Here is a 72,089-nt window from a genome sequence, read left to right as displayed (position 1 = left end):
AGAAGTCACTGCAGACTAGACTCTCCCTTCTATTTCAGATTATGTCCAGCTCCCTATTAACATCTCCTCTTAAATAGCTCAAAGCCACAAGTCGTTCAATCTGTTCTAACTAACTTAATGGCCTTCGCATATCTGTTCTTCTTCAGAGATGCCTGGATTACTGAATGACATTGCAAGGAAGAACAATACCATTCTTAACTCTTTCCATTCTTTTGCCCACCCTTCCAAATATCCAATTGACTTTTATATTTTGAAGTGTAACCATTTCCTACAAATCTGTTCACTGTAACCATTTGCATCTGTAATCATAATAACCTGAGTTACCATTAGCACTCATTTGGATTTGGTAATAGATGCCTGGATGATTTTGCTTGCTAACACTTCCAATTTATATTCTACAATTGGAAACTGGGATTGTCTTTGAAATAAAAATTTAATCATATCAACTTCGCTGCTGCTTTTGGGCACACTTAAATCGTTGAATTGTTTATAATTGCTCCTAAAATAAAGCCAAAACTATTGAAAGGAGTCAAGAAAGGCCCAGCATGAAATGAGACCTTCTCTACAACTTTGGGTTTTTACCATACCTTGTGCCCCTTTTCAACTGTCTGCTCTAGCAATACAGAGCTCTTTATGGTTCTGGAAAGCTCTCCCTGCTCCCTCCTGCAACAGCAACTGTATACTGATTATTTCCTCCCCTTGTAGTGCTCTTTCCTTCTTCATCAGTTACCTCCTATACTGCTATCAGATTTAAGCTTAGGCAAAATTTACTCAAGGTAGCTAGAGTCTCTGACCTCCCAAATCTGATGATCCCATAACACACATATATCTACTCATTATGATTATATTTTCTATTTAATTATCTCATTATTTGGCTAATGTCAATCTCAGCAGGTCTCTATGAGACCTGAGATCATACCTACTTTCCTTAACACTATATTACCAGTTCTTGAAATTTAGTAAATTCTTAATAGTTGTTGAATTATTTCTGTTCAATAATTTAATGTAAAGTATGTACTTATTTTAACAATAATAATAATATAGTATGTACTTATTACCCAATTTTAGTAAATAAGAAAATAAGCAAGGAAATAGATTAACAAAAGTGAAATTATATTCCCATATTATCAAAGATATTGAACTAACAAATACTAATATTTTAAAAAGAAATATAACATTATTTTAAACATATGTGCTAGAAACAGATATACAGATTTTTTGTAGGACTGGATTTGTTATAAGGTATAATTTTATGGCAAAATTTAAACATCAGCCTAAATCTTTCAATATGTTTGTAATTATCATTTTTTAAAAACATTTAAATATAGTTATACCAACCTCATTCAATGCATGCAAAGGGAACTTACTATCTTTCCAAATGAATATGGGAATTTTTCGAGGACCAACATTTACCCTCAACCCCTGTATCCACATTCACGGTGTTCCTGAATTCTCATTTTCTGCTTTTACCTTTTGTGTATCTTATTTCCCTTCCACACGGCGTCAGTCCACCCCCACTTCAGGATTCCTTGATAAGCCTTTCTCTTTTAAATAACAGTGACAGTGACTATTTTCAGCTGACTTAAATACGGAGGCGTGGTGGGTATTAACAGTACAGTCATGTTGAACACTGTCCACTTGCCAAATTTGCATTGAAAACAGCTGAAGTTTACCTTTCTCATTTTGCCCCAACCTTCCTTCCATTGTTGAGTTTCTCCTCTACAACTCTTCTTTTGAATTACATGTGTTCTCAACTGCACAATTTCCCATTATTCTCAAGTAGTTTGATTCAAGCACTGTTTGATAAACCCTCTCCTCCATGTAACTACCCATTGTCCTAACTTTTCATACCTGCATAATCCATCAAGTTATTCTATTTTTAAGAGACAGTCTTCTTCTACTGAACAATTATGTATATAACTTTAGGAATGATGGTTTTGTTAGGCAACACTTATCTCTCAAAGAGAGGTTAATAATGAAGTCAATCAAATAATGTTATAAGAAAGGTATCTGACATGACTGAATTTCATTGAAAACAAAATGAAGGTAGTCCTCAAATTATTTAATACTAAGTGTTTATGACTACAACAGAAATATTAACTCATTATCATCAGTACAAATTAGAAATACCCCTAGTATATCCTGGGAGCTCAGTTTAGTGTCCAATCCTATTTTCTATGCTAAATTGTATAAAGGTTAATCTTGCCCCTAAAGTGTGAAATTGTCATTTCTCATAGTCCATTTGGTCTCCTGGAACAAAATGCCATATACGGAGTGGCTTATAAACAACATAAATTTATTTCTCACAGTTCAGAAGGCTGTGGAGTCCAAGGTCAAGGGGCCAGCAGATTTGGTGTCTGGGGAGAGCACACTTCTGGTTTCATACATGGCTCTGTTCTCACTGTGTCTTCATATGGCAGAAGGATCAAGAGAGCTCACTGGGGTCTGTTTTACAAGGACACTAATATTATTCATTAGGACTTTGTCCTCATGGCTTAATCACCTCCCAAGAACCCTGAATCCAATACATTGGGGATGAGGTTTCAAACTATGGGGGGACATAAACATTCAGTCGGCTGGGTCCTTACATACCTTTGTGCTATCCTTGATTATTTTAGCACATGCAAGTCATAAAGAATTAGTTATTAAAATGATAAACACAAGTCTATTTTTTCTGGAAATGTATTAACACATATTGATGATGTCACTTCTGATTTTATTTTCAATAAACTGATAGGTATGTTATTACTTTTCCTAGCTCCGAATCCAAAGTTAATTTGGGAGAGCTACAGATAAAAATAGCTGGTTTTTAAAAAGTGACACAGGCACACAAAATAATTGCATCCCAAAAGACTAAATTTAAGTTATTGCTGAAAGAGATTTAAAGGTTTCTAGAGTTCCAGCTTCTAAAACACTCTTTCTGCAGTAATTTTAGGCTTTTGGCACTAATATTGATAGGCATTTTAGTGAAGAAATATTTTCAACCTAAGCTCAATAAAAGTAGATATAAATCAATGTGTATACTTTTCTAAATTTGGAACATTAAATCACTTTTGGATTTATAAAGTTGGATATAAATCTCTCAATTTTGGGGAAACTTTCCTCATACCTTTAAATGCATATCATGAAAATAAAGACTAAGATATAAGTAAATAAAAATAAAACCATTTTTCCTGCTCTAATAAATGACAAATCTCTTATAATACACAGAAAAGTGTGTGAATGATCTGCAGAGCTTTGACATTCAGTAGAATAACTTTATATGAGATTCCACAGTAGCTGCCGGTAAGGAAAAAAAAAAAAGTGGAAGAAAACTGAAAGGCTATTCCAAATAGCACACAAAAGGGGAAGAATGCAAACTAATGAGACAGGACAAAATTCCTGAAAGGTAGTTGAAAAGATGTATGAAAAGTCTTGGAAAATGTCCACACCTACTAGAGTAGCAATTTCACTTTTAGAAGTGAAAACTTTTTCTTAAAAAGTAAACAGTTGGAGAAAGAGTCAGATTTATGCATGAACCCAATATATGCAATAAAAAAATTAAAAATTCAAATTCTCAAGAATAAATGATTGCTTAATTAAATTATGGTAATATGTATAACAATTTAATATCAAGGGAAATAAATGCTATCAAATGTTAAGTAATTTGTCCAGGGCGACCCATCTCTAATTGTCATCAGGAATTGAGCCAAGTCCTCTCTGACTTTATATCTAAACACGATCATCAAATTTTTGGCAGAGAGAAAATGAGGCAAGGAGAGAGGTAGCAAGAAACTCCTGATCATACTGTGATTCATAAGATGTAAACCAAGGTTATCTGGCTCCATATTATTTGAAGGGTAAGTCAGTTCTAATCTGACCCTTTATGAATGGGGATAAGATTAAAGACACCCAGAGCAATTTTCTCCAGTTAAATTGAAATTTTCTTTGATTCTCATTGCCTTCCTACCCAATCTCCAGTCTCTCTGGTTCTAAGGAACAGGTTTGGATGGTCAAATTGACCCCTATTAAATCCAATTTCATCATTACTAGCCAAGCATCTTAAATATTCTGAATCCCATTGTCCTCCTTTGTAAAATGACACTGACTTCATGGCAATGGAAGAATGTAGAAATGTGCAAAAAATCACAGTGCCTGATACAGAGGGAAAAAGTAAAATTCTCCTCTTTCTGTACCTTCTCTTTGCCTGCACAAGTATCTCTTCCTGTCTCTCCATTTCTGAGTCCAGCTTATCCTTCAGTGTTCCATTTAAATGTCTTTCCTTTGGAAAATGTTGTTTCTATATACTGGAAGAGCTCTCATCCACTGCTGAATTCTGAAAGTCATTTTCTCCACCTCTTTATGGACACCGTAACATTTTTACATTGTATCAGAAACAGATTGGTACATGCTTTATTCTCCTACTTGGCTATATATTCCTCAAGAAAAATTCAGTTTTGTTCAAAACTCACGGAACACCTCTTAAAGGTCAGGATTCATATAAGTCATTGGAGATTCAGAGTAGAAAGACAGAATCCCTGCTATACAACTCCTCGTAGTCTGGCAAGAAAGGGATGACTTTATAGCTTTCATATGCCCAGCACTAAATTAGTGATAGCATATTATTGATCTACTATTACTATTATGCAGATAAAGAAAGAAATGAAGTAATTCATTATTTAGCTTATTTATTGTCATGAACTTTAGACTTTTTATCAACTGATTGTTGAATAATCATATAGAGCTTCTAAAATATATATTGTAAATATCTTTTGAATAATAAATATATATATGAATGTGTGTTTATATGTATGTATGATAAATAAACCAAATTTCTCGGCAGAAACTCTGTCCAATTACTGGATTACACAGTCTCAACTACTTTGGAAAAAGGCAAGAAAAAACTGAGAAGTTATCTGTTATTTCTAACAAGATTTTCATTTTTGATACCTTAAAACCTAGCTAAAAACTTTTTGAATAGTGACTGTATTTGGGCTATGGACAGATTTGCATCAAAATTATGGCTCCTCCACCTTCTAGATATGTTCCTTGGAATAATGAATCAATAACATTAACCGCTACCCTATTCCCAATAAAAACCCGGTAAGCTACCAATCACCAAGTGTTTCAAATCCCAGGCATTATGTCAAGTATTCCTACACATTATCTTGTTTAGTCTTCATTAAACCTTTGACCTAATTATTGCTAGACCATATATACAAAAGGAAGCCCAGACAATGGAATAAATTGGATCCAATACCAAATCTCTCTGACATTAATGACTGGGCATTTAACCATGAGCAACATGGCACTTCCTGTGTGGATTAAATTTCCTTATCAATTAAAAAAGTAATTATATTTAACAGGGTCATATGTCAAGTCATATGAAAGGTCTGGAACACCTGACTGAAACTCAATAAGATGGTGGCAAAATATACGAAAAATTATAGCAATGTAGGATATGAGTGCTGAAATCAACTCTTGTGATTTAGTCCCAGGTTTTCGGATTGTCCATAAGTAAACTATCCAACTGGAAGATATAGAAAGTTACAAAGAGCTCAAACTGGTTGGTGGCAAAACTTACAGAAGCTATATTTCTTCATGTTTTAGACCTCACAATAGTAAAGTACTGTGAAAAACTGAATGAAATTCAGAGTTGAAAGAGAGAACAATATTATAAGAGATGGAGCTCTTAAGAATGCTGGAAAAATATAGGTATTTAGCACTGAGACAAAAATGCAACTTAATAACTCTCCTTAAGTGTACCAAAGTTTGACCATCCTCTTTTCCATCGAGTATGAAAAACAATGCAGTTAAATTGAGTAAGAACTCTTTAGTTAAATGTGAAAGGCTGTTCTGCTGAAAACGAGAGCAAGTTAGTAGGGGAGGTTTTAGAAACACTCTCTTTTAAGGATGTAAAGATCAAATAGATAACGATCTCTTTGAGATGAATTAGGCTCAGTCCTATCTATGCAGTGGAATAAATATGAGGCCATCTGGAGCTCAATATTTAGTGATTTGTATTCCACCAATGCACAGAATTGTCTTAATTCTTAGATCTTATTATGTTGAAAATTTGATATTTTGTATTATTAAGAGAAATCTTTCAGAAATTCAAGCATTTTAAATAAGCCATGTGGTGTTAAGATTCTTTCTAATACTGTTTCAGTTGAAATAACTCCTAAAGGTGAAGATAAAATAATGGCTCCATTTTAATCTTTTAAATTCAGTAATAATGGCTTGTAATTATAGAGCATCTCTCTTCTGTGGAGCTTAATGTGTTTTGCGGACATTGCCTCATTAATCCTTCCACCTTCTTTTTAAGGTAGGTATCATGGTCTTCATTATACAGATGGAGAACCTGAGGCACAGAGAAGTTAATTGATTTGCCCAAGGTCACACAGCAAGTAAGTGACAAGGCTATGACTTCTGACTCACCATCTAATGTCCTGCACACCAGGCCATTCAGCTTTTCCCAATGGGGAGAAATAATCCATTCATTTTTATCAAAGTTCAACTCCAGGCTGCTAAATTCCTTGGGGCATAGTTGCACACTGCAATTTCACACCACAGCATTGGCACACTGTCAATTTACACAGAGGAGATCTCATGCTGAGCTGCAAGGTTACTAATAAAAATAGAGAAGAAAAGAGGTCTAAAAATGGCTCTCTGATTTGTCTGAGTTTGTGCTGCTAAGAACTCACACTATCCTTCTCAGCCAAGCCACAGCATAGAAATCTGCAAACTGCAGATATCAAATTCTAATGACCATTAAGTATTTTGAAAACATTTTAAAGGTGATAAAACAAAAGTCTTAACTAGGTCATCATAAAAGTGTTTTACGTGTGTGCCTCATTTATTTATGCATGTGTATTTTTATCGATTTGTCTAAAACACACAGCCTTCTCTATCTAGTCTTTGGAAAACATTCATAAATAAGCACCCTCATCCAAACAAGACAAATAACCAGCACATTAAAAAGTTATCACTTCAAAACAACAGCAAAACATTACGTGAACCTACTGTCTAATCTGCACAGTAAATCGCTTGCTGTGTAAAACCTAAAAAAAAGATACTCCAGACACAGAGGTCGTCTGATTATTTGATATCCTGGCATCCTATCTAAGTGAGCAGCACAGAATACTGTTTTCTCAGTGGCGGAAGATGCAATAACAGCGTTCAGCGTGCTGTCTGCACTGCCTAGCCCCAAATGGGAGGAATTCAAATGCCATAATGCAGCTTGCTTTATTCCAAATAAATCTCAGAAGATTATTGTCATTAATGACTTTTTCCTCTGAAGCATAACCAACCAAAAACTGCAGAAATTCTCAGCTGATTGAATGTCCTATAGACACGGCAAAGTGTGAGTGAAAGGGAAACAATAACAAAAATCCTTTCCCGGAAAACAATATTGATGTTTAATTAGGAAATGGCCTCCTCCTCACACTTCTCATAGATTTCCAGTGGGTTGAGACTTTAGTTCACTCCCACAGGCACAGCAGAACAGTCCCTGCTGGCTCGTAAGGGGGTATAAGTCAGAACCCACGGAAGAGATCATGCCTCAGTGTCCCGAGACATCTTTGGCCAAATCTCTCCTTCCTGGGGCAGATCCACCTGGCACTCACTGTAAAGTCAATGACATTTATTCCCCATCTCTTCAGAAAAAGGTGGAAAGAAGTGAGTCTTGCCTCTTCACAATTCCCTCTCTTAGGAAGTAAACTCAATGAGGGTAAGAATCTTTTTGTTCACTGATAAATCCCAAAAGCCTACAACAGAGATTTTTCAATAGACATTTGTTAACTGAGTAAATAAAATGGAAAGAATCCATTGTTAAAAACAAAGTCATGCCAATATCTTAGAAATATCTTAGTGTGCTCCTGTCTTAGGTAGTGTACCTTCTTTCTGTCAGTGGCATAGTTCATGCTTATACAGTTTCTGGAAGAAAATTGCGTCCGACCTTGTGCCAGCTTGTTGTTAATATTTCTATATCTTGTAGCCATGAATAGTCAGACACGCTGGGTTTTAATCATAATTCTGACACTTATTTTTTTTAATAGCCTTATGACGGGGCACAGGTTATTTCACCTCTCTGTGTCTTCAATTTCTTCTCTAAAATGAGCATAATCATAAAACCTACATCATATGGTCATTGTGAAGGTTAGATGAGTTCATACATGCCAAACTCATGTCAAAATCTTTGAAAAAGTATTAAATGCTACATACTTGTGAACCATAATTAGTAATAGAGATAGGCTTGCCTGTTGATCCTGCTTCAAATGATGGTATCAAGTCATCATTAGATTTCATCCTTACCAACAGTTTTTGCCTCCATAAAAGGTATGAATAGAACCTTAGCCCCTCCATCCTTTAAAGCAGATGTTTCTGCTTCTGGTCTCTCCTCTCTCCTCAAAATAATAACAAGCAACAATTCTCACATGCATAAGAATTAATCCAATGTTGTAAATTCTGAATAAGGTGTAAAATCTGAATCTTCTGCAAAACATCTCTTTGCCAAGTCACTGAGTTTCCTAGTTTCCTAAAAATTCAGATGTTGCTTGTTTGAAGAGAAGAAAAATTAGGCTTGAGCTAGGGAATGTGTCAGCTGGGATTCTTGGTAAGTACATATATCAAAATAACCTTGAGAATATATGCTCATCTTCACTGGGATATATCTTGCTGCTTTTGGCTGCTGCTGTTGGGTCAAAAAGAGGATTTTGGTCTAGAATCCATGTGCTTAACATGGTGTCTCCCAGAGAGAGCCATTTACCTTTGGATTGGATTTTTTTTTTCTCTTACAACATCAGGCTAACTTAGTTTCCCAGAGAAGCCTCTGGTTTTGGACCTCCTGGCTAGCCAGCAAGATGAGAAGTATCTATCAAAAAACTGTCAGGGCAGGGACACTATTCCAGGGGGAAGGGAGGGATAAATTGAGAGTTTGGTTGGGAGTTTGGGATGGCAGATACAAACTACTATGTACAGAACAGATAAACAACAAGGTCTTACTTTATAGCACAGGGAACTGTATTTAATGACTTATAGTAAACTAGAATGAAAAAGAACATGAAAAGAACATGTGTGTGTGTGTATATATACACACACACACTAAAATCACTATGCTGTATGCCAGCAAGTAATACAACATTTTAATTCAGCTATATTTCAATCAAAAAATGTTAAAATGTAAAAAAAAAAATAAAAATCACCAATATCTTTTCTTTTTTGTAACAGGTACCACACACACACACACACACACACACACACAAAGGAAGGAAAGGAAAAAAAATGAAAGGGCAAATAATTAAAATGACTATGGAGGAAATGTCATGTTCAACTGTCCAATAATGATAAATGTACAATGAGAACGGTCATTTCAACTTATTCTAGTACCTCTCCTACACTTTGCTGGCTGGCAATAAAATGATGTCACTGAAACATTTTTCTTATGAGACTATGTCAGTGACTTTCCAATGCCCTCACAACCTCCCTACCTAGTCTGCTTCTTTCCTAATCTCAGAACTAAAACCATCATCTAGAAAGTCAACTCTCATAGTTGTTCTGAAACCCTCTTTCCATTTCACATGTAATCCAATAGATAATTCCATAGACTTTACCTATAGAATAAGTTCTAAATTGGATCATTTCTCTCTGTTTTCACTGTTACTGTCCAAATTCTACCACAACCACCTCTCTGTTTCTGCTCTTACCTCAACTACAATTTATTCTCCCCAGATATCAAAAACAATCCTCCAGCCAGTAAAATATGTCTGGTGGTTTTCCTTCACATTTAAAATAAATCTCAAACTCCATATTGCAGGGTACAAAGCCCAGCATGGCCTATTGCTGTCTACTTTTCATATTACCACTACCATACTCTTGTTGACCTGAAACAAATAGACTGCCAGTTATTTCTCCAGCAAAATGGATGTATTTGGGATTAGCAGAGAATTGCAATTTGGAGTTTGCAACTGTGGTGAGCTACGTCCAAGTCCCCACACAGCAAGGGAAGTAGAACTCTTTTATAGAGGGGAAAAGGAAGTTACAGGGAGCAGGGCTACACTAAACAATGAGCCCATAGCTTTTCACTGGATGGCTTGTTCCCAGGGAAGAAGAAGAGTCTTTCCTCCTGTTGGGCTCTGCTTTCTTTGCAGGACATGAGAGCTCCCCCTTTAGCTCTGTGACCCTATTTAATTGAGTTTTTTTGTTTGTTTGGTTTGGTTTTGTTTGCTTTTTTTTAGTTAATTTTTCACACTCTGTATCAGCCATGTGGACTTTCCTTCTGTTACTTGAATATTTTAAACTTATTCTTATCTCAGAGATTTAGAATTTGTTGTTTTCTCTACCTAAAATATTCTTTTCTGAAATTTTCACGTGACTACCTATCTCATTATTCTAGTCTCAGATCAAAGATTATCTCCTTAGATCAGTGTTCTGGTACCGTCCATACTAAAGTAATCTCCAGAGAAGCAAGATGGCAGAATAGAAGGACGGTTGTAGCTCACCCTCTCCCACAAATACACCAAAACTCACATCTACGAACCCACTCAGCCAACCAAGAGCACCTGCGGAACTCCAACAGGGAACCCTCTTTGAATGACAAAGACTCCAAAAATCTGGTAGGAGAAAAGGAAAAAAGAAGGAAGAAAAAGCAAAACAGTGCAGGACCTGTCCCTTGGGAAGAGAATGGCAATGGAGGAATAGCACTCATTTGCTGGGTCTCCTCCCTCCAACAGAGAGGCCAAAAGGATGGAGGGGGAGCCTCTGAGGCTCAGATCTGCACCCCTTGACTGACAGAAGTAAGTTAAATGGGCACAAAGAGTCCCCACGACACCCAGCCCAAGATGTGAGCCGGCAACTGGGGGCCAGGACAGGCTGCCTGAGCTGGGCAGAGGACTGGGGTGGCTGCACTGAGGCAGTGCCAGGGGACTGCAGGGTGCTACATGCCATGGCTGGCAGGGGATATGAAGCAGAACAACCTCAGTCCCCCATAAATTGCAAAAAAAGCAAAGCAACATGGCTGGTGTGCCCTGGGGGGAGGGGCACCATAGCCTTTGTCTCCTCAGAACCGCGGGGCCATTACTGGAGCTACTCAGGAGAAGAGAGGCAGGGTGCAGCCACAGCTGCCAAAGCCTCCTGTGCACAGTGCAGGGGTGGGGCTGAGACCTGAATCCACACCTGGGGGCTCCACAACATCCTGGGCAGGACTGAGACTTGTTTACAGCTGGAGGCAGATAGGATCTTTCTGCCCTGGCACCTCAGAGAACTTGCGCTGCCAAGACGAACAAGGAGCTGAGGTTTGGCACAGAGCAGGGGTGGGGTTGTTCCATGGTCTTCCCCGAGCCCACCTACAGAGTGCCGACCCTAGGCTGAGCTGGAAGCTGCACAGCAGAGGAGCGACCTATGCTGGGAGAGGGTGGGAGGCCACCCACCTTCCTGGCACGAACGCAGCACCTGACCACGGTGCTGGGAGGGGGCACAATCTGCCTACCTGCCTCAGCTGAGTACAGCATCTGACTGAGACATTGGGAGGGGGAGTGACCCGCCCGCTCACTGGTGCCAGAGAGATATGAGCAATATGAAGAAGCAGAGGAACCACTCTCAATTAAAAAAGATCAAGAGAATTCCCCTGAAAACATGATCAAGGAAATAGACATTGATGGCCTACTAGATCTAGAGTTCAAAAAAGGATTGATCAAAGTACTGAAGGAACTAAAAGAAATAGTGTTTAGAGATATAAAATATGTCAAAAATGAAATAGAAGCTATAAAGAACCAAGTAGAATTAGTAAACCCATTTGCTGAGATGAGAGCTGACCTAAAGGTGGTACAAAGCAGGCTAGATAATGCAGAGGAACGAATAAGTGACCTAGAAGACAAGACAACAGAAAGCACCCAGTCAGAACAGGTGAGAGAGAAACAAATAAAAAACAATGAAAACAATATAAGGGACCTATGGGATAATATAAAGCATGCCAATCTATGTATAATAGGGGTTCCAGAAGGGGAAGAAAGAACAAAGGAGACTGAAAAGGTATTTGAAGAAATCATGACTGAAAACTTCCCAAACCTAAAGAAGGAATCAGATATCCAAGTACAGGAGGCTCAGAGGGTCCCAAACAGGAAGAACCCAAACAGACCCACACCAAGACATATCATATCAAGATAGCCAGAGGCAAGGATAAAGAAATGATCTTAAAGGCATCAAGAGAAAAACAAAGAGTGAGTTACAAGGGAACCCCCATAAGGCTCTCAGCTGATTTCTCTACACAAACACTACAGAAAGGAGTGGCAAAATACATTCAATGTCCTGAATGAAAAAATGATGCAGCCTAGGATACTCTACTCCAGCAAGGCTATCCTTTAGAATAGAAAGAGAGATAAAGAACTTCACAGACAAGCAAAAACTAAAAGAGTTTAGCAACACTAAACCCGTGCTAAAAGAAATATTGACAGGTCTACTCTAAATAGAAAAGCAGCAGGGTGCTACAAAAATGAGAAACTCATAACTGGAAAGGAGAAACTACCATGAATTACAAGTAGAATAAACACAAAATTGTAAAAGAAGACATCTAAATCATTAACAATGGGAGAAGGAAGCAAAGAAAGCCACTGTGGAAAACAGTATGAAGATTCCTCAAAAGACTATAGGAATAGACTTAACATGACCCAGGAATCCCGCTCCTCAGCATATATCCAGAAGGAACCCTACTTCAAAATGACACCTGCACCCCAATGTTCATAGCAGCACTATTTGCAATAGCCAAGACATGAAAACAGCCTAAATGTCCATCAACAGATGACTGGATACAGAAGATGTGGTATATTTACACATTGGAATGCTATTCAGCCACAAAAACCGACAACATAATGCCATTTGCAGCAACATGGATGTTCCTGGAGAATGTCATTCTAAGTGAAGTAAGACAGAAAGATAAAGAAAAATACCATATGAGATCACTCATATGTGGAATTAAAAAAAACAAAACAAAAACATAAATACAAAACAGAAACAGACTCATAGACATAGAATACAAACTTGTGGTTGTCAAGGGGGCAGGAGGTGGGAAGGGACAGACTGGGATTTTAAAATGTAGAATAGATAAACAAGATTATACTGTATCACACGGGGAAATATATACAAGATCTTGTGGTAGCTCACAGAGGGAAAAATGTGACAATGAATATATGTATGTTCATGTATAACTGAAAAATTGTGCTCTACACTGGAATTTGACACAATATTGTAAAATGACTATTACTCAATAGAAAAATGTTAAAAAAATTTAAAAATAAAGTAATCTCCATACATCCTATCCCCTTGTTCTGGTTTCTTTTCTTATATGTTTACAATTTTAGTTACTCTTCCACTTAAAGATACATCAGTTTTATCTGTCTTGTTCACTGCTCTATTCTTAGGTCCTTGACAAATACCATGATTTCACTAAATACTGGTTTAAGGAGAAAATAGATGAACACATGATTAGAAGAAATAAAACATCAAAGAAAGTCAGGGACATATTAAAGACCACCAAGTCTAAATCTCTTATTCTTGAGATAGGGCTATAAAAGAAATTGCCCAAAATGACCCACTATTCTCTGTGGGTCCAAAAGCCTGAACTCATGGTACTCAGGTCATCACCATTTTCATTAGTCACACTGCCTTCCAAAGCCATAAATGTGACAGAACTATAAAAGCCTACCTAGTAAATCATGCATTTGCCATAAAAAAAGAAATTAAAAACTTGCTATAAATTAATTCATTATGTTTTCAAAAGCAGCCCTGCCTTGAAGGCACCATTTAGGTCCCAACACATCTACATCCTCCTCCTTATAATTCTAAATCTCACAGTCATCTTTCTCTGAATTCAGAATCTCTGAATTTTTGAGCTCCTGATTATACAGCCCATAAACAACAAAAAAGTAAAATATAGTATGTCACATTAGCTTAATTGCTGTGATAAAAAAATAGGAGAGAGAGATTGGGAATGGGGTGTATGGACAATTTTAAATGAGATAAGCAAAAATCTGAAAGAGTTAGTTGGGAAAAACTTTGACATTTTCAATATTTTTAATAAATAAATTTCGTATCGGTTGTTATTGTTATGGTGGAAGGCAACCTTTACTTATTTTCAAATATGTTAGAGAAATTTTCCTTTTCTTGTATTTTACTATAAAAATCACACAGATTCAGAAAACAAATCTATATTAGTCAAGTTAATGATTGAGTATTGGTAGATCTCTGTTTTATTCTGATTCATGTAAGGTTTGGATGGCTAAAAATCAATTTTTTAATGTAGCACATTTTAGATTTGATTTGACAACATTCTTTTCCTTCCTCTGAAGACAGTCCTTCTCTGTTCAGTCAATTTCAAGTATTTTTCTATATATGTTATGAAACCTCATAAAATAGCTTAATGGCATAGGATGGTGAAAATGTAAGGACGAAATTTGGTACAGGCTATGATGTTTATAAAATAGAATTAAAGATTATTCTAGCAGTCACAAATGTCATTTAAAAATTGGCAGACTAATGGTGAAATAAACACATACACATAATTTGAGAAAAAAAATTTTATTTTAACTTTTACTTTTTAACCTACACCAGCTATTTACAAAAAGCTGTCTCATTCTGTCTTCTGTCTTGCATTATATTCAGTATGCGTCAGGATGACACTCCCGGGAGAATTTTCAGGATTATTCATTCTTTGAATAATGGCTTGTACATGGGCTTCAAAGAAATGCAGTAGGAGTGGGAAAAAAACATTTTCATTTCCAAAGGAGTGTTCTGAACTTCCCAGGAGACGCCAGAAAAAGATTTTGTTGAACTGAGGGACACTTGACAGCCAGTTAAGTGGCTCAGGGCATTCACAGTAAAAACGACATTTTCTTCCTCCCCACATCCTAGCTTTATGCATAAGAACAACTTGGTATTCAAATAATGCATAATCTCACTTATAGCACAGGGAATTCATTAATGGGTAATGCAGAGAATAAGTGATACAGTGTCATCCACAGCAAAGGCAAAGCGCTCCCTTGTGGTAGGACAAGGTTTCATTCAGTCTGATCCTAATGGAAAGAGGTTGGAGCCCTCTTCTCTGCTTAGAGACAGTTCGGCTTTTCAACAGGAACTACTGGAGAAATGGAGAGGTTTGACAATAGCAAATATATTTTGATCAGCATTAAATTCAGGGCACTACTCTTCCGCTACTAACTTATTGTGCATCTGGCAATACCTTTCTTGGCCAAAGAACAGTGGATTCCATTCAATGGGAAATAGATCAGTATGTAACCACAATGCACTTAAGTCAGCTTTATATGCTGACTCTTCCTTTGTTTTCACTTAAGGGTTTGCAAAAATTTTAAATATGAATCTTATGGCATGAACACATAATGCACTATCACCTTACACATAAATCTTGAAATTGGATGGAGTCAAGGTAATAGAACTGTTAGAATTTTTTCCCATATAAATAATTAATATTAAATCTGAGCTACAAGAATTCATCTTCTTTTATGTTTTGTTTCAAGTTAAGTAGAAAAATTTTTGGAAAGAATCTAAAGTCTTTAACAAATTTTATCATGAATCTCAGTTTTTTTTAATACTGTATTCATACAGGTAAAGGATGATATCTATAACAAAGGCTTTTTTGTCATAGATATGATTTTCTAGTCTCAGAGATTTTCTTTTTTAAATGAACACAGAAGTGTTCCTTGTAAAGAGTATAGACTCTGATTGCTGGGAACTTTACCCACTGGCTCAATGACTGAGTCTCCCTCATCAGCATCCAGATACTAAAATTTTTTCTACACTGTCAAAACTCATAAATTCATTCAGTCATTTATTCATTCAGTTTAGTAATGATTTTAACAGTTCATTGAGTGTCTGCTATGTACCATGTCCTGGATTCAGTGTGGGAATTTCAGCATAAATAAAGCAGACAAGGAAACATTGTGGAGATTTTAACAGAGGGTGATCTATGAAGATTGGTGTGAGAAGAATCAGAGAGGCTACAAGGAGACCAGAGAAAAGCATCTTGTTCTGCTCTTGGGTAGACGTGATGGTGGCTAGGTCTGGAGTATTTGCAGTTGTGGTAAAGAACCGGGAATGCGCAGAAATGAAAGTGACAGATTGGACAGACAGGGAGGCAGAGGTCATATTTGTTGTTAACAAAATCTTAGGAGGGCAGTTTATTTACTAAGATAGGTTAACTGGAGGGGAAGCTAGTTGTAAGGGAATGTGAGTTCTATACGAATTCAATCTTGGACTTTCTGTGACTTATTTGGCAAATAGAAAGGATCAGTGAAAAAAATACCTGTATAATTCTGATGTTCAGTGTCAATGACTGTGCTCTGAATACACTTTTTTTTTTAATTCATTGAGATGTATTTTGTACTTGAAATTGTGAAAATGGATAAGTGTATTTTAAGAAGAATGATTCAAATGGCAGTATAGCAATTTTAAAGCCAAACCCAGAGGAAGTCAAAATATAAGGATTAGAAAAAAAGAGATAAAACTAAAAGTAGAGACCAAAAAAGTAGCCAAAGAGGTGAGATGGAAGCCTTAAGAGTGTGATACTATTTCTTCCATAAAGAAATGCTTCTAGAAAAGAGGATCGAGTCATGTTCGATGATGTGAAAAAAACAAAACAAATAAAATAAAAGAAATACATAATTGAGCCTGTGTTGAAACAAACAAGGAGATCTGAAAGAATAAAGTTTTCTCTCTATAAGCTGATGCACAGCAGGGATGACAGCCTCCAAAGAAACTGTTTCAAAGAGATTAAACAGGGAAGGGGATTTGTAGGGCTTTTGCAGATGGAGCCTTGCTAAGGACAAGTAGGAGTGATTCTGGGAAAATAAACTGCAAGGCTTTAAACATTCTGACATGCAAGCTTTCAGCAAAATAGGACACCAGTTGGTGTGAGCAAAAACAAAAGGACCTCTGCAGGTTTCTTGAGAAAGGTACAGGTGATTATTTCTAGTAACTTTGCTTTAACTTGGGGTAGAGAGGATTTTTCCATCTGGGGTAAATGGGACTCAGGAAAATGTTAAAAGAATAAGAAAATTCAAGGGATTTCAGGAAAATACAGCCTTCTAACTGAGATATATTAATTGAATATATCAACATGGGTGCCACTGTTTTAACAGAGAAAGCCAGACTGGAATATGTTAAGAAGTGAGTTAAAGAAGAGAAAGTTTTACTCGGAGTTTGGAGAACTCTTTTGTGCAAGTCAAGTCTAAATTAAAGGTGAGAGAGGAATAGTTAGAGCTGTGTGAAGTAGATGGAAGAACATGCACAAATGAGTGATTTATTTAATTATTGATTTATTTGATGATTTATGTATCAATTATTAGAATTTTATTTATTATTATCAATACATTGCCAATATACAATTTACTACCACTATTATTTATGTATTGGTGTGATAAACTAGAATACATGAAATGAAATGAAAAGATCGAGTGGAAAGGAAAATGTTGAAGACAGAGAGAGAATAATCAACAGTATGAGGTTTAAGAGATGAGAAGGAAAAGAATCAAAACAACAGATCAAAAGCACCCAGACTTTGAGGGAACATTTTTGTATATTCGTATCAGGACAGAGGGATAATCATAAATTGAAAGTGACTTAAAATCTGGTGTTGACAAGACTGGAAAATCCTCACTTGTGACTTCTATTTAGTCTGTGATGAAAACAAAAAAATTACCTGACAAGGGTGAGTGGGAATAAGGGAAGATAAGATATGTGAAAAGGTTGAAAAAAATGATATTGTTATTCAGGAGAGTGGAAAGAAAGGCTGGAAAGAGAAAGAGTAAAATTGATTAGAAATAATAAAAAAGTCTGATAATTGTTAATCACTCTTCCTTATTATGGACTAAAATCTTCAGGAGAGAGTGTATTATTTTTCTCAATTTTATTCAGGTGCTTTGTTCAGGTATTGAAGAAGGAGATAGTGGAATTCATCCATGGCTAGAACTTTGCCAAGAAGTAAACATTTTCTTTTCACATAAAAATAGAAGCATTTCTCCAACAAAAGTAAGAAATCTCCTTTTAAAAAAGCAGCTAGCAGTTACCTTGGGAGGGTGAGAAGTATAAATAAGAATGTTGGAATGGATAAAAGTGAAAGTATACCCAAGAACAGAAGACAATGCGATGTAAAACCTGGAGGAGTAACTGTACAGGACAGATAAAAAGAATGAAAGGAAATATTTTCTAAAACTATAAAATTAAAAGAATTTTATGTGTTCTCCCCTAAAATTGGTACATTTTATGAAATTTAGTGTAACATTTAGTTGTAAATCTTAAGTTTCTATCAGAGATTGGCAAACTATAGCTCATGGGCAAAATCTAGCAAGTTTGCTGTATTTGTAAATAAAGTTTTGTTAGAACACATTTATGCCCAGCCATTTGCATATTGTCTATGGCTACTTTTGTGCTGCCACGATAGAGTTGAAAAGTTGCAATGAAAGTCATACGGCTCTCATAGCCTAAAATATTTTCTAGCTGGAAGTGTTACCAGGAGGATGGAAGCAAGTTACCTCAGTTCTTAGTCACCTGGGAAAAAAAAAATAATGTTTAACGAGAGACAGAAAGTGTGATATAAACAAGATTTTAATAATAAAGTGAAAAAGTAGTAAAATATATTACACTCCCGAGAACTGGGAGTGGGCCAATCCAAGAGAGGAAAAATGGCATTGCTCCTTTGTTTTTCCTGTTTTTATATCCTGGCTTAGGGGCATTTTCGTGATTGATTGATTGATTCCTGGCTCAGGTTTCTTGTGCGCAAGATGATTGACAGCTCACATTCCTTGTGCTGAGACACACTCATCCCTTTTGCGCAGGTTCCTACCCATGATGCACACAGAGAAACCTATGGGAAGGGGCTCAAACTGCAATGCTAGTTACATTATAATGAGCATTGGGTCAAGTTAAGCAGGGCCCGTCTCTATTGTGCAGCCACAGCATTCAATCCTAACTGGCTTCTTTGCTGGCTTTCATTTAGAGAAAGTAAAAGTTTTTGAAGCCCCATATCCTGAGTGCAGTTGTACTGTTATTTTCTGGGTTACTCCTTTCCCCTTCTCCTCCTGCCTAGTGCTCATGTCCATCTAACTGCCTAACAGAAACATACACAAAACAAAACAAACAAAAACAAAAAGATTGCTGACATCTAATCCAAATTAAAGCAATGGGAGTACTATATTTACAGAGTAACAAATTATATTCAGATTAATAATTTTAGATACATAATTAACTCTTCAGACAATCTCTTAAAATTCATTCATTTAACAGCTATGTTTGAGCCCAGTGAAAGCATCGGGCTCTTTTTGAGACAGTGACTATTTAACAGTCACCAAGATGGCTAAGGTCTATGCCCTTAACAAGTTTAAAGTTTAGTAGCAAGGGAAGTTCAGCAAGTGCAATGGATAATTAGTCAGCATTAAATACTAAACCAAAAATCAAAAATTGGACAGAAGAGAAGTTAGTTACTTTAAACTGGGTTTCAGAGAGGCCTCCCCAGCACAACAAAAGAGATCCCAATATGCTAGAGCACATTCCAGGCAGAGGGACTAAGGAAAGAAAAGGCTCTGGAGTTAAAATAGGCTTGACATATTCAAGAAACAGGAAGCAGGTCTGTTCGCAGGAATCATCAGACAAGTGGGAGAGTAGCTTTAGAAAATGTTAGTCAGAAAAAGATAAAAGTCAGTTCATGTAACACTTTGTGAATTGGATAGTAGACTGAGTTTTATTTCAATTAAAATGTAAGGCCCCTGAATTATTTAGACGGAAGAAGGAAGTGGTCTCATTTAGTTTGAAGTAAATCACTCTGGCTGCTCTGCAGAGTTGGGAGGGGTTAAAGTGGAGAATAGATTGTAGGCACCAACAGCAGAAGCAGGAAGACAAGTTAGAAAGCTATTGCAATTTTCAAAGCTGAGGATGAAGGTGGTGTGGATTTACATGGTGATGGACAAAAATCAAATGGACTCTGGGATTCCTTTAAAGAAATAGAGGTAATAGCTTTTGCTGAAGGAATGAAACGGGAATAAGCAATATAAGTGAACAAGAGATCACTTCTGTGGTTTTGACATGAACAATTTAGTGGATGTAGGAATAGAACCCCATTTAGTACATAAGTAAAAACTGAGGAAGGTAAAGATGTGGGGAGAAATCAAGGGTTCTTTTTTAACAGTGTCAAGACAGAAGAGACTTTATGTCCTGGTGGAGAATTTACATAATGAATTTGATATTTTAAAGAGATCGGTATGAAAGTTGTATTGCAACATGGGGGGATGAACTAATCTCAATATTATAGAAGATAGAAAATAGAATGGAATGGAAAATATAACATTTAAGAGTCAAAAGAGAGATATTCAGCCCAAAAGATGGGGTAGGAATTGCATACAAGGAAGTTGGCAGACAAAATGGTTAATATGGTGTGAAGGAAACCAGGAAAATAAAGACTTAAAAATCAAAGAGTCACTGTTTCTAAGTCATCTGGTAGATAAAGAAGAAAAAGAATTTAACTTTGAATTTGGAAACAGTGTTCTTTGATTTTGATGGAGCGGAGGGAACGGAAGACTGACTTGACTGAGGAGAGGGTGTGAAATGAGGACATGGATCCTATAGTCAACTTTTTCAAGAACTTTTTAAAAATACATGGATACAAAAGGCATGTTCTGCAGAGAGAGGATACAGTCTCAGGAAAATTGTTAATATGTTAATATGTTCTAGGCCATGTTGTGTTCTTATGTGAATAATCCAGTAGAGAAGTATTGAAATGTTGATAATGGGGATTACTGAGGGTAGGACATTCTGGAAAAGAAGAAGGAGGCTGGTCTCCAGAGCAGCAGAGGAGGAACTGACCTAAACAGTAGAGCTAGGGTTCTACACTGTAAATTTCAGGGGAGTGAAGATATGAATGAGGATGTTCATGGGTTGATGCGTTTTTGGTAGGCACATGGAGTGATTCCTGTCTGATTACTTTTATTTCCTCCATAACGGATGAGACTGCATCATGAGCTGAGATGTTCTGGAATTTCAGCGTAATTCCTGCCCTCTGCAATGCTCTCACCTGCACTACAGGTGGTGCAACCCCAGAAATTGCATTCCCCTGGCTTCCTTGCCATCAGAGATTTTTCAGATATGTTGTTAGTAAGAAGCCCCAAATGCTATTGAGAAAAGCCAGAAGCAGCAGGGCTATTGAAAGGGCAAAATATAAGCCTGGGTTCCCCATGGCAACCGTATCAGGTGAGTGTCTACTTCTTTGGGGAGGTGAGGGTTTCCTAAAGTTATTGACTTCCAGATGACACTACCTTCCGTTTTCAAATATTTCAGTCCTCCTAACAATTTTGCAACCTAAGTCCCTGTACAATATTCTTTTCTGCTTCGAGTATCTAGAGTGGTAGCTTCTGTTTTATTACCTGAATCTTGCTAGTTACAGCAGTAAATGGAGTTTGAGGAGGAGAAAGTATGAAATAGTCGTATTCAGAATGTTGTGTGTGATGCATATCAAAGCAAGCCTTTTATGTTTGCAGTAAGACAAAGTTGCAGAACTCCAGCTTCTTAAGCTCTTTTATCTTTCCCCTGCTATAGTGTGAAGTTCATTAAGCAACTCCAGAAAATCATCTAAGTATCATGGAGCCTAATTTTTAAATCCCCAGTAGATGCTGTACTATTTTCTAAGACGTTAGCAACGTTTACTCAGATAAAATGTGACCTCTGTTAATGGCAGTACTTCTTATTAGCTCATTTTATTCTTTAAGCAAATTATTTTTGAATAAACTGTTAAATATGCCATTCTCTGACCAGAACTTTCCTCCATTGGTCTAAATGTTTGTTTTGTGACCATTCTGAAAATAAATAAATAAATAAATGTCTGCCTCAGTGATAGCCCTTAAAAGTTTTAAGATATCTATTCTAGTATGAGAACCACCCAGATTTTTTTTTTATCTTCAGTATAAAATCCCACCCCCATCCATGTCTCTCTTGTAGACAATGATACTGAGTCCACTCAACTTCCACGCTTCTGTCTTCCGGGCCTAACGAGGTTGGTTAATACCCCTCTTAAGTTCTTGTAGCTAGAATTACATAAATACAGTATAAGCAACCTAGAAAAAAAAACAGAAAATTGCTTCCCTTGTATCTAAGTTTGTATCAACATTTATTACAAACTTAACAGCACTGATAAATATTTCAGTAACAGTTAAAATAGTTAAGACTTTGTGAGTTTTTTTTTTGGCATTTCATGCTGTGTGTTTGGCTATGTCATCTCTACTTTACATTTATAAATTTAGTTTTTAGACTTAAATTCAAGGTTTTGTATTCATCCTTTTTTAATTTTGCTTCCTTGCATTTGGCTTCATTCCAGATCTTTCCTTGGATGCCCCTTCAGTCATGTGCTGCATTCACAATATCTAATTACATCATTTGACAGATTTTATCATCACGGCATTACTACTTTGATCTAAGCTAATGTCTAAAATATTTATGAATGGTTGCTATAGGAAGACATTGGAGACTTAAAATCTACATTGTTTGAACATCAGCACACTGTTTAGGACTATGAGAATTAAGAGATCATGAACAGTAGAAAATCCAAAAGAGGGAGGCAAGTGGTGGAAAATATGGGCTGAGACCAGAGGTGATAGTCAAGAATCACACAAGTCAGGAAGGCACTGTGTTTTTGGCTGGCAGTACTCTAACAAAGACCACAGACTGGGGGGTGTAAACAGCAGAAATGTATTTTCTCTCAGTGTGAAGGCCGGAAGTCCAAGATCAAGGTGCCGGCAGGGTTAGTCTCCTCTGAGGCCTCTCTCCTTGGCTTGTAGATGGCAGTCGTCTTGCTGCTTCTTCATGTAGTCTTTCCACAGAATATGCGATTTTTTTTTTTTGGATCTCCAGTTAATTACTCAAAAGCACTTAAAACTCAATATATTCAAAATTGAGCTCATTTTCTTTGTTACTCACCTGCTCATGTTCACACCTGCTGTTATTCTTCCTCTGTTACTTTTTCTGATTGATGAGTCTGTCATGTACCTAATGGCTCAGGTTAGGGGAGCCATTGGGAAGCCATTATCCCAATAGTTTTCCACTCTCATTACTATTAGAATAAAACTCAAACTATTTACCATGGTGTCACATGCATGACTTGGCCTTTCCTCTCAGACATTATCTACTGTCACATTTCCCTTCTTTCATTAAGTTTCATGTACACTGGACATCTTCTTGTCCTTAAAAAGTGCACCAAACTATTCTCAATCTCAGGATATTTGGTCTTCCCCTGACCTCTACTTAGAACAATGTTCAACAAGATTTTCCAATGACTAATTCACTTTCAACATTCGGGTCTTGGCTCCAATGTCTCTCATTAGTAAGGTCTCAGCTCAAATGTCACCTCCTTCGAGGATTTCTTTTTTTACTACAATATCCAAATTAAGTCCCCCTGTGTCATCACCACTTGTCATTCTCTGTCCCATTACCTGCTTTCTTTTCTTCGTAGCACTTATCAGTTTGTAATATCAGGACTTGGGTGGTCTTGCTCATTAAAATCTAATCCCACATTTCTGTTTTTCACAGTACTGAAAGAGTTCTTGATCATCCACAGAACGATGCCTGACATTTTATACCATGGTATGTAAGCCTCTCATTATCTGGCCCTATTTCTTCCCATCTTGCTCATTTTATGTTAATTGACATTCTTCCATGGATAAACTCCTTTCACTTTATGCTGCAATAATTCACAAATAAGTTCCTATCTGCCCAATAGCAAAATCATTCTGTTTACTCAATTTAGTCTTGATGTTCTTGACCATAAAGTAGGGAGAGGAGAAAGGGTATAGGATAGAAGAAATAATTTATTTCCGAATTTACTTTTAGAATTTGCTAATATATGTCAAGTGCTGTATACAATAAATCACATAATAACCTCTCAATAAAAGCTAGCCATGATTATTGTGACTACTCCATTCCTATGCAATGCTGTCAGAGATAAAACCCAAGGAGTTAATATGATGATTGTAACTTTTAAATAGCTTATCTTCTCAAAAAGGGCAATTTGTCACTGTTAGCACCCTACATTAAAATCTTCTTAAGTTTTTTATATTTGCATATCTGCTCCATAGTGATAAAGTGTCAAAAGCATAAGTTAAAATGTGACAGATATGATATTTTCATTAAAATATAGCAACATTTAAAGCCAAAGTGCATTCACATTTACAATGTTTATTTATATTTTTTCTGTCATCATGAAAAGACATTTGACTGTGCAATCTCCAGAAAAGTGAAGAATATATATACATATATGTTGAGCATTGCAATATGACTTATTCTTAAAATTTATTATATAGTTTATTACTATAATTCTACTTATATTACAAAACTATTTGAAACAATTTTAAAGATTTGGTCGGATAACATGAACAAAATTTTTTAATAAATTGTGATTACTAAACTGAATGGTAGGGCATTAAATTATAGCTTATCAAATGGTACAAACTCAAAAGAATTATTAGATCCATTTCACATAATATCTTACATGATTTAAAACATTGAAAGGAGAAAACAAATAATAAGATAATAGTACTTGAGTCTACAAGTGGGTCTTTCCACTTAGTTGATCCAGTGAACGAACAGGAATCATATTTGTTTTGTTTACTTCTGTCATATAAAAGCAGGAGGTGTAAGAGCCTTATATATCATAGTTACAGACATAATGGACTGTAGCTGTCTAGCACAACTGGACCATTGTGTTTGTCTCATAACAAAGTACTGGAGAGTTCATTCAAAACCTACATCAGCCAGGTGGTATACTAATTTCCAAGTCAATATATCATTGGATACACAGTAATAAAATCTTACAGCAGATGGTGTTTTGAAAAATCATTACACAAGGGAAGTCTCTTATCTGATACAAAGAATGTTTAGAACATATCTATTTCTATAATGCAAAAGACCATAAAATGTGAATCCTAATATTAGAGTAAACTTCGATGTCATCCAGGTCAATATTTTACCAAATTACAGAATTCTGTCACAAAATTCTGAAAGGTTTTTGCTCATCCTTTCTTTAAAATCTTCCAAGGATGTCGTTTTATATTTCACATGTAATCTCATTTTTAAAACAAAACAAAATTTGAACCATTAAATATCCTTTATAAGATGAAATTTTAAAGTGCCTTTAAGTATTGAGGTATTAAGTCTGATTCCCTTTCCAAAGGTAGTCCCTTTTTTGCTTCAATAATAGATACACTATTCTTTCCTACCCCAACTCTCCCATTCCAAGGCTCAGTGTTATTCTGGTTGCTGTACTATGGAATTTTTCAAAGTTGCTTTGGTTGATATATTCCAGAAGAGACTGAAATATAATAAAAGTATCCTGGATACCAAAGTGAGACAGTATTGAATCACAGAATCAGTAAACATGAATCTAAAAGTGTATATGTACATCGCTTTCATTGTGTTCTCTATTCTATTGTACAATCCAGTGGTCAAAATCTCTCATGAATGTCTCCAATAAGGGGAAAGTTTCTATCTCCAAAGACAGTTATTTCTATTTTAGACAATATGGCACTTTTCAGGCTAGTAGAAATCAGGTATTTAGTAGAAATCAGATACTCTTTAGTTTACATATTCAATCTTGCTTCTGACATTTTAGACCCACAGCATAAATGCAATTGCTTTCACGTGACAAATGTTCAAATATTTAAATATAGGTGGTTATTCATTGCTTCCCACTCCCATCCCTCAAATACGTATTTGTTCTGTTTAATTCTAAACACTGCTGTTTGATTGCACAATCTAAGACTGCAGAAAGATATTTGACATGAAATCACACCTACATGTAGTTTATGGTCTAATAAAATTCTCACCGTTAGCTCCTGCAGGCTATACCTTTTTTTTCATTTGTGTGTGTTTCTGTGTTTTCAAATTTTCTCAGCATCAATGATTGAGCTTTAGAGATTTAAGAATACATGGTGAGTTGGGAAAACTGACAAAAGAGGGGCCTTTAAATCCACTTTCATTTCTACAGACGTATTCTAGACCACTGTTTGTCGAAGTTTTGAATCATTCTCACTCTTGGATAATTCATTGATTCATTCTTCCATTTAATATGTATTTGTCATATGCTTATTTGTGTGCAAATAATAGTACAGATGATTTCTATCTTATTGTGGTTCGACTTAGTTTTTGTTTTTTGTTTTCGACTTTACAGTGATGTGAAAACCATACACTTTCAAATAGGCTACTGAATAATAGAAACCTATACTTTGAATTTTGATCGTTTCTCTGGGCTAGCTCTGTGCGATAGATACTTTCTCAAGACTCTGGGTAAAAGCAGCAACCTGCGGCTCCCATCAGCCATGCTATCACAAAGGTAAATGACTCACAATCATTTGGACCCATACAACCATTGTCTTTTTCACTTTCAGTACAGTATTCAATAAATTATATGAGTTTCAACACTTTGTTATAAAGTAGGCTTTATGTTAAATGATTTACCCAATTGTAGGCTAATGACAGTATTCTGAGCATGTTTAAGATGGACTAGGTTAAGCTATGATGTTTAGTAGGTAAGGTATATTAAATGTGTTTTTGACCTAAAGATATTTTCAAGTTAGGATAGGTTCACAAGGATGTAACCTTATTGTTTTTGTTCATTTGTTTGTTTTTACAATGATGAAATGTTATTACATTCTGGATTTTTTAAAAAGTTGTGGGATTATCTCAACATAAAACATACATAAGATGATATTGAATTATGGTTAACTTTCTTAAGTAAAACAATGATGATAATAATAATAACAATAATATTAGAGGTGGTAGGAGGATGTGTTTATTCTTAGGAAATGTGGAAGTATTTAGAGGTGATGTGTAATGTCATCTACAACTTATTTTTTAAAATGCCAGAAAAACATATGCAAATGTACAGAGAATCCAATTTGATACAAAGTTAACAATTGATCAAAGAAGAGTGTATGAGTGTCTTTGCTTTTTATTTCAACTTTTTTTAAATTGAAGTATGATTTACAATGCTGTGTTAGTTTCAAGTATACAGCAAAGTGATTCAGTTATAAACACATACACATACATGTATATGTATATATATGTCTATACATATTCTTCAGATTGTTTCCATTATAGGTTATTACAAGATATTGACTATGATTCCCTGTGCAGTACAGTAGGTCCTTATTGTTTATCTACTTTATATATAGTAGTGCATATGTTATATATACACTTATATATAGTAGTGTGTATATGTTAATATCTAACTTTTTATTTGACACTCACCCTCTTTCCCAATGGGTAACCATAAGTTTGTTTTCTATGTCTGTGAGTCTGTTTCTGGTTTGTAAATAAGTTCATTTGTATCATTTTTTTTTAGAGTCCATATATAAGTGATATCATATGATATTTGTCTTTTTCTGACTGACTTCACTGAATATGACAATCTCTAGATCCATCCATGTTGCTGCAAATGGTATTATTTCATTTTTCATGGCTGAATTTTATATATATATATATTATATATATATATATATAAATACACACACACACACACATACATATCACATCTCCTTTATCCATTCATCTATCAATGGTCATTTAGGGTACTTCTCTATCTTAGCTATTGTAAATATTGCTCCTATAAACATTGAGGAGCATGTATCTTTTCAAATTAGCATTTTCTCTGGATATATGCCTAGGTGTGGAATTGCTGGATCATATGGTAACTCTATTTTTAGTTTTTTAAGGAACTTCCAAACTGTTCTCCATAGTGACTGCACTAATTTACATTCCCACCAGCCTCAACATAATACATGCCATATATGACAAACCTACAGCTAATATCATACTCAGCGGTGAAAAGCTGAATGCATTTCCTTCTAAGATCAGGAACAAGACAAGGATGCCCACTCTTGCCACTTTTATTCAAAGTGGTTTTGGAAGTCCTAGCCACAATCAGAGAAGAAAAAGAACTAAAAGGAATCCAAATTGGAAAAGAATAGTAAAGCAGTCACTGTTTGCAAATGACATGATACTATACATTGAAAATCCTAAAGACGCTACCAGAAAACTATTAGAGCTCATCAATGAATTCATTAAAGTTGCTGGATACAAAATTAATATAAGGAAATCTGTTGTATTTCTATACATTAAAAATAAAATCAGAAAGAGAAATTAAGTAAACAAACCCATTTTCCACCACATCAAAAAGTACCTAGGAATAAACTTACCTAAGGAGACAAAGGACCTATGCTCTGAAAATTATAAGACACTGATGATAGAAATTGAAGATACAAATAGAGGGAAAGATACGCAGTGTTCTTGGAATGGAAGAATCAGTATTGTTAAAATAAGTATACTGCCCAAGGCAGTATACATATTTAATGCATTCCCTATCAAATTACTAATGCCATTTTTTCACAGAACTGGGACAGAAAAATGTTAAACCTTATATGGAAACACAAAAGACCCCAAATAGCCAAAAAGTCTTGAGAAAGAAGAACACAGCTGGGGGAATCATGCTCCCTGACTTCAGACTATACTACAAAGTTGCAGTAACCAAAACAATATGGTCCTGGCACAAAAAAAGACACAGAGATCAATGGAACAGGATAGAGAGTTCAGAAATAAACCCATGCACTTATGGTGAATTAATCTATGACAAAGGATGCTAGAGTATACAAGAATATACAGTCTCTTCAGTAAGTGGTTTTGGGAGAAGTGGACAGCTTCCTGTAAAAGAATTAACTCAGAGCATTCTTTAATCATATAAAAAAATAAGCTCAAAATGTATTAAAAATCTAAATATAAGAGTGGATACTCTAAAACTCCAGAGGAAAACATAGAACCTCTTTGACAGAAATTTCATCAATATTTTTGGGCGGGTTTGTCTCCTAAATTAATGGAAATAAAACAAAAATAAATGAATGGGACTTAATTAAACTTAAAAGCTCTTGCACGTCAGGGGAAACAATTAAAAAAATGAAAAAACCTTCAGAATGGGAAAACATATTTGTAAATGATGCAGCTAACAAGGGGTTAATTTGCAAAATATACAAACAGCTCTTACAGCTTAATATCAGAAAAAACAAACAACCCAACCAAAAAAAAAAAATGGATGGTAGACCTAAATAGACCCTTCTCCAAAGAAGACATACACATGGCCAGCAGGGACATGAAAAGATGCTTAAAATTGCTATTTATTAGAGAAATACAAATCAAAACTACAATGACGTATCACCTCACACAAGTCAGGATGGCCACCATAAAAAGTGTACAAATAATAAATACTGGAGAGGGGCTGGAGAAGAAGAATACAAACCCTACTGTAATTGGATGGATATCTGTAGGACAGCAGGAAGCAAATTAGGCAAAAATCCCCCTTTTGCTCTACTTAGAATCTAATGACAAGTTTTTATATCATGTTGAAGATGATTTCTTGCATATTATTTCTTAGGATAAAGTTAAATTAGAGAGTGGGTAGGGGGAAGGGAAGTTAATAATAATACACTACAAACTGCAAATTTGGTATGACAACAGTTGTGGAGCTAAGACGCAAATGATGAAGATCAAGTAAAATGCAATTGCAGCTCCATTTGACATAGTCTAGTTTACCAGCATTAGGTGTGTATGGCTAACATTCGCCTGGCAGTACATGTTTCTTTAGCTCTCATATCAAAATAGCTGGATTTGAATTTTGGCTCCAACACCTACTGTTTGTGTGAAGTTGGGTAATTTTTTAAAACTTAGTATCTTCATTGAAAGATAGAAATTAAAATAGTCACTACCTCAATGGTTTATTTTAAAGAATTAATTAATTAAGTATCCATATAAAAAGCTTAGCCCAGTGCTTGATAGATAAGGCAGTTTTTCAATCATCATCATCATAGTCATTTTTTTTAATATTTCTCCACTCTTTCTCCTTAGGCTGCTATAAATGATGAAATTTGGAGATCCAGGATCCTACCTGGGACTGAGACAATCTTAATGTTCCCTTCAGCATGACTAAGCTTTAGACAGGTTTCTTTCTGACAATACGTTTCAGACCACCCTATTCTTAGACCATTTGCTTTATAAGCTTGCAATTACAAATTATTTTTCTGCCCCTTTGAGATGTAAAACTTCTCCCAGCATCTTGTTAAGTTTTATAACTCAGGAACGTCTTTCTCAAGGACGTGGGAATGTAATTGTAAAGAAGGATAGCACCCCTGTCTTCCAATCTCTGGGGAAATACAGAAGACTAACTTTAATTAGGCACTAGAAAATCTAGCCATACTGACTAACCTACCCTCTAATATCATTCACCATTTTCCCCCAGCTTACCTCAACACTTAAAATTCCTCCTGCTTTTTGCTTCAGCAGAATTGAATTAAATCTCTCTCCCCTTTTGTAGTAATCTTGAATAGTCTTTGTTGCCTGATTAACATTGTCTGATGCAATTTTTTCTTTGACAAATCACAAACAGATAGTGCAACTTTTAATGCAGAGTTCAAGTTTGACGTAGAGCTTTCCCTAGGACCCCTGGGCATATCTGAAAGCTTATTGGCTATGTCTGCTTGAACTATTTGCATCATTAACTAAGCTGCTTCTTGGGAAAGACTTCAAAGATGGGTGCCATAGCACTACCCCATTTTTTCGTACATGGTGGTGAAATTCAGACTCATCTGTCGTAGCCTTTGTCGCCTCCTATTTGAATCCTAAAGAGAGGGCACTGATAATAAAATTAAAAAAAAAAACAAACTGGCTCATCAACAATTCTGTAAGATTCTAAAAATCCTTGAAAGTCAAGGATATGAAACAGAAGTAAGAACAAAATGCACCTTCACTTATGTAGAAAAAGAAAAATATGACCTAGGTAAGGGTGTCAGTGGATTAGCTCCATGAGTAGCACTGGTTGGCTGAGTTCAGAAGCCTGCCCACAGAGTGGCAGTATTCCTAGAAGGGCAGTATAGTGAAGTTCTGGTAGCATCGCAGGAGACAAAACTGTAGACAATTGCATAAACATGACACAATAATCTGACTTTGTATGCATTTGAAGCTTCTGAATTAAATATCAAAACAGACAGACCCAGACGTAAGGAGAACAATAGATATCACACACACGGTAGCTAAATAACCAGTATTCATGAGGCCCTCTCTAGAGTCTCCCAGAAACAAATGAAAGTTTTCTTGGAAAATTATCTACTGGTTCCATAGTAGAGATAAGGAGAATTATTGTTACAATTATTGTAATATCATTGTTTCTACTGTCAGATTAATTTAGGCAGACACCAGTCATATTTGCAACCTTTCCCGCAGCATATCTCTTAGAACCCAATTCTGGTTTTGTAATCTAAGCCCAGAAAATCAAACCACATTTTAAACAGCACTTATCCAGGTAGCTTTTGATTTTCCCAGTGTAACCTTGCCTAGTAAATAACTTCAATTAGAAATGAGAAAAAAGTAAATATGTGTATGTAGGTTTTGCTGTGTAAGTACTCAATTGTTCTCAGTCATATAAACAAGAAATTAAAAAGAATGAAATTATGTTACAGATTTCATGAGGTAGAATCCTTCATTCCATGATGGATCAGAAATAAACAGTAGCCATTGGGATGCATGTATCTTCAGACTCCCAGATATAACGTGGGCTTGGTACTCCCCCCAGGAGGACAGCATGCCTAACAGTTATTCCGACCTTCCCACAGGGGACATCTTGTTCTTAGGAGAGATGATGAGGAAGCTGTGTCTATCTGTTCAAATTAGGATTATTTTCTCCTATTATTTAGGATTAATATATTCTGTGAATGTTCTATGTTGTTCTTTTGACTCAAAGTTTTACTTCTTAAAAGATCTGAACTCATATTTCTTAAAGTATGTGTGTCATTTAGCCTCTGTGTTATATTTTTCTTCTGCTTTTTTTCTCTCTGTATCAACTGAAGTTGACAGAAGTATTTTGAATTCACAATTGTATTTGCAAAATATTTTTTGATTACTCCATTTTATTGAGGATATCTTCATCCTTTTCTCTTAATAAGATAGCAGCTTCCTAAATTATTTCACTTTCTTTTAAATTCAAGACCAGCTGAACTTTAAAGCACACCTAAATGGTGAGCCCCACAGCAGAAGTTTCAACTTTGTACATGCATTTGTGATCAAAGAACAGTTCCCTTGAGCCCATAACTCTTAGGTATCAGGATAATCTAATAGCTATCATGGCTTCCCCTGCAAATTCTCACTATTCCTGGTCTGTTTTTTCCATGGTTGTTTGCCCCAAATTACTTCTAGTGAACTATTATGCCTCCCTTCATTCTAGTTTCTGCTAATATAGTGAAATATTAACAACTGTCTTGTATTTGTTTTGGTTACTGTCAGCACAACTTCTTTCAGAAACTGAATAAAGCTTCATCTGAAAAATCCAAAGCTTTTATTGCTTATATTAGCATCTTTTACAAATATTGGCATGCACATACACACATATATGTTTGTAGGAATAAAAGGAGATCCAGTGTGAGTGCTTTTGTTAGAGACTATAGAGAGAACTACGATAAGAATCCCAGCAAACTCTCCAGTACACCTCAAAGGATCTGATTCAAAGAGTCACCTAAATGAATAAGTCCTAGCTAATTCAGCTTTCCTCTATGGGATAAATTATCTCAGCCTTTTGATTTCACTGCCTCTTTCAAAAATGCTTAACAACAAAAACACAATACTATATGCACAAAAAATTCACCTGGGTGTGAGTAAAAAGCAAGCTTATTGTGATCCAAAAATGTGACACAGTACTTTAAAAAAAAGAAAAAAAAAACTAGACACAATCTTTGGCTACATAAACAAATGATACCAAGAATGACATAGTTGATGTTGAGAAAATACTGCATGGGGATCTCTGCCCACATCTGGAGAATCCCACTGGGAATGCCGAATTTTGCAAGACCCATATTAGAGCACCTTCATGATAGACAATCAGAATGATCAGAGCCCTTACACATCAGGTGAGGAGTCACCTATGAGGATCCATTTTTTCCATTCTTCTATCCACGTCTTCAATGAATATTGAAGGTTGAGTGAGAGCTCTGTGCTCCAGCTGTTTTATTCTCATGAGAGTAAAAACAGAAAATATTGTAATATAACAAAATGTAACGTATAAGTAAAATATGTTATGTGTTTTGTTGTGTAAAATGCAGAAGATTTGAGAAGATTTGCACATTGTAAGGTGATAAGGGTTTTGGGAAAAAAGAAAGCAATGAAGGGCATACTGCATACTGGGAGGAAGCAAGGACCATTTTATAGGTGGTCAGAGAATGTCTGACAATGATGGTGACATTTAGATAAAAGACCGATGGAAATGAGAGAAAACAAGGGACTTGTGAGTGAATAGTTGAACTACATTTTAGGCACTGACTGATAATTCCATAAGGCTATAACTTATTTGCAGAGTTTGAGGAAACAGAAAGGGGACAATGTGGAAGGAGTGACTAAGGCAGAGAGTAGAGATGAGGTCAGTGAGATAAGGCTGAGGAGAACAGGTCTTGCAGAATCTTGCAGGGCATTTCCAGGACTTGAACTATTGCTGTGAATGAGATGGGAGCCGTAGGAGGGTTATGGGCAGAAGAATAACATAGTCAGTCTCCAGTTTTAACAAAACCCTTCTGGTTACTTTGATATAGTCTGCAAGGATGGAAACAGAGAAATTAGTTAGGTTTTTGTATTAAAAAATTTAGACATAGTTGTTAATTATTGCCTACTATTGATAAGAAGGAATGTGGTCAGAGGTGGTGAGATTCTATATGTATTTTAAGACTGAATCAACAAGATTTGCTGATGTGCTGTATTTGGGGCTTAAGAACAATACTCTAAGTGTGGATGTTTACAGCAAGTTTCTGATTTGTACTGTCATGCGGCACTGTGAAAATTGCCCTGTAAGCTGAAACTATACAAAGCTATCTTAGTAATCAATAGGAAAAGGTATGATCATTGCATGACTTTTAAAAAACTTGTCAAAAGATCAAAAACTCTAATACTCTCAATTATAAATGTATGGAGAAATAAAAAATCCCGGAGAGAAACCAATATTTATATAGTATACTGTCATATAAAACATTGGAAACATTGAGAATTAAAACATCTTATTTCTTTGTAAAAACATAGGGTAGTTTATGCAGTTTGAATAACATTTGCCTTCTTCTAATCAGCTTCCAACATCTTATCCTTTGCACTTTCAATGTTGTAGGATATCTCCAGGAATTTCTTCAAAGTGAAGCTTTTGCCAGTGTCAGTGCCTCTAATGTATCTTCATCCTTATCATCACAACCACTTTTTTCAGTTATGTTGATAAGTTTGTCTTCACTAAATTTTTCTGGCTGCAAATCTGGAGTCTCTCAAATAGTGGCACCACCAACACTTGCCTCGTCATCTATTTCTTCTACAGCTCCGTTTACATTTGATTCAAATTTCAGTTTCAGCATTTTGACTTTCAGTTTCAGAGCTCAACTTTCATCCTTGTAGGCCAGTTCCCTCAATTGACTATTCATTTGTAAATTGCCACCTTGGTTTATGACTGGGATATTAAGAGGTAACACAACTGCTTGCTTTGTTGTCTGTGCATGTATCAAATAACAGATCCACAGTGGTCAATCACCAAAAGACTTAAGGAAGTATTGGACTGATGAAAAATCTGGATGTGCACCTCTTTCTTACATACTTATGTAATGATTTGTGGACTGAAGAGCTAGCAGTAAAGTTGTTCTTTCGTTGCCCACAGTTAATCTAACATCGTAACTGAAATTTGAACCTTGTTGTTGGGGGACTGGTATTACTTAACTAAACCTTGGCAACTGAAACTCATGCATATCACAAACTGTGTAAAGTGAGGACTTCCTTATTCTCTGAATAACAGACATTTTAGGAGGATTCCAGTTGCTACTTTCAAATATATAAAATAAAAGATATAGATGCCTTATATGTAGTCAAGAAACATAGGTGAAAGTTCTAGGTGGTAAGACAGCAATTTTTGACAGGTAGGTAGAATTCATTCAAAACAAGATAAGGCTTATAAAAACTGGAAATATCTAATATTGGAAGGTGCTGCCTCTGAAATAAGTAGAAGCTCTATCACTACACATTTTTCTAACAAACACTAAGTAACCATCTTTTGCCCAGGAATGTTATATCGCCAACTCCAAAATTAAGTAGACTTTTCAACTTTTACATTCTCATCTAGCTAAAACATGCTGTCTCATTTCTGGAGTGCATTGGATGGAACCATACTACTCAGGGACATCATTCCCTCATTTCCTGAAAAGAGAGAAAAAGAAGATCTTTTTCTAAAATATAGGCCATTCAACAATGTGATAGGCACATTTTGACTATCTATTCACAACACTTATTCGGTTAGTGGAAATGTGCAAAATTTAGTAGGCAAACAGTGTGCCAAAAATAGATCATGTTGCAATAAGTAGAGTTACTATTTTCTCATATTTGGAAAAAAATCTACAATAGCTGATTTGTGCATGTATCATGACATACCTCTAGTATGTACATTTATGTTCTTATAAATTGTAAAGCAAAATATACCCTAGTAAGTATGCATGATAGTAATTTTATGCCATATAAAATACACTTGTTTGTTACATAAAATATTATGATGATTCTCCACTATCCTCCATGTATGTGACTGTCACCAGCATCCTAGCTGGGAAATGTCAGTAATTGTGGGAATTGCTTTAATATGAAAGATGCTACAGTAGATTTAACCTCATCTCCATGTAAAAGATCAAATTAATTAATTTTATATTGGAAAACATAACTGTAAAGTTATTCCAGAAAAAAAATAGGACTTTTTTTTAAACCAATGAATTCAATCTGCTTTATTTGAAAGTGCTGTGAAATCTTTGTTGGTTTTATGGCAACATGTGACATAGTTTCTTAACAGATAATCTATTAGAGAGCAGAATAAATACATAGAATTTTAATCACATTTTCTAATTGCTACTTTTCTTTCCATTTTTTTGTCTGGGTGAGTGAAATGCTTTTGTAAAATAATTATACTTACAGATTTGCTTGTCTCAGCAAGTAGAAATTCACAGAAGGATCCTGTTCATAATTTGGATTTATAAATTGCACTATTTATTTTGCTATTTGCATACATATCTTCAGGTTTTTGTGAGCCAATTTTGTGCAACTGATCATTTCTGTATATTGAGAATGCAAAGCAATAATAGAGAAAACTACCAAAAAGAAACTTATTAAACATATCCAATCATGTGAAATGACATCAGAATGATTTAGCTGAAATGAAACACATCCTGTTAATATTACCTTGCACAGTCTCTTTATGTCATGCACAATCTTTAAGAATATATCAGTTACTAAGATCATATTAAGATCTCTGAGAGTCATACATTATATTTAGTTGCAAATTTTTAAAATATCTATGAGTACAATCATTTAAATATTTACTCCATTTTTTTTCTAAAATAGTCATTTGGCTTGCTTACCATTTAATAGACAAATGGCTAACCAATGACCCTTAGATAAAGATGGGATGGGATTCAAGACAGGTTAAGACTTGAGTTTCTGAGGCACCTGCAAGATGTCTTAAGCACAATGATATCTTGATGATTTATCAATGTTACTTATAAGTCATACCTGATACTACGTAACCTAACTTTCCTTATCTTGCATTGCAATCTGATGGCCCATATTAAAAGGACGTGGTAGAGCATCATTTATTATGCTTGATTTAGGTCGAAGATACATTTTGGAGGATATTAAATTCAATTTTTCTCATCAAAATTTCAGCTATCAGGATAATAATTTAAATTTTAGATTGATGTTGAATTTTCATACCCTTAAACTCTACAAATATTGCCAGGGTCTTATATAGTATGCCACTTATAGCTGCTGTTCCAAACTTTTATAAAACTGAGGTGGAGTGAATTTTAAGATTCAGCAAGCGTTTATTAAGTACCTTCTACAGTGCAGGTTCCAAGGAACAAACATGAATATTGTCCTCACCCTTGAGAAGACAAAGTTAAAATGGTACTAGTTACAGTAAAAAAGTATAATTAAAATATTTAACCATTGACTTTAGACAATTTGATAGTGAAATTCTGACCCTATGGATTAGGAACAAAGTATAAATTGCCAGTACTAATCATGGCTTTCTATAAGGTAGAAAAAACAGTTGCTAGTCTAATATTTCAGAAACCTGTTTAGACAAAATTATTTCAAAAGACATTCATTTATATAGTTATTTTTGAATAACTTGTATCCTACAGGATACAAACAGAGTAATGACTCATTTTATTTCATTTTTTGGATGATTGAGGCTCATTAAATGGCATATTACAAATCATAGTTAGTGACAGAGTCCTTACAAATGTCCCAGTTCTTTTTTCATAATGATTCTCTAACAAAAATGGCAAAGAGAGAGAATTGAAATCTTCGTGGGGATCTGGATGGTTTGGATTGTAAAGCATATTCAGTAGTATAATGCAATTTATATTTGGGAAAGTGAAAAAAAAATTTTTTTCTATAGCTCAACCTCAACACAATCTGGTAGTGATTAAACACATGCAGAGGATGAATTGTGTACCAGCAATTCTCATGATCAGGTGTGTCCTAGGAGAACATAATGGAATCTTGAAGTGAAAAAATATTTCTATTTACCAAAAGGTAGAAATGTTTAAGGAAGAATATAAAGCAGTTTTATATAATATTAAATTATTCCAGATAAAATGAATAAACCAAAAGACAATCATTTTTTATTTAATATGTATGATGGCAGAAAAACACCTTATATGATTTCTATTTCATAAATTGCTCTAAAATAAGAAATTTATGACATTCATTAAAGATCATTATGAGGATTACTTTTACTACCCATATATTTTCAAGTCTCAGAACATCTTTTTGAAACTATCTTCAGTACATCAAAACTTCATACCAAAGACTTATGCACAGACCTACAAGCACTACATTAAACACAAGTTATTGAATGGATTTCAAATTAAGCCATAAAAGAAATGGATTGCAATATGTGTAACAAAGCGTAATATTTTTGTAAAATAACTACCCATAGATTGTTGTCTGGATTGTGCTACTACAGTGTTTCCCAGACTTCTTTTAAAAATTATTTCTCACTTAAGAAACTTTTTAAATTTTTTTTTCCTAACTATTCCCTTCCATGACATTTTAATATCATAGATACACTGTATATCTGTTTATGTACTGTGGCCTTCAGGAAGGCCATAAACTCCAATAAAAAAATTAAACCCCCTCAACAAGATCCAATTTTCTTTCCCTTGGGGTAATACTGACCCAGTTGATCATGCAGGTAATACAGTGATCAGTTTTAAAAGTATAGAAATTCTGAAAAATGAATCTGGTTGATTATATAAAGGCATTATCACTTTTCTAAAATTCATAATTACCTGGCAAGTACTGGTCAAACACTTGAGTCAATTCTACACAGTCTGTATAGTCATCATTTCATATTTTTAATATTTGTTATACATTTGGCATTTTCTCCAGTTCTAGAACACAAGACATATGTATTCTGTCTATAACTACTACAGTTTTTTACTGAAATGTATCACTATTACTCTGGGAACATAACATTTCATAGAAATGTGTACCTATCAAAGTCAGGTTTCTATGAAAAAAAAAAGCAAACAAAAAAATTTGTACCCTCTATCCAAGAGGAGACATGCATAATTAATGGAAACCTTTTCTTCTAAACCTGTTTTCTGAATAGAAACATGTCCTCATTTTTGCATTTGAAAGGTATAAAGTTAAATGCAATTATGTATAAATTCATAATTTCAATGACTTTAACGTTATTTTACATGCTAATAGAGACTATATGAACTATAGAAAACAAACCCAAAATGAAGAGTAACACATACTTAATACTTTTTTTTTCAAACACAGCTGTAAGTAGAGATACATAGTGTCTTTCTGCTCTCCTCTGAAATCTGCTTCTTGCAATCAAAATCTCATTTTTTTTTTTAATTTCCAGAAACCAGTGAAATATTCGCATGGAAATTCTCTCATGTCGAGCCCTCTGAATAATATATCCTTTTTGGTTCACAGTGTTTTAAGAGGTAAAATTGTGGTAAGAAGGGAAGACATGGGGTAGTTGTAAAGGAGATAATAGATGAGTTGTTCTTGAAAGATTACTATTTCATTAACTAAAATGTATATAATCATACAATTGAGTAAGACTAAATGTCTTCATACCTTGGATTGAATTCCTATGTAATGTTTGCATGTAGTGCTTAATGAGACAAGCAATGTGGACACAAACATCCCTTTTCATACCACCAAACACACACAAGAAAAATACTAAATAGTAAATAATTTGCTTATTCTTAGAACTTCGTAAGTAACTTTATTTGCTAGTTCTTACTTCATTCTTACAACTTCATGAAGTAGAATTATTAGAGTTCTATCCTTTATATATACAAAAAATAAGTCCTAGATAGATTAATTTAGATACATGCTGTTAAATGAGGGGGCTGATATTCCAAGCAAGATCTGACTCATTCAAGAGCCAATGCAAATGTCCTTCAGTTCAACAGAAAAAAAAAAAAAAGTCATTCTAAAAATACTGTTAATGTCAGACTTGTTCTAAATATGTATTTGAGTAGAGCATATAATGCCTTCCCATCACAAGTCCTGGTTTATGGCAAATACATGTGTGTACATATTTAAGGGTGAATATATAATTATCATGAAAAATCATACCAATTGTATCATCAATTTTCCAGAAATTTTAGTGAATTTTTTTAGAACTTGGAGGCAGGTGGAATCAGATTGGCTGAGAAATAAGAAGAGAGAAAAATAAAATAAAGGTCACGAAAACAAAACCCACATTCATGCATGAGAACCCTATTTCAGATAAGGATTGTAATATATAGTATTTGAAAGATCCCAAAACAAAATAAGTTAAAAAAAATCAGATGAAAAAACAGTTCAAGAACTACAAAAAATGCATGACATTTAAACTTGAAAATGCATTAAAAATAACCTCATTAGTATCAGAGACAATTAAAAACAATAATGATTATTGTTGTTGGAACAATGATTTTGCTCTTATTCTATTGGTAAAAATTAAAAGTTGATTAGTTGGTTCTACCTGAATTTACCCAGAAGAATAAATATCAAATTATTTAAATCCTTGCTTATGGGGAGAGGAGAGGTTTGTCGCTGAGAAAATTAATTTACTTAACTTTTTCTCTATATATGTATGCACTGATAGATGTTTTAACATTTGTCAGGAATTAATGTATTATAATTACCATTAACATATTTATTTGAAAAAATGAAATTAAAATACATTACATGAGATGATGAATGTATTGACTAACCTTACTGTGGTAATCGGCTCACAATATGGACATATTTCAAATCATCACATTGTACATTTTAAACTTACATGATGTTAATATCAATTATATCTCAATGAACTGGGAAAAAATTTGTTATTTTGTTAATACAGCATTTTTTCAGATTTCCTTTGTGACTATTAAACTCCATATTTCTTATTAAAACCTATATAGTTGCACCACACAGGTGAAGATACCTGTAATGATAATACTTTCATTAAAGAATTGATAGAAATAAGGGAATTTCTTACATGGCAGCTTCAAAACCATTTCCTTTTTTATTTAATGAGGGATGCAATTCATCTTAGGTGAAATTGCAATTACTAAGTCAACAGTTCTGTTGAATTCAAATCCTGACTACTCCTGTTATTAAAACCTACCTATTGTCTAATATGTTAATTCTAAAATTAGCCCTGAGCGGGGAGGGCATAGCTCAAGTGGTAGAGCGCATGCGCAATGTCCTGGGTTCAATCCCCAGTACTTCCTCTAAAAACATAAATAAATAAATAAACCTAATTACTCCCCCCTCAAGAAAAAAAGAAAACAACAGTGAAAATAAATAAATTAAAAAAAATTAACCTTGAACCTTCAATGATTATTGGTGTTAATGTCAGAATGATAATATTTTAATCAATGATGTAAATACACATATAATTACTATATTGTTTTGATATCAATTAAATTTATTATAAGGGTTCCTAATTCTAAGGGATAAGATTACAAAATAAATATGTTGAGATTTTGGGGTGTGGATGTATGAGGGTGTATTGTGTACTTATGTGTGTGAGAGAGGGACAGAAAGAGTACTAAATATTTTCTAATTTTGGTCATTATTTTGATAATCAATAGAATTATACAATGTCAACTGTAATTCATACATTATCAACAAATAATAAATCATGTTTCTTAATCTTTAAATTTTGTTTCTGGAAATTGCCAGACATACACAGAGAAACATTTAGGGAAACATATCCAAATGAAATCTGAAACAGTTTCATGTGAAATAACTCATGTTTTATATATGCAGTCTCAGAAAACATGATCAGAAAACAAATATGTTTTTAAAATATTATATCTGCATGAAACGATTTGGCACTGTTTTTTGGTGGGATTTGAGATGTAATGTTATAGCCAAACTAAATATTTGTAAGGAAAAATTTAGTTTATCTTAGGAGAAATCAAAAATTGTACTCGAAAGATAGTTTGTAAACAGACTGGATTAGACTTACCCTATCTCAGCAAGCATTATCCATATTTCTCCATTTCAATATTCTTTTACTTTCTATATAAATGGTAATAATGTCTTCTTTTTCTTTAATACACATTAAAAAGAAATACCTTTCTTACTGACTTCAGAACAGGAAATTTGAATGCTGAGACTCTGCCAAGATTTTATTCGTAACAGCATCATATTGTCTCTGTAGTGCTTACAGTATTAACAACTTACCATAAAACATGTTATAGCTCAAAGGCTTAAAATCCATTCCCTGTGAAACATACCTGCTGATGACTCACTCTGAAATGATGTAATTTTCAGGGTTATTTGATTTCCCATATTGAACATTTTATATTAGATCCATCTTTTAATCAGAGCATATGCCATGTCGTATCTATGAATTGTAACCAATAAGTGTTTGCATATTGATTGTTCAGAACTCAAAATACATTTTCTCATGAAGCAGTAGTTTGGTTTCAGGATATTGGACACACAAAATCCCATCAAGTGGCTTAAAAAAATGAAGTTATATAAACTCGAATTTTCATTCCTGAGACCAGAATCACCCGATATAGGAGGTAAGAAGTGAAGAAAAAGAAAAAGAGCAAAGAGAAATAAATAATTTTCTAACATTTGTCCTGGTCTTAAGTTCTGTCTCACCTATTAGGTTGTCTGAATTTGGGAAAATTACTTAAGTTTTTGGTCTTAGTTATAAAAATAGATTTATAATACTATAGTGATTATTTCTAGGGTGATTAAAGAGTGATGCAGCTTGATGCTCTTTCCTAAAATTTTTATGATTTTTGCTATAAATCTTCTCTTCATAAATGCAATTTTCAGTTAAATCAACTATGTAGAAATATAAGACATTTTCTGCCTTTGTGGATTTAATATTTTGCAAACATCCTTCACTAGGAAATACGGTGATTTTATATATATATATGTATATACACATACACATACATATATATACACACACACACATATACAATATGTATTGAGAAGAAAAGAAAAAAATATCCCCCATCTTTATAGAAGTTTTCAAGTATTTCAAGTTTCAGTTATGTATTTCAGGTATAAACACCCCTGGATTTACTATTTATTTTTGACATAATTTGTCACTACCAAAAGGTGAGAGATGGGGAGGATGGTGGCAGAGAATGACTTTCAAATATAAAAATTCAAATTCAAATTGTTAGATCTGCAAACATTTTAGAGTTCATATACAATACTTATCACTGATGCTGGTGTAGTTTTTATGCCACCTCTAAGTATGATACCAACCTCAGATAATAATAATTACAATAATCTACAAAGTTGAAATTTACTTGAGAACAATATGATAGCATTTGAAAAAGAGATTCAACATAAAGGAGATTATAGTTCATAAAAAACATAAACCTCATAAGGAGTGTGATGCTTGCTTATCTTGGCTAAAAGCACGTTGGACAGTGGATTCATTTCATTTGTTGTTTCAACCTGGTGAACTCACACATAACCAAGTTTTATTGTTGTTTTCATGATTGCCTTTTTTCTCACACCACACCTCTGCCTAACAGCTAGGCACAAAAACATAGATAGGAAAAAAAAAAAGTGTTAATAAGAGTGATATTTGAAACCCTTGAAGGAGATCAAATCCTTTAACAGGGTAAATGGCCTATGGCATTCTCCGCAGATAGTTGTTATTTTGACCACAGCATGCATCAGACACTTTAGACTGGTTTAAGGAGTACATCTCGAGGTTGTTTTATGATACACAATGCTCCATTAAAATCAGGCCTTTTAAACTGAGAGTGTAATGTAAGACTTTATTCTCATTCTAAAGTGAATACATTTCAAGCACAATGTTTTCTCCAATGATCAGTGCGGTGTTTCTTTCTATTTAGTCATCTTTTTATATTCAATCATCTTTTATGTTTATTCTGGGTATTGGAGCTTGCAATACTCAGTTTATTATGCTAACAAATTATCATTAACAATAAAGGTTTTTTGGCAGGGTAGTACTCATTTTAGGTTTTCTTTACAATCGATAAGATGAGAGGAGGAATCTCTGAATCACCAGTAAGCTTTTTTAGTTCTACAACAGTAAATACAATGAATGTACCAACAGAATCAGGTTTGGGCCATAAAAAAGGAGATAATTCTTAGTTTCTTAGTTGTTGTTTTTTTAAAGGTGACTTTCCTTTTTCAGATTCTTATGATCATTACTAAAATTTTACACATGCTGGACATTCAATAAATGTTTCTTTTTGATGAAGACAAGAGTTGCTGTAAAGAATGTCAAAAAGATTGAAACATAAACTCCTTTCTAGCCAAGCAAACTTGAAGCAGAAATCTTTATACGAAATGTCTGTCTCAAAAATAAATGATCTCCTAAATCTTATAGAAAGGTTTGGATTTCAGTTTGTCTAATCCTATCAATCTAGATACACTGTAAATTTGTAAGTTGAAATAAAGCATTGATTATGCTAGAATTTATTTTCATGTTCTTTCATAAACATAGATATGAATATTTCAAGGTTTGAGATACAGTTTTAAAATGTTTACAGGTTTTCACAAAGATGAACAAAATGCAGAATTTTTTGTCTTGACTAAATTGTATGTATATATCTATATGTCTTATTTACACATATACATAAATATTCAAAACCTATATTATAACATACATATTTTACGTTATTACTTATCCTCTTGTGATATGATTATTTCTGAAGCATCAACATTTTTGAAACACATACAAAATTGTTTCCTTATATTCACAATATAAAATACATGTGTGGGAATGTTACCGGGAGGAGGGGAATAAAAGTTACCTTGGTCCTTAGTCACTCAAAAAAATGAATTTCTAAAGGTAGACAGAGAGCATGATATAAACAGAAGGTTTTAATAGTGAAGTAAAAAGGTAGTTCATCCCCGAGAATTGGGGGCAGGCCAATCCAAGAGAGGAAAAATGGAGCCTCTCCTTTGCTTTTCCTGTTCTTATGTCCTGGCTTAGGGGACATTTTCATGATTGATATTGACAGCTTCTGTTGAGTGCTCAGGCTGACTGACAGCTCACGTTCCTTGTGCTCAGACACGCCCATCTCTTTTAGTCATGTTTTTACCCATGATGCATACAGAGAAACCTACAGGAAGGGGCTCAAACTGTAATGTTAATTACATAATAATGAGCACTGGGTCAAGTTAAGCCCGGCCCTTCTCTCTGTTGTGCAGCCATAGCGTTCAATCCTAATTGGCTTCTTCACTGGCCCTCATTTAGAGAAAGTACAAGTTTTTGGAGTCCCTTATCCTGAGTGCAGGTGTACTGTTATTTTCTGGGTTGCTCCTTTCCTTTTCCTCTCCCCTTGCCTGGTGCTCATTTCTATCGAACTGCCTAACAGGAATATACTAGAATTTATGTAACAATGTTGATTTCTGGTTTATTAAAATACAATAAATAATGCTCCTATAATGTTAAAATTAGGAAAAGTATTTTTGACTTCTGAGGGTCAAAGATCACTTAAGATAACACACATCATAATATTATTATCAAATTTTAATTTGAACTTCAGATTATAAGATTTATCACGATCATCAGATATATCCATCAACCTTGACTACTGGTATTTTGGCCATTCCAAACATCGAATTCATTCTCAAGGGACTATTTAAAAAGAGTAAATATTAAAAATCTGTTATTAGTCATTGACTCCTCCCTACTACCTTAGCTTTCCAAAATATAACTCTATTAGACACTCTCAGTTTTCTTAAATAGTATTTTTAGTTACTTCATTTTTTGACTGGTTCCATTTTTTTTCTATTTAGAGTCATCTTCAATCATCTCTCATCCAGAAATGACTAGCCATATTCATGCCTCTCCTCAAGATACCATTTTTTCCCGTAGCTAACCTAATTGTCTGTGAAATTACTCGGTATCCTTTGCCTCCCCTTTCTTTGGTCCTCCACAGAAGTCTAGCCTTAGCCATAGTCACACTTCTGAAACCACTCTTACCAAATTTATAATGATCTAAAGCTGAATTGAAAGTGATTTTTTTTCAGATTTTATTCTATTTTGACTTTCTGAAGCATCTTAGTTTTTTGACTAAATTCTTTGGAGTCAGTATCTGTGCAAAAACCACTTGTATTATTATTTGTGTTTATTTTAAGTCCTTTAATTTTTTTGGAGTCTCATCTTCCTTGTATGTAAAATGGGTAGAGTGAGACCTACTCATTCATTTATTTGAGTGATTAAATTAGATAATATATAGGAAGAGTATTTTATAGTACCTGACACATAGCAAGCACTCAAGACATGTTAATTATCCGTCCTTTCTAAAGTGATGTCTACATTTGACTCCCTTCACTCAATTTTTCTTTTCACTCAATGTTTGTATTTTACTCCATGCTTATATTTCAAATGCAGGTATTTGTCAACCAAAGATCATTAGGAGCACAGAGGTTGTCAACAAAATTAGAGTCTCCACTTCCTGTAACAAAAGACTATATTTAATATGGTAGCTTTTTACAGTCTTTAATAGCAGGTAACTTAGAAAGTGTCATTTGGTTTTGAGCTAGAGTTAGACACAGGAGAGTCTTGAAGGGAATGGTTCAGATTTTGTAAACTGCATAAGTCAGTGGTCTTTTCTTTAAAGCTGTAGTCCTAAACAAAGACAATCCAAATAAGAACAAACAGAAGCTATTTATTCAAAGCTTGTTATAATAAGGGAGTTGGCCACAATCACCTAAGTTTCAGAGGCTCATAGGCAGATGCAGAAATGGGAAACCATTTTTTCATAGAAGAAAGAAAAAAAGGGAGATATTGAATATCTTCATATTGGAGGTTGGTTGCACAGGAAACTGAAGGCAGAGTGACTAGAAGCTGGGCATTTCTGTGATTGGTTTGGGGACCATATTTGGCTTTCTCTGGTGGGTCCTCAGTTGGCAGTAAGGACAAAAAATTGGGAAATAGTTAGTCATTGTCCTGGGCTGGTTGCTGCAAAGGTTGTGGTTTAGCTTCTTGGTCTGGCTCCTGCATCTATTGTCATTTATGGCTTGACCTTTGTCCAGATTTATATTCAGTCTCTCAGAACACATGAATTTGTGCTGAGTAAATTGTAGGTCAATTTTTCTATGATCATCTTGTGCCATACATAAGGCTCTGAATGAACTGCTGTTAGAAAAAATTGGGTTAGATACTTTGTAAAGAACATTGTGGTTTTGGTTTGATTTGCTTTGCAATTTTGAGAGTCATGGTGTATTGTACAAGTTGGGGTTTATTTTTCAATTCTCAGTTCTCTCCAAACAGTTTAGCAGTCAGCAGGTCAAGTTTTCACCAGTCAAAAACTACAAATAAGATATATCCACTTGGATAGTTCAAAAGCCTCTCAAAACAAACGGCTAAGTTGCTCACCTATACCTAGAAAATGCATTTTCCTTATAATTAATTACTAAGTACTACACTGTTCCCTTTGTTTCTTGATTTTTATTTGTACTGACTTAGTCTAGGTTTTAACTGTTTCCTTGGTCGACAATTGTAGTATACTCCTAACTGGAGCATCCAATTCCAATCTTTTCCAACTCTAATCAATCTACCCCCAAGATACTAAAGTTATATTTCTAAAACATAGAATTTGCTTTAAAATATAAAGTTAACCCTGTATTTAATATACAATATTCCAAACATAACCATCTTCCTGTCCTGGTTCAACCCACTTCTCCACAGTCTCTAACTTTCCCTGTCATTTCCATCTCCCTAAGGACCCAAACATTTCTTGAATCTGACAAATGCTTTTACAACATTGTTTATTTGTTTCTTGTCCTCTCTTTTTTTGCCAGGGTGATTTCATTTCATTTTCTTCGAAAACTTCAAGGTCCAGACTGACATAATCTCTTGACTAAGCCTTCTCAGACAAAATTAACTTCTTCTTCCTCTGTGTCCCTCTGGCCCTTTATCTTAGTGTTCCTGAAGAATTCTGACCACACTGTAATAGTCTGGGGCCATACTGTTGTAGGTGTTCCTTCATTTTCTTTGTATCCACATTGCACAGATGAGGAGACAGTCTTAGCAAGGTAAGAGTTTGTGAGCTACCTTGAACATTTAGTTGTTCTTATGTAAATTTGCTTTCCAGTTTGCTCCCTTCAAAACCTGTTACATTTATAATATATCCCCTTATTCTTCCTGCATCACAATTAGAGGCTTAAGCACATTTCTCTCTCTCAACATTGTATCGGCTCCCCCAGCGCAGGAGTCAGGTGTAATTTATTTTTAAGTTTCCTGTATAATACATTGTCTTTCCTATGCATGATACTGGGTAAAACTTGAATGAGTGTGACAAAATCTCTAAATTTCTAATGACAGTTTAGGAATATCTTAATTAAGCATTTATCTCAAATATTTCCCCATGTAGGTTAAAATTTATTTATTATCCTATATATCTGTGATAGAAAAAAGTAAATTTTGTAAAATGTTAACCTGAATTATATTTTTTGACAAAAATTTAGGTAGTGAAACTATTTGTTGAATTAATTTCTTCACTTTTTTCTAGTGTTAAAAAAATTGTGGCTGTATCAGAACTATGTACTGTTTATATACCATAGCACTTCCATGCTATTTACATGTATACTATTTAGTGCTTCTATTTACATATATACCAAATGTGTACTCTGCTATTGGTTATACATTGGTTATGCATTATGAAGACATAATGCAACAATTATTTGTCAGTTATTGTGTTAACGAACTTCAAAAAGCTGTAAGTAGGGCATATCTAAAGGAAAAATGTTTGCAGACTAATAAATGATGAAATTACATAGCTGAAAAGAAGAAATATAAGATTTTGTAGTTATCTTCTTGAGTCATAATTTCTTTGCTAACATATTGTCAAGCCAAAAAAAAAAAAAAACAACCTGGATTGCATTTATCTATGCAGGAGATAGTTAAAACCTAGACTAAGTAAAAAGAAAAATCAAAAAACAAAGGGAATAGTCAGTACTTGGTAACAAATCATTAAGCAAAATATATTTCCTAAGTATAGATGGACAGCTTAGCCATTTGTTTTGAGATGCTCTTGAAATACCCATATCTGAAGAGACTATTTGAAAGGGTTATTGGAAGAATGGAAAAGAGACTATTGCAATGGGGGAGGCAGAGTATTGAAATAGGTAGAATCTTCTTAACCCTCTGTGTTTTTCAAAATCACAGGGCTCAGGTAAAACTCAACACTATCAGGATTCTCTTATATCACAGTTTATGCTCTATTATCTATTTATCCCCAGCTGCCCTGACTGTGGAAAATGCTTTGAAGAGGCCAGAATCTGATATAAACCCAACTCTCCCATAGCCCAAGCTGGATGTTATCAGTCACCTGGGAAGGAGACGTTAGAAAGGTAATGTGAAATAATGCTTCAAGATGAAAATTCATCAGGAAATCTAGGGCTGCTTCCACTGGTCTCCTCCTTGTCTGCTTTTCAATACCCTGCCTTACTTACTGCAAAAAGCAAAAACTCAACAGTCACAGTCCTCTCAGACTTTCTTTTCTATGTTTATCTTAATAATAAATGTTTCTTTAGCTATAGTACATTTCCATCCCATGTAGAAAGTTAGAGAAGTACATAAAACTAAATGAAATGAAAATTACTCATAATCCCATTACTAATATGACTACTGTTAATGTCTGTGTATCAATACATATTTATGGACTAGAGATAGTGCTATTTAAAATTTGTATCCTACTTTTTTATATTTCACATGCCATCATATATGTGATAAAATTATTATACAAATAATTTTAATTTTGTGTAATAGTCTATTCTATATAATAGTCCCATGTATTGTTACATCATTTTAAACTAAATATTAGCATGCATTTGGGATATTTGATTTTTTATTTTCAAATTTCCTGGTGAGGTAAATAATAATAAAAATCATAGTGCATAAATATTTGGCTGAATCTAATTACCTCTTAAATTTATATTCATGTAACCTTAATTATTGGCATAAAGAATAGCAACATGTTAAAATATTTATTTCTGAGTTGCCATCCAGGAAGAAACATTAAAGTATATTATTTCATCACATTTTATTAGGTATATATATATATTCTAAGTTTTTCAAATTTAAAAAATTTAATGGTAAAGTATTATTTCATTATTTAATCTATACTCACTGATAATGTTGACCACAGTAATATCTCATTATTTAATCTGCATGTACTAATAATGTGAAACATATTTATTTTCTTTCTCTTTGATTTGGTGAGTCTCCTTTTCTATAAGAAATCTTCTGTTTCTTTTAAACATACAAGAGCTTTCCACAATTTTTTCTCCTCCTTGGTCAATATTTAGTTCTTCATGTACCCATTTATAGCTTTTAAAATAAGCCCCTCTTTCCTCTCTCTAGTTAAATCTGACTTTCTCTTGTCCCCCAAACTCCATTTTGTAATTCATGGTTAAAAGGTCAGAAAGAAAGGTTCAAACCCCCCTGGCTTCCTAGTGCTCCTTTTAAAACATAGTTCTTGCAGTGATAACGGGGATGACAATGTTTCCTTATCATCCATGTAGTCCATGAACATCAAGCTTATTACCCTATTTTTATCTTTTTGTCTTTGCTTATCTTATCATCAGCCCCCCCAAAACCTTGCCTTTATCATTTTATTTTCTGGAAAAATCCTACTTTATCTTTCAGTATAAATTAAAATGCCATTTACCATATAACATTTCTATAAATTTCTTCAATCCAGAGCAAATGCCTCTTCTGCATTTTCAGCTTTGTTTTTATATTTCCAGCCCCTGTGCTTAGAACAATGACTGTCAGAGAATAGATGTTAACATCAAAAGATGTTCTTTTGAATGGCTTGATTTACATCAAGCATGTTATAACCTTCTTTTGTCGTTGTGTTCTTTGTAATTGTGAGTGTGTATTCATATCACATAGCATATATACATAAAATTTTTTGTTCTAGATTGTGAGTTTATTAAACATAAGGATCAGCTTTTTGTTTTGCTTTGTTTTCTTCTTATAATGCACGTGATCAATATTTCTGGAGGAATGGCTCTAGTAAACACACAGACATACACACACGTAATGAACCTATGACACAAGTGAGATAAAGTTGGAATCAGTCCTTGAGGTTAGCAGAGGGTCATGATAGAAATAACAAATCCAGACAGAATATTTGAAACCAGAGGTAAGGAGAGACAAAAATCAGGTCATCTTTGTTAGTTCAAAGCTAGATATGTAGTTGACTTTCAGTTAGCAATCAACAGAAAAATTGGAAGAAAGACTAGCAAGTAACATTGCAACATTATTCTAATTTGTACCACATTCAACCATATTCAAAGTTTTTTTTCAAGTTCTCCCCTACATTTTGAAGTAGCTAGCATGAGTCCACTGAATTTAAAGGGCCTTTTATCTGAAAATGTGTGTAGCATCCAACTCCGTATATAGAGATATTTGGACTGTTTTAATACCTGATTTAGATAGTTTGATGTAAGATTAGATTAGGTGTGGAAAACCTGATAGACAATAAACCTAATTACATGACAGATACATGATGAAAGATAACTCTTTATAAAACAGTAAATCTTCAAAGGTGATCCAGATAACTGATCAGAGAAGAATGATGTCCTGAATATTCAAAACCATACATTGCATGTTGGCCTCTCTTTGTTTAAATCTGATCAGAATATTCAGGTAAAGCTTGATGTGCACTCCAGTCAACACCATATATTCCCATTTTGAGCTGTATTTTGCAATGAAATGCTAGACAGCATTTGGATATAATTTTTCCATAATGAAAATAGCAAAACATCTTCCCTGTTAGCCCATAACAAACAATATTCATATCAAAATGAACCTATTTAATAAAAAGTGTAGCTGCTTTTACACACTTTTATAGCAGTTTGATCATATTTGGGCATAATCAGCCCTGAAATAAATCTAGTATATGTCTCAATGGAAAGTGTTAAAGCTGAATAAAAAATTGCGCAGACCCAGTTTTCTCATGCACAATTTTTAAAATGATGCTCAAAATTATACAGAACTATGCTGCTTAGGCATTTCTTTAATGAATCGGAGTGAATGATAGTGCATTCTTATAAACAAACAGGCACATAGCAACAGTAAAGTGGAAAGGAGGATTCAGAGAATTGCATTATGCTAATCCCAAGAAACTAATTCTTGTGATGTAGTACAAGAACAATCTGCATCCCATTCACTTCAAATAAGAAAATATACTGCAGGGGCCATTCAGAAATTACTGTTACTTCAGAGTACATTCAGCAAATCAATGTAATATGTATTCACTATTTGGGCAATGTAGGTTGTATGCATGCTGTCTGAGTTCCAAAACTCCACCAATTCATCTAGAAGAGAAGGCAATTTGATTAAAAAAAAAATTCTTGTAAAACTGAATACTCATAATTGTAGTCTCACGCATAGGAGAGTAAACAGATGAGCATGAATAGATACATCTATTTGAATTTTATATAGCTTTGTTATTGAAGTGAGTTTTAAATGTCAATGTTATAATCTATGTTTAAAGGACAATACAACACAGAAATAGCTTAATATTCATTTTGTTAAAGGGAATATGTTATTAATTAATGAAGTTTTCCTTTGAAGAAACTTACAATGTCTGATTTTAAATATATTATAATTATATTTTTATGGGACCATGATGATGAGTTTAAGGCATATTTTAAGTGGGTGAATGTTTTGTTTATCTGATAATTAAATTATGATTGCTTATTCAAAGTAATGCCAAATAGGAAATTTTATGTTTAGTATAATTAATATTGATTGTCTACATACGATGTATGCTAATCTAAGATAATGAAAATGTTAAAATCCTGTCGGTTGTAGCAGAAAAACACATGCCCAATCCAACTGAAATTTTTTACTGAATTGTTTAATACAAACACTGTGCTTTATTTGAAGAGGACTTTATATCAAAAATATATAAAAAGTATTAAGTAAAGTCAAGTACCAGACTCAGTCATCAAATGAGATTTATGCTTTTTTAATTTTTCTTGCAATAGCTTTCAGAATCACACTAGAAGCTTGGCTCAAAACATTCTATTCTGAGTGTAGAATAGTCTAATCATTTGGATGGGGGGATATTTTGCAAACATGCTTGGTTTTGATCCAAATATTTTCATTAGGTTGGCATTATGAAATGAAATCTATTGTTCTACGATGACTTTATCCGTATAGAATGCTGAATAAGATTATATCCCATAGCACCAGATGCCTGTATTTAAACCATATTTTATCTTATCCTGCATATGTGACCTTGAGACAGTTACAATACATCAGGATATTCATCTTTAAGTCCAGGGTACAAATAGAAATTTTCTAATAGAACTTATTAGTGTGTAATATTCAAAAGCTTTTTAAAGCATGATTCTCATACAAATATAAAATGAACATTTATCAGAATTGATATTTAACTGACTATTTAATAAAGGAAGCATTAACATATTATGAACAGTTTAGACAGCATTTAGGTATATATGTAGAAATAGAAATAGCTATAGAAATAGCTATGAAATTTGATAGACTGCTGAGTAAAAAATCCAAAAGTAGCTAATATCCAACAAATCCATAAACCATAATATTTAGGGTTATCTCTTCTACTGGATAGGAATTATTTACATGGCTACCAGGCAAAACTCTGTAAGTTTACCACTTGCCCTAGAGGGTTGATAATTACCAATAAGTAAACCCAGCACTACACTAAAAAAATACCAGTAATCTCTTTACTTGTATCTGAGTTGTGGATATTTTTGATCAGACAGTTTCCCTTGTTGTGATCAGAATCTCCAAAGATTATTCTTGATTACAAAAAAAAACTGTGCTTATTAGATTTGGGCTGAATATTTGCATAGATTAAAGCAAGAGTGTTACTTAACTATCAAGAAGCTTTCCTGAGTTTTGGTAATCAGACTTGAATAGTTTTGGCAACTAATACTGTCAAAGAATTAGCCTCTGTTTATACAGCTTCAAAAGAAATCTTAGATTGACTCTCAAAATTATATGACTTTCTCTCTATTGATGAAGTAGATCCAAGCCCACAACACTTGCTGTAGAGTTCAACTGTTATATATATGCCTTTGGTTAAATTCCTCTTGAGTTGAGATTCCCTAAGATTTGTGAAAGTCCTTAGATTACTAGGTAGTGAATTCTAAAACTGTGGGAATAAGACTTGATAATCCAGGTAACAAGTCAGATTTCTTGGGAGGGTAGTGTAGAACTTGGCTCCAAATATTAAGTTTACCCCTATTCCTTATTTTGGACTTGTCATACCTGATTAAATGAGATTTTTTAATCAAATGTAACAATATCAAGTATTGCCTTGAGTACACTATTAGTTTGTCCAATTATGTCCAGTAAGATTGAGGACAGATTTGTATTACATCTATGCAAATAAGTGATTATCTCAATAAGTAAGAAGGCTCAGTAAAAATATTTGGTTTTGATTTGTGAAGAGACCATGAGAATCAGATATAACTTTAGAATGGTTTATCTCAGCTTAAAAAAGCATCACCTACTAAACTGTATGCTAGAGATAGCTTAAAAAGAAAGATAAATAGCTTCTTCCTACACCCATATAAAATAGAACATTAAAAAGAATGTCATTCTTTGTGCTGAACACTGGAATTTGACACAACATTGTAAAATGATTATAAATCAATAAAAAATGTTAAAAAAAGAATGTCATTCTAAGTGAAGTAAGCCAGAAAGAGAAAGAAAAACACAATATGATATCACTTATATGTGGAATCTAAAAAAAAAAAAAGATGAACTTATTTACAAAACAGAAACAGACTCACAGGCATAGAAAATAAACTTCTGATTACTAGGAGGAGAAGGGAGTGGGAAGGGATAAATTGGGAGATTGAGATTTGCAGATACTAACTAATATTTATAAAATAGCTAACAAATTTATACTGTATAGCACAGGGAACCATATTCAGTATCTTGTAGTAACTTATGGTAAAAAAATAATATGAAAATGAATATATATGTATGTTCCCATATGACTGAAGTATTATGCTGTACACCAGAAATTAACATAATATTGTAAACTGATTATACTCCAATTTATATATATATAAAACAGTATGCCAGGACTTTTACTTCTGACCAAGATGAAAAAAGAGGGACTGGATTTACCCTCCCCTGTGAAACAAAAGTCCAGAAAAAATTTTTCCAAATATAGCTGAGTTTGGCAGCTCAGGACATTGATCCCTGTGCAAGGAACAACAAAACATGATAATCCCTATGAATGTCCTAACTTACCCTAGATGCAAAACTTTCCAGGATGAGGAGATGTGACTACAGAAGCAGGGATGGGAGTGATGTGATTCCTGTCTGTGAGGAGCCCCTGAGCCAAGGAGGGGGCGTGGCTTTCAGAAGCTGAGAAATACAAGTTAACAAGGTTTTCCCTAGAGCTCTTGGTAGCCATGTTGGCCTGCTGATGTCTTTACCTTAGCCAAGTGAAACCCATTTGGACTTCTGACTTCCAATATCATAAGCTAAAAAATTTAAGCTGCTAAGTTTGTGGTCATTTGTTACAGCATTAATAGAAAACTAGTATGTCTTACAGATCAAGACAAATAATATTCACTTTCTTCTCCTTCTTTTTATAACTTGTTATAATTTCCTCAAGTTTTGTCTTTCATTATACTTTTACATATTCTGAGACAACCTATATCTACATTTTAGGACAAAAGTATTTACTCCACTCTTGAAAAAATTAATATCTCCCTATTATCTTGCATACATGGTTCTATTTCTTTGTCACTCTTGCTCTGAGTATACTCTAAGTTACCCACATGAATAATTTTTAATCAAAGTTGATCACTTTTAATTCACAGAGAAAATTGGGAGGTAGAAAATTCCAAACTGTGCCACAGTCAAATATTGTAGCAGGTTAGCTAAACTTAAAAATGCACTTCTCATAAATTTCTATAGATACATACATCTCCTTTACACCTTTTTAAAAGTGGTAAAAATGAACATGTTCATTAATAGGACTAAAAGAGAAAACCACTCTGTAGAATATAAATATAAGAAAAGAAAGTAGATAAACTTAAGTCCATGCTTCATAATAAATATTTCATTATTCAGTTTTACTAGAAAGTATTCAGATACTCAACATAATTCATTAATTAACTCAATTTAAAAATCCAAGGTTGGAAACAGTTTAAGCTGACAAAGATAAATGTGGTGATGTAAAAACTTTTATTGCAATTATTATGTTGTTATAATTTATGTTAACTTACTTGATCATTCAACCAGCATAAGAGGTAAGAAGTTCAGAGTTAACTAGCATCTTCATTTAAAACAAATACAACACAAATTTATTAAAGATATATAAGTAAATAAATCAAATGTGCATTATTCTCAAGAAAATGACACATGGCTATCTCATATTGTTTAAAACACACAAAATAATACCAAACTAAAGATTTATCTTAACTATGAATGTAGATTCTGAAAATGTTTCTAAGTTAGCAGTTTCTCTAAGGATTGTTTTTCCTTAAAATCCTGTACCTATAAAGTTTTAAGATTTAGGTTTTATTTTTTAATTCTTGGAGAACTGGAGAATATTTTATTTGCTTAAGTATTTATTAATACCTATAAATCAATAAAAATAGAGATTCTTTTATAATTATGTTTATTAATAAATACATTATGTTAGATATTATTTAAGGAAAGTATTCTGCACTGACAGAAAAGGGAAAATCTTTTCTCAAGTACAAACATACAGACTCACATACACAAATTGAGTTTATAATTTCAGTTCTATAATACCATCCAAAGGTCCAAAGCAAACACAGGAACATAATTACTGCTCTTTCCAGATCTCAAGGGCTGTTTTCTTTCTTAGGGTACAGGAAACTATAATTGATTTGGACTCATAAATAAGCAACCAGAGAGACTAACAAACCAGAGTCTTTGTCATCTCTCACTCAGCAGAGAATTGTCATCAATCAGTTGTTTACAGAGATCACCAACGGTCATATCATTAAAGTAAATGCCAATCATTGGTGCTATTGATGAGGAATAAGCTATTAACCATGTGAATCAAAAAAAAAAAAAAAGTAAGAAACCCAAAAGCCAAGGAGGGATAGGGACAAAGTTCAAGTCCTATTACTTCTTAACATTCTCTTTAGCTCTCTAGGAACAAAGAATGAAACAAAGAAAGAAAAAAAGAAGAGTCCTGCCTGAGCTAATTGGTCCATGAAGCATCTGTTGGGAAACAATTCTCCACGCGTGTCTCAAAGTCCTTCAGTAAAGGCAACAGCTTCTTGTCTGAGTGAATACTTCAGGACATCTGTGGAACCAGTGACCTTGGAAGCTAGACTTGTTCCTCGCTCCAGGTCAGGGAACAGATTTGTTTACTGTGGAGAATAAAGAAGATAATACCTCCCTCCTGGTCAAAGTTTGGACAAGTTTGATAGGAGCCACTTTAAAAAATTAGAGTTACCTAAAATTGGTTCCTCAGCTGTGTTCCAAATGCACTGTGTCTGCAGAATTCACCTGGGGTGTCTCTGCATCACCCCATGGGTGGGGTTCATGGGGAACCTAGTCAAACAGGATGTTGTTCTGCTTCCTCTGCAGGTATAAAGTCCTTTGCTCTCATTCAGGAATCTCATATCTTTTGCTGACATCAGTAAAACTGTGGTTGGCTAACTTGTTAACTTACAGGGTAAAATCATACACCCTGAACAGTTCTTGGCAAGAGCCTTCTGTAACCATGCCCTTTCCTTGAATCTTTAGGGAAGGCTACTGGGGTATCTTCCTAGATGATTTACAAAACTGTTGAAGCTTGTTTCAAATAAAAATATGACTCTCTTACCAATAGAAAATGAACATGTATCAAAGGTTTTCTTTAATTAATGAATTAATAAGGTAATGGGTAAATTACTGTGACTCCTTAAAAGAGCATTTGAGAAGCTAGGTTACTTATAGAAGGATAAGGTTGTTGGATTGGATACAAAAGTTAATATTCAACTGGCATAGAAACCATAACTTTTGACCCTCTACCAGAACAAAATGGTCAAGATAAATTCTGCCACTAAAAAGTTGTAAAATAGTCCAATAAAAAAGTTGTAAGTAGTTCAGTTTCGGTGCTGTGCTGCGAGGTCTTCCAGTAATCTTTTGCCTATTTTCAGGTTTCATATGATGTTTCTTAATTGTGGTTGAAAGGATGGTTAGGTTAATGTATTCAATGATCTTAGGACAGTTCCTAGCTAATAAATGTTAGCTATTTATTTATTTACTTATTTACTTAATTACTTACATGATTTGGAAAGCCAAGAATAAAATATTTTTCTGTTCTTCTAGACAGGAAATAGGCAAAGCCAATTTTTAGCTTATAACTGACCTACTCAAAGCTAGTTAATGGTGATACTTCCCCTCTACCCCAAAAGGCTGTAACACAATGGTATCAAAATCTTAGGCCACCTGTCTTAATCTGTTTTCCCTTTTTATTTTACTTTCTGATTGTGTGTCTTGGGGGCATTGTCAGAATTATTTTACAACAGAATGAGTCATGAAGTCTCTCTCCATCATTTTTCCCTGAATTTTCCATTGTATATAGTGAATTAATTTATCTTCTGTGCATCTAGAAGATACTAACTACATATCATTCTTGGAAGAATTGGGAAAGCAGTCCCTAAATCCTTCTCAGTAGTTATTCATTCTCTTGAGGGGCCTTGATTGAGAAAGGCTGGGACTGGACGAGCAACATCAGTAACACATGGTGGCGGGCTTGTTAAAAACATGAAATCTCAGGACCTACCTTACACATACTCAACAGAGCCAGAATTTTAGCAAGATACTATCCATATGGATAGTAAAGTTTGTGAAGCACCACTTTAGAGCATCCATCTGTACAGATCTTCCTCGGTTTTCGATGGGGTTACATCCTGTTAAATCCATCGTAAGTTGAAAATACCATAAGTCAAATAGTGCAGTTGATATAGGTAACCTACTGAACATCATAGCTGAGCCTAGCCCACCTTAAATGTCCTCAGAGTACTTACATTAGCCTAGAATTGGGCAAAAGCCTCTAACACAGGGCCTATTTTATAGTAAAGCGATTAATGTCTCATGTAGTTAACTGACTACTCTACTGAAGGTGAACAACAGAATGGTTGTAAGCGTATTGCATCCCTTCCTGATCACATGGGTGACTGGGTGCAGGGCACCCTGCCCTGCCCAGCATCAGGAGACAGTGTCGATCATATACAGCTAGCCCGGAAACAGAGAAAAATTAAGTTGTTAAAACACTATTTCTACTGGATGTGTATTGCTTTCACACCATCATAAAATTGAAAAGTCGTAAGTCAGATCGTTGTAAATCAAGGACTGTCTAAACTAGAGGGTAAAACTCTTCCTCTGAGAGGCAGTTTATGTAACACTTAACTGTGGGGCCTCTGAAGTCTGATCACCTGGCTTAAAATGTGGTTCCACCATGTAATAGTTTTGTGACTTCTACAGGATGAATAATCCTTGACCAGAGTACTTTAGTTTCTTTGTCTATAAATTGGATATAAGGATACCACCTAATTCCTAGTGCTGTGGAATGGAGCTCTCCATGTGAAAAGACGTGTATCAGCAGCTGACACATGGTAAACTTTTAATAAATGAGCTCTGCTGTTACCTACATCTGCATCTGGGAGACACTTTTTATGATTTTAACCCAGATACAACAGTTGGATATATTTTAATTCCCATTCTTTGTGAACTGAACAGTGTATCTCCGTACTGTACTGTTTTACATTAATACTTCATGTTTTTCTATATGATTTTATTAAAGGATGTCATGAGCGCTGTTGGGGGCAAAGTTGCATGTTGCCTCATATTGCAACATTCAAGGATTTAGAAATTACATTTATGGTCAGATAAATTATATTTATTTTCATTTAAATCACAGTGATTTTCCATTGCTGTAGTATTGGGTCTGTTTGAATTAATAAGTATATATATACCTTGCCACATCACTCATAATCCTGATTTAAAGAAAATAATGAGATACTTAATTGTTTTATCTATGAAAGAAGACGAATTGAGACTCCAAAGGAACGTAGTCCAAGGGCAAGTTTAACTGTAGCCTGGGAAAGAAGAAAGTAAGTTTAGAGAAGAGGCATTCTGAGATGGAGAAAACTTTGAAATAATCTGATGTTTTGGCATTATTACCACAATAATACCATAGAGCTGTAAACAGAGTAGTTTTCCTAAGAAAGCCTAAATCTTGGAGAATTGTGCTGAAAATCACTTTCTGTTCTAGAAATAATTCCTCTAACTTTGTTTCCATGATAATATGCTCAGGTGAGTTTCCTGGTATCTTTCTCAATGTTCCTTTGCCATCTTTTGCTGAATAATTCATTCTTTTATTTTCTTTAAAAACTTAAAACTTTGTGCATTGCAAAAAGAATCAAATAATACAGATGTGTTTAAAATAAAAAATAATATCCTGCTCCAGTTTCCCATACTCCTTCTTCCCTTCCTTGTGAGCTATTTTAAATAATTTATTTTTAAATTATTTGCATATCTTGTAATAACCCATAATGGAAAATAATCTGAAATAATATTTATATATATGTATAACTGAATCACTTTGCTGTAGTCTGAAACTAACACAACATTATAAATCAACTATATGTCAATTTAAAACAGTGAAGACAAAAAACATTTGCTAGTTTCATCCAAAAGAATAAATAACAGGTTTATATACTATTACTTGATTTGTCTATTTTAGACCTTTAGGCATATTTTAATCTTTCTGTAATTCCCTGTTTTATTGTTTATCAGCGATCTCCACACGTTAGAGTTAAGCCCTAAGGAAGCAGATATACACCTCCCCCTGGTCCACTGCTATATTCTCCGTGATAGGACAGTGCCTGGCAGTTGACATTGGTTGAGTTAACAAATAATGAATAAATGGATCAAAACTGCTCACATATCAGCCCTCAGACTTTTACCCTACCACTTTTGGTAGTCTAAGTATTTTTAGTTTTCTTTCTTCAGTTAAATGTTCAGTTTCAATAACCTATCTAAACCAAATGACTTACTTCTTGAACTAGAAACTCCTGACCTTCTAATGATGAAGGCCGTTAATTTTTTCCCAGTTCCCTCTTCTCTACTCACAGATGGCGACTTCCTAAACGAGGCCATTCTTATCCACAGTCTTCATTTTGACAGCTGCTGAATGTCTGTCATTATTTTAGATAAAACCTATGAGTTACACAGTTACATTCAACTGCCTCTTGTATAATTCCACTTTGTAGCAGTTTTAGTTAAAAACAAATATTTGCAAATGAAATTCCCAAAACACCACCTTTTGTGAAGCTTTAATGACACTATTACTTTCAGTCATTTTGAACCATTTTGTTAGACGCTCATGACAACCAAGCTTTAGAAAATTACTTCATGATATGATACTATAAAATCCATATATTCTAGAGTTTTAGAGATTTGCCTTTTACAACCAAGTCATATTCCATCTTGAAATGATTTTATATACAAAATGAACTAGAGCTCTACTGATTTTTTTTTTTCAATTAAAGGTTAACCATTAAGTCTGAAACTGTGAAGGATCTGAAATATTACCCCACTTGCAAGTTAACAAGTTAGCCTGCTACAGTTACACACACACACACACACACATAAATCACACCATTTAGTGACAGATCATCTTAGCAGTACTTTTCCCCACACCATTTCCCCCAAAGAGTAATGTGTTGAGATTCAGGTGTATTTATGTGTGCAGTGGGGTTTACATCACAGGAGAGGGACTTAAAATTATGAGGGTCAGATCGTAGGTAGAACAACTGTCAGATTTGCCCCTTTGTCTCTCTGGAGAGAAAAACAGAACTTTGCTCTGGAAGATAAAGAAATTACTCTTGGAGAAAAAGAAAGATTTCTAGGTCTATTACCTTTGGAAATTGTGCCAGTGGTTGCAGGGGAGATGAGTCTTTAAATCTCTCCTGAGCAATTCACCACCTCTGACTTCCAAGGCATGCTTGTCATTCAATAATAAACCCTAATCTGTGATGAAATGTGAAAATATTCATGGAGAATTGTTTCCCAACAATAATTTTTCTCAGTATCATTTAGTGAATAGTCATCCTTTCCCCAGTGATCTGCAAAGCAAATTGGTAGCATAGCAAATTTTCATATAAGCGTGAATCTGTTCCAGGCGCCCTATTCTATTCAATTGCTTTATTTCCATTTTCACATGAATACTTTAATTTCACATAACTCACATTAATCCTATAGCATTTTATAAAATCCTTATGATAAATCACATTACTTGATAGGGCAAGTTGCCCCTGCTACATTTTTTTTAAAGGATTCTCTTGATTATTTTTAACCCTTGGTACTTCCAGAGAAATTAAGAATTAGTTGAACATGTATCATGGATAAATATTTTTAGAATTTTATTGAAATTGAACTGAATATGTGAGTCAATACTAGGAGAATATTAGGTAAACTAATGCCTAATAACATTTAATCATGTATAAAATATTTATCACGTATTTTATGTGTTTTCTTTAACATTAAAATATTCAAAACATAAACAAATTAATTGGTAGTTTAGAATAACATCTCAATGATTATCAATACAGGGTATAAAAATGTTAAGGCTTATTCATTCCATAGAACCTGTATTACAGTGAAAAAGAATAAACTACATTTACCCACCGGAACATTTATCTCAATAAATAATACTAAACAAGAGAAACAAATTACTGAGAAAAATATTTTTTTTTCTAAAAAAGTTTATATGCTTTTAGTATGTCTCATGATGTATTTGGGACAAATTTGGTAAATCTGGCAATTGTGGTTCCCGGTTAATTGTTGACCAGATATCTTTCTTAACTAGTCCTTGAGTAACAGGACTTGACAATACATAGTTCATCCTAGGCTCACCTGACAGTTGATGTGACAGTCTGTGTTAACTTGTTGGCTTTATTCAGAAGAGAAAGACAAACAAAAAATTCTCCTCTCTTTATGAGACGAGACAGTTTTGCAACTTAGAGTAAGATGTTCACTGAAGTTAGACAGCTACCCTCTCTCAGCTCCCTTTATGTTTGCATTTCAAAGAGACAGCTCCCAGTTTCTTGAGACAGACTTTCCTAGGTCACCAAAGGCCAGCTAAAAAGACCTTCCTAGTCATCAGAAGAAATCATACACATTTCAAAGAAATGAGAAAGTGCTTACAATTACAAGTTTTCTAAGGGAAATGCTGGAAGATAAAAGACAGAAGGGAAATTTCTTCCTTATTTTCAACAAGGAGAACTAAGCCTCATCTTTATGTATTTGTCTTTACAATTGTCAGATAAAATACAAAGTGACCACATAAGTCTGAATTCTAGATAAATACGTTTAGTGTACGTATGCCCCCCCAGGTGTGTGTGAAAGAAATTTGATAAATTTGTTGATCTTGGCTCCAAGTGAATTATTGACATGGTATAGAGAAAATTCCTAACAAAGCAATGCTCCAAGCTCACTCCATTGTATCAGGTAGAAGGCCCCTTCCAGAAAATGCCAGCATTTCAGCCAGAAAGCACTCTGCCTTCCCACGCTAGCATCATCTGATAGATAATAATTCTTAAAAGGAGAAGACAGATAAAGGCAGCTAGGTCCTGAGTGAGACTATAATTCATGCAAAGAACCTTATGCAAATAGTAAATAAATGTAAAATTTTTTTTAGAGATTTTAGTATAAGAGATGGACTTGAACCCAACTTCTAAAAAAAGCCAGTTAAATGAAGCAATTATTACAAAAATAATTTTAAATGTACATACCTGTTTTGTGCTTTGCAGCCATTCAAATCCAACTAGAATGCTTAAAATGAAGATCATTATCTCTGTAAGGAGGAAAGACTAATAAATTACTAACAGTCCATCACAGATGAGCACAGATTACACTTGCTCTTTGATATGCAACTGGAGCTGCTCTTTGCAGACCCTAATCACTTAAACTCACAATTAGTCTCAAGACTTTGCTCAAAAACACTTATTCCATTTGTAATTATAATGCTTTGCCTAACTGAATTAAGCAATTGCTCTTTTTTCTAAAGTTAAAATTCCCTGTTGCTTGCACTCTTCTTAAAAGTAAGCTACATAGCGGCTTGTGAATAATTCTCTTGTATAGTCTTCTCAGTAATCTTGCTTCTTGGATTCATTCAGTTTCTGAGAAAACTGAATGGTGACACTGGAAATTTACATGCATTCTTAATTAAAAAAAAAAACAACTATTGTCATTTTACACTTTCCGGATTAAAAATTTTGGGCTTTCTTATTCTCTTCAATAATTCTCTCTCTTTGTTTATTGAAGTATAGTTGATTTACAATGTTGTGTTAGTTTCCAGTGTACAGTATAGTGATTCAGTTAGACATATATATTATTTTTCATAATAGGTTATTACAAGCTATTGAATATAGTTCCCTGTTCCGTTCTGTTTCTTATTCTCTTTGCTAATCTACCATGCAAAGAGTAGATTATGTGGCCAACACTCCATTTCCCAAGGGAGAATCTTCAGAAATCTCAATAGGATGGTAATTGAGTTAAGCTGCCATGAAAAGAAATAGTACAGAAGTCATCAAAGTATATTTCCCAGTTAAGCTTACAAACACGCAAGACATTTATCTAAAATCTGGCCAGGAATGCTACAGTTGGATGGAATGTTTCCATGCCTCAACAACCTACATATTAAAATGATGGATCACTTAAACCATCTCCTGCTTCCTTTGATTGCCTGTCATTTGCTAGAACGCCTGCTGACTGCCATCACCAACAGAGGTGCATCACTAGACAGAGCACCAGTCTACAGAAACAGGGAAAAGAAATCAAAACCTGTCTGTCAAATATACGTGATCAAACAATGATATTTTACAGGCACATTATCAACATTAGCTAAATGAATAAGTAAGTGAAATTAATGTGATTTGAAATTAGTGATGAAATTAGAGATTTTACGACTTGAATTTTCAAAGACAGAACAACACTGAGGGTACAATTATTTATGAATGCCACATTGTTTTACAGTCCAAAGCATTGAAACAATTTTCAGATAATTCATATCTTCACTCTTCTGTAATATTTATGCAGTTTGGGAGGTGAGTGGTTTGTTGTTAGTGATTTAACACTCTTGCTTTTTTCTCCCCCCTTTGAGTATAAAACAACAAACAAAAACCACCACAAGATCAGACCATTTTAGATCAGCATATCTGAATATGCCTATCAATCAATCATCTTTTTATCAGTTGCACAATTGTTTTTCACCGTATATGAGGGAAAATAAATTACACCATCTGGATTTCTCAGAACAGAATAAACTTAAACAGTAGTTTAAAATGCAGTTTGTAGCTTAATGCTCTCCATAGCAATGTCCTGAGATAGCTTCTTATTGTTATTTATAATTGCAACTCTGGCAGAGAAGTATTAAGCATTATTATCAAAGTTACAATGTAAATAAATCAGTCTTCTCTTCATGAGTACTTACACCATGATGCCACTTACATCCCTACTGTCTTGTCTGAAAGCCCTCAAACACGTGCTCAGTCTCAGTCTTTATGGAAGAGTCTTTTGCCCTAGAATCTAATTAAAAAAAAAATCTAAAGAAAACATTGCACTTCCTTAATCTTTTTATAGTTCCATATTTTCCACTTCTGTTAATTTCTGAAATCCTGTATATGAGCCATCATTTCTATTTTGCACTGGAGTGACAAGCACTATGACCTAACAGGTCTTTAGGCCCTCCAATTTGCAAGATTAAACCAAATGGCAAGGACAAGTTATTTGTGCAGAAACACTTACGCTAATGAAAGAAGCTTGTATTAAACCTTGACTTTTCAGAGTGAAATTCCTAAGGGAGTTGTTGCCAACCTTTTATCCCTAGCACCTTCCCTCTGACTAACTGGCTACTCAGCTTTTCTTCTGTCAAAGGTGTGAGTTTCCCCCATTTCTCTCTGCCCTTCACTAGTCCTCATCACCTTGATGGTGGCGAGATACTTGAAATACCCTACTGAGAAAACTCTCCTTCTTTCTTCTGCTGTTTCCATGATAAATTCTAACCTGGGTTCATAACATCTCAAAGTAATCTGATTAAAACCCAGTGATGCTAAACACACAGGAGAGAATAGAATACAAAAGAAGTCAGATAACCTAAAGGAGATCAATTTAAATCTGTTTTTAAGCTTATTAATAATGTGGAGCCTGTCTTCTCCCACATTAGCATACCTTCTGGGATTTACAGCAGTAGGCTAGCAGGAATATTTCTCTTTGATCTGGCATCTTAGTGTCCCATCTGGAACACCTCACATTTTCAGCAGTTGTCATATTACTTACTTCAAATCCCTTTAGTTTTCCTGAACCTCCCTCAACACTTGTTTCTTATTTCTCCTAGAAAACAAATGCTATTCTGAAAACAAAAACAAAAACAAAAACAAAACTCCATTATATGTAAAATGGGTTAATTCACAACTTACCCACTGAAAGTTCTCAAATTTTCTTTGTTTAAATTATTTGAATTTTCACCCTATTCTTATTCTGATTTCCCTCATGAAAAATAAATGATGAAATGAATTTGCCTACAAAAAACAGAAAAAACACTTCTTCCATAATTTTTCTCTCACTTCCTTAGCATCACACACATAATTTAGCCTCAATGTTAAAAAAAAATGTTATTTTCCTTCCCACATATTCAATGTAAAAACAAAAAGCATTGGCACATTGTAAGCACAAAGACTGTGCCAACAAGCAAATAATTGTTAGCAGAAAAAATAAATGAATAAAGGTCTTACAAAAAAGAATATGTGAGGCTTCACGATTAGGTAATTTATAAGTATAGCTGATGAAAAATTATTGCTTTGAATCACATTAAACAGAGTTGAATTATGAAAGATGCCAATAATCTCATCTAACATGGGTTTCTTTATTTTAAATGTTATTAATTTTTTTGTGTGTTATTTATACAGGATGGTTCCTGGAATTGGGCTCAGCACAATAGCATAACAGTAACCTCACACATCGCACCTAGTCCAAAACGACGAATCCAAGCTCCCACAAATTGTCTTGAAGAAGTGGGATCTTGGATGTAAGATGAAGAACTCTGTTCTTGTCTCTATATTTGAAAACAGTTTATATGTATATACTTAAGAAACTGATTAGGAATGATATTTTTCTCCTTCACATATATATTTTTTAAACAAGTTACATATGGGATTCTCCATATGTAGCAGAAAAATGTGTTATGACAGTTTTTATTTAAAATGCTTTCCTAAGTTTGAATAAAAGTTGACTCTAAGATAGTGCTGATGAGATTAGAATTGTTAGTGTGTATTTTACTACATTATTTTCTTATTTAAGAAATTATTGGCATTTTATAAGATGATAAGCCATTATAGAGTCTGTTCCAGAGTACCAAAAGTAAGCATGAATTTCAATGAGATAAACAAGGAAAAAATTTTAGAGGTTGATCAAGTGTTTTTATTTCTTCTTTATCTAAATGGAGGTATGTACAGGGAATTGAACCCAGGACCTCGTGCATGCTAAGCACACGCTCTACCACTGTGCTATACCCTCCCCCTCAAATGCTTTCAGTATTTTCTTCAGAGCTTCACTCTAGATGTCTTTGGTTCATGATTTGACAGTTAAAATATTAGTCATTTGATTTCTGGGAATGTCTGTTTGGTAGCCTTTATCCTACTTTGATTTTCAATCACTGACAATTTAATTCACAAAAAACGAATCCTGCTACATGTCATTTACAACAATTTTGAGGGTAGAGCCTATAAAAATTGAGAACAATGATTTTGTAGAGAAAAACACTGTCCCTTGGGCCTACTAGAAATGCCTCAATTTTGCTACTACAATTTTACCTCACACTCAATAAAAATCATCCTTGAAGTAGCCCTTCATTGTAACAGATGGCACTCAATCTGGTCATTTCTTAGCAAGATACCAATTTGTCCTCCAAATGCTGACAACAGAGAAAGCATACAAGGCTGGGCATTTATGAATTGAACACACAGTAGGAAGTGGACTGAAGATGCTAAAAGGGAATCATTTGGAACTGCTGACAACTGACCCTGGAAAAGCAATATTTGAGATTTTTCTGTGCTCCCTTGTCACTATGCAATTGATATTTAGGTATATATGTAAGCAGAGTGGACCATACTTATAGACTTGAAAGCAAAGGACCAGAACATGCCTAACATTTATGGTGATGATGCGGTCAACTGTGAAATCATCTAATAATCAGCAAAGGTCTATTTAGGCATTCGCTGTTAACTCTCACCTTCTTATGACTGAACCCCCAAAGATGGAGAAGCAAAGAGTAAATACTTAAAAAAAATTTTCTAATCTTTCCTAACATTCATTACTTGGCTTGATTAATGGGAAAAATACCCTGTGCTTACAAGGTCAATTCTTCATTTTTATTTGCTATACACAGTATGACACAGCCTAATTCTACCCATGATATAAAAAGAAAGACCCAGAGATGGAAGACATGGAAGAGCTTTTGAAAGAAGCAACAAAAAAAAAACATTATGAAAATAAAAAAGTAACTCTTTTCTGTGATAATGTATGGCTCATATTTACTCTTTCTTTATGGAAAAACAATTCAGGAACTAAAGAAGCACTTATACAATAATTGTTTTCCTTCCCTTTATAGCTATGACTCTACTATTAACTCTTTGTGAATGAAACATTGGAATGCCCATCTTCAGTGTAGTGGATAGAATTTGTTTTGTTGCCTTGTTTTTTCTATCCTATTTAAAGCATCTAGAAATAGTAAGCAGAACAGAAAGAGACTCACAGAAATAGAAAACAAACTTACAGTTATCAGGGGGAAAAGAGGGTGGGAAGGGATAAATTGGGAGTTCGAGATTTGGAGATACTGACTGATATATATATATATAAAATAAATAAACAAGTTTATACTGTATAGCACTGGGAAGTATATTCAATATCTTGTAATAGCTTATGGTGGAAAAGAATATGAAAACAAATATATGTCAATTCATGTATGACTGAAGCACTGTTGTGTACACCAGAAATTGACACAACATTGTAAATCGACTTTACTTTAATAAAAAAAGTAAAAAAAAATAGTAAGCAGAGAATTAAAGAGAAATAATTGATACTTTTCATGTACTTTGTGTGTTGGTAATAAAAAGTAAAAGCTATAGGTTGCACACACACACATACACACACATACACAAAAACTAGGCAAAACCTTGACCTGCCCTCCACATTCAACTTGTTCACATTTCAAGAACAGACAACCAATGGCTTAACACTTTTAAACCCTTGCTCTTATTTGATTGAGTCTCATCTCTCCTCTCAACCTAAAATTCTTCCTTTATTAAATATAAATATGCATGCAACAGAATATTTTAAAAATAATGAGCTACTGTGAATTGTCAGTTTAGAATCTCTGTATCTCTACTTATATATCTGTCTAGGTCTGAGGTAAGACAATTTTGTTTCCTTTGAATATCTTAATAGCCAATCAGGAAACATCTATGAATTAAGCTACTTTATTTATATTAATATTTTCTTAAGTCCACAATATGTCTTTGTATTATCTTGCTGAACTAGGAGAAGCTTAGGTAACATAACAGAAGCAAAGAAAATGAAACAGACAATGGTGATATTTATTTCTCCTCCTTCTTTTAAAAAAATGCCTATTATTTCAAAACCAGAGACTTTAAGTAATAAAATCATGTATCAATGGAAAAATGAAATATTAAACAAAGGATGCCGAAAAAACATGAAAATCAGTATATTGCACACAAGTTTATTTTTTCAAAATCAATAATTGGAAGGCAAATGTAGTGCAAATGTAATAAATCATCCCACACATCTGGCCCTGTTATTGAAAACAAGCTTCATTTTTCCACTAGGTCAGTAATACATTGAAAAATATAAATATAAAAATCACCCTGAAAATAATTTAACTCTCATAAAAATACTACTTTAAGTTTCTGTCTCCCTTCCATAGATAGGGTATAATTTTACCTTGTGTGATTCAATTTTATTTTAACCATGACACTATTTTGTCTAATCTGTCAAAATAATTCTCTGAAGTTGGAGATATTCATACTTGTACAATCGCCTTAGGCCTTTGTGCAACAACACTAAGCTTTTCTAAATAGTAATTTATTATGTTGGATAAATACTATATTTATCAAACTAGAAAGGCATATATTTTAACAATAGTATGTTATAAAACAGCACCTGGTTAGTTCACAAGACATAATATATTAATACTATTAATTTTCATAAATACAGTTATGATAATATATCACACTAGCATCTTGAAATTACTTATGTTTCTATTTCCTTCCTATCATTATAAATCAATATTATATTAATTAGTAAACTATAGTGTGACTAGGTTTGTGAGCTGGTTATTTTTAAGAATTAAATTTATTCTGATGACGTAAGGAACAGTTAGATTCCTTGTTTACTTTTTTATACTATTATTTTTTCCTCAAATTTTATTGAGATATAACTGATATATAGCACTATAAAAGTTTAAGGTGTACAGCATAATGATTTGACTTTTACATTATGAAACGACTACCACAATAAGTTTAGTGAACATCCATCATCTTATATACATACCAAATAAAAGAAAACAAAAAATATTTTCTTTCCTTGAGATGACAATTCTTAGGATTTGCTCTCTTAACAACTTTCATATATAACATAGAGCTGTGTCAATTATTTTAATCATGTTGTACATTGCATCCCTAGTACTTATTTATTTTATAGTTGGAAGTTTGTACCTCTTGACCACCTTCATCCAATTCCCTCTCCCTGACTCCGACCTCTAGTAACCACAGATGTGATCTCTTTTTGTATGAGTTTTGTTAGTTAGTTTGTTTTTTGAGGTGTAATTGACCCACTACATTATATTAGTTCCTGGTGTACGACATAGTGATTCCATATTTATGCACATGACAAGATAATCACCATGATAAATCTAGTTACCATCTGTCACCATAGAAAAATACATGTTATTATTGACTATCTTTCCCATGCTGTACATTTCATCCCTATGACTCATTTGTTTTGTAATTGGAAGTTTGTACCTCTTAATTTCCCTTACCTGTTTCCTCAGGCCACAACTCCCCTCCTGTCTGGTAACTATCTGTTTGTTCTCTGTACCTATGACTCTGTTTCTGTTTTGTTAGTTTTGTTCATTTTCTTTTTCTTTTTTTTATATTCCACATACAAGTGAAATCATATGGCATTTACCTTTCTCTGCCTGACTTATTCCACTAGTATGATACCCTTTAGGCCTACCCATTTTGTTGTAGTTGGCAAGATTTCATTCTTTTTTATAGCTAAATGATATTTCATTGTGTGTGTATGTATATATATATATGTGTATGTGTGTGTGTGTGTGTATAAAATATTCTATATCCATTCATCCTTGAAGGACACTTAGGTTATTTCCATATCTTGGCTTTTGTGAATAATGCTGTGATGAACATAGGTTGCATATATATATTCAACTTAAAAGTTTTTGCTTTCTTTGGAAAATACTCAAGAGTGGAATTCTTAAGTCATATGATAGGTCTCGTTTTAGTTTTTTGAGGAATCTCCACACTATTTTGCATAGTGATTCCATCAATAAATATTCCCACTAATAGTGCGCAAGGATTCTCTTTTCTCCACATACCTTTCAGTAATTGTTTTTTGTTGTTTTTTTGATAAACAGCCATTCTGACCAGTGTGAGATGATATCTCATTGTGGTTTTGATTTGGATTTCCTTTATTGTTAGTGACATTGAGCATCTTTTCATGTGTCTGTTGGCTATCTGTATATTTTCTTTGGAAAAACGTCTATTCAGGTCTTCTGCCAATCTTTCAATCAGTTTTTTTTTTTTGATGTTGAGTTACATGAGTTTTTTGTATATTTTGGATATTATCTAATATAATATCCCCTTATCTAATACATTGTTGACATATAAACTGTTTTCTTATTTACATTTTCAGATTATTTTTCTTGCTATTGTAAATTAAAATTACCAATCTACAGTAGGATTGGATTCATTAGTTATTTTTAGAATTAAAGATTTTTCTGATTATCCATGATATTGGTAGATTATTTATACCTTTTAAAGATCATCATTATATGAACCTGAGAATGTTCATGTTATCCTATTTTTAGTAATGAAATAATACAATAATATAAAACATGTTGAACAAATAAGTCTCACATAGCACCAATACATTGCAAAGTTTTAATACAAATCTGAAATTCGCTTAAGGGAACACTCTACTCATTTCTTCATTGAATAGCCAACGATTATATATAATGCAACAGCAGGATTGCTAAGAGCAGGATTAATCAAATTAGAGTTTAGGAATATTGACTGTCAATTTGTTTTACCGGTTTTATTATAGAGAAGGTCTTCAATTTGGTAACTCTACTTTAAATGAAAACAAACTGATGGCTTGCTATATGTTTAAATTAAGCATGCTATTTTGGCCTTGACAC

This window comes from Vicugna pacos, chromosome 14 (assembly GCF_048564905.1).
Source record: "Vicugna pacos chromosome 14, VicPac4, whole genome shotgun sequence".
Lineage (NCBI taxonomy): Eukaryota > Metazoa > Chordata > Mammalia > Artiodactyla > Camelidae > Vicugna > Vicugna pacos.
Note: the sequence above shows the minus strand (reverse complement) of the source record.